At 39.0% G+C, this 72,089-nt stretch overlaps 4 protein-coding genes, 1 non-coding gene and 1 pseudogene across 5 annotated transcripts; 1 reads left to right on the top strand and 5 right to left on the bottom strand.

The window, feature by feature from the left end:
• Positions 1 to 4,497: 4,497 nt before the first annotated feature.
• LOC120238947 lies at positions 4,498 to 4,921 on the bottom strand (annotated as a pseudogene).
• Positions 4,922 to 6,928: 2,007 nt separating this feature from the next.
• Positions 6,929 to 7,861, bottom strand: LOC120238987 (olfactory receptor 2A1/2A42). Its single transcript, XM_039243059.1, has one exon. The coding sequence runs from the start codon at positions 7,859 to 7,861 to the stop codon at positions 6,929 to 6,931; it is 933 nt and encodes a 310-aa protein (XP_039098990.1).
• A 6,616-nt stretch (positions 7,862 to 14,477) lies between these two features.
• Positions 14,478 to 14,585, top strand: LOC120239004. Its single transcript, XR_005530336.1, has one exon. It is a non-coding gene; the product is annotated as a U6 spliceosomal RNA (small nuclear RNA).
• Positions 14,586 to 25,681: 11,096 nt separating this feature from the next.
• On the bottom strand, positions 25,682 to 26,623 carry LOC120238983 (olfactory receptor 2A1/2A42-like). Its single transcript, XM_039243056.1, is given in 1 exon segment — positions 25,682 to 26,623. A coding segment is annotated over 1 exon segment (942 nt).
• An 11,882-nt stretch (positions 26,624 to 38,505) lies between these two features.
• On the bottom strand, positions 38,506 to 39,447 carry LOC120238949 (olfactory receptor 13). The gene has a single exon (XM_039243026.1). It carries the CDS (start codon positions 39,445 to 39,447, stop codon positions 38,506 to 38,508), a length of 942 nt encoding a protein of 313 aa, XP_039098957.1.
• Positions 39,448 to 66,706: 27,259 nt separating this feature from the next.
• LOC120238950 (olfactory receptor 2A2-like) lies at positions 66,707 to 67,639 on the bottom strand. The gene is made up of 2 exons (XM_039243027.1): positions 67,388 to 67,639; positions 66,707 to 67,342 (listed from the first exon to the last, which is right to left on the bottom strand). Exons 1-2 carry the CDS (start codon positions 67,637 to 67,639, stop codon positions 66,707 to 66,709), a joined length of 888 nt encoding a protein of 295 aa, XP_039098958.1.
• Positions 67,640 to 72,089: the final 4,450 nt, after the last annotated feature.

Here is a 72,089-nt window from a genome sequence, read left to right on the forward strand (position 1 = left end):
TTTGCAAAGGAGTAAAAATTAAGTTCCACGTGGAGAAAATGAAACAGACTCAGAGATCATCAAATATCCTGGGCCTTAAACATACTAGGAACTCAAGAGTAACTGCCGAGTGAGTAAGTGAGTTGAATACTTTAGTCCTCTATTGAAATTGCATAATAGGAAGTGAAATGCCTACTCTTTAGAAAAGGAAGTTTTATTAGCCTCCTTGGATCTTATTAAATAAAACTTTCATTGGGACAGGTTCTAGAGCCAGAAATCAAACTTTATATCTAATTTGGTATCTCTGTTCCCCACATTGTAAATAATAATTGTTGTATCTTGTGCTTATCGAGCACTTAAGTGTCAGGTATTGTGCAGAGATATATGAGTTATTAATCTTGTCTAAGTTTCATGACAATTCTGAATTTAATGAGCTGAATGCTTTTATTGCACTCATAAAAGAAAGAAAGAAAGAAAGAAAGACAGACAGACAGACACAGACAGTAAGAGCTTTACTGGGATTCCAAGTACATAACAGCCAGCGCTCTAATCCAGGTCAGCCTGACTCGGAGACCACACCCACCACCACTAAGCTCCCAGCCTCTCTCCAGCCTAGCCTAGACCCGTGGACTCTTTTTCTGTCTATTGTTAAGTAACATTCAAGAAAGTCAGCCTGAATGTTCTGAAAACCCATTTAAAAAAAAAAAGATAAAAATAGAGCTAGCAGAGTTTTCAGTACCTATATAATGAACAAAATAGTAAGATACCTATCAGTTTTTTAACTGGGCAAAAATTACGTAGATAGAAGTAGAGACAAAGGAGACATACACAGTAGAACAAGTAAAAACAACTCATGAATACGACGATGGATGTACAGGCTCTCTAGTAATTAAAGAAACAAATCTTAAAGCATGAGAGACCATTTTTTGCCCATCAAATGGTACTAAAATAAAAAGCTTAATATTTTCCAATGATGCTGAGCACGTGGGCTGTAGTCAGGATGGCAATATAAATTGGTTTGGTGATAATTTGGGAAATTATCTTTAAAAATTAAAGTTTGCACTCCTCTGAATGCAGCAACTCCAATTCTAGAAACATATCCTACAGAAACATTCATATATTTGTGCCAAATATATACATGTACATTTATTTCAAATTAAAGCATCACTTACAATAGTAAATGTCATAAATAAACTAATACCCTTCAGTGGTGGGTTTGTTACATAAAACTATAAATCTACACCTTTTTTGTGTTCAAATCCAGTTTTATTAAAATTATTTGGCAGTTTTAGTAGCAGCACAAAGTCTTTGACTATGACCACTGGACACATTAGACCTGAGGTTATATTTTTGGGTGTCCCATATGTTTGAAGGAGAAAAGGCATGGAGGCTTTAGTGAGCATGACCTACAAGTGGACTGGGTATTTTTGCTCAGATCCCATTGGATAACACTTGGTCATATGGTCATACAAAAATGCAAGGCAGCCTGGGAGATATGGTCTCCATATGTACCCGGGAATAAGAGGAAACTACTTTGGGAAATATCGAGCAGTCTCTGCCACAAGTACTCAGAGGGTCTGAGTTTCTAACTCTGGGGCTAGCGATTGTCTAGCTCAACATTTCATTTTATAGATGAGGTCACTAAAGGCCAGAGGAGTTAAGCAACTCTTCTAAGGTCGCACAGTGAGTTAGTGCCAGCAGCCGAGCTGAGAACCCAGACACCCCAACTCTGAGCCAGCGCTCTGTGGGCTAAATCCAAATGTGTTCAGGCATCTGCCTCTTTCTGACCAAACATGATTTCAAAGATTTAAATCAAAAAACAAGGCAGAAACACAGATTAAAAAAAGACAAATCAAAATGAGCCAATAAAGTTTGTCAAGAAAGCAAGGAGAGTAAGACACTGCCCTGCTAGCTGGGGAAAGAGTCATGTTTTCATCCAGTGCGCTTACATTCTGACCCTCCTTTCAGACAAAAGTCTGCCCTCAACAATCCATATTTAACACGGATCCTTTATACTCACGGCAAATAGTAAACAACAATCCCACGGGTTGGAGGTTGGCAATCCCTGGCCCACATGCCAAAGATGCAGGAGGTGCTAATTCCAGGCAGTAAGTGAACCAGCTCCCACACACAGATCCCCACCCTTATCCTTTCCAGTGGTTACGGCCCGCAATCACCTCCACCCTCTTGCCAGTGTTCAAGGACAACACCCTGACATGGCTCCCCATCTGGCACCAGCATCACCCTGACCTTCCAGAATCACAGGTGTAGCAATTCGGCACACTCCTTTGAGAAGCCAGTGACCACTGCTTCCTGTAATAGAAGTATGTAAACATCCCCAGGACTTCTATATTTAGTGCTACGTTTCTATCCTAATTTTCCCCTTTCTTTGTAATCTTAGAGCAATAACATAGTCCTAATTATTAACATCCATCATGTAAAAATATACTAAAAGCAAGGATTGGATAGATCTAATGGACAAGAAGATATCCCAACTTAGGGGCACCTGGGCGGCTCAGTCACTTAAGCGTCTGCCTCTTGAGTTTGGCTCCGGTCATGATCTCATGGTTTGTGGGATCAAGGTCTGTGCTGACCACGTGGAGCCTGCTTGGGATTCTCTCTCTCCCACTCTCTCTGCTACTCTCTTGCTTGCTCTCTCCCCACCCCCAAACTCTCTCTCAAAATGAATGAATACAAGATACCTTAACTTAGAGGAATGAAGGGTAACACATCCCCAGGCCCATATATTATGGGTGGAAATTTAAACACAATGAACATTTGTTTGGTCATTGAGTTGAAGTTTACTAAGTACATTCATGAACAGTTCTGATCCCAGCCACTTCAGGTCGTGGATATTAGTAGATCCACGAGTTCATTCAAAGCCGGACTGCCTAGTCTTGAATTCTACTTCCACCAGTGAATAATTTTGTGATCTTGGGTATATTAATTAATTTCTCTATTTCCTCATTATTATATAATGAGAGTAGTAGTGCTCACTCCACAGATTTGATGTGAAGATTATATTAAAGCATTTTATGTTGTGTCTACCTATAGTAAGGGCTTAATAATTATCAGCTACAATTAAATTTCCACTGTAGTATAATCTGCCATTTGCAGGATGTAAAGTAGGTTAGAAATCAGAAGATAGTTCAACACTGAAAATTTGGAAGTGAGACAAATGGATAAAGTGTCCTTTATTTGCTTACGAAGTGAGTATGTTAAGTATGCCTGGGAAATGGGGATGAAGAGATGAACAGATTCTTGAACTTCTCTTGAGGGACAGAGGATACATAATTGAGAAAGGCACTCTAAATCCCAGATTAAAGATGGTACATGTTGGAAATCAGAAACAAAATCTGAAAAAAACACCCTAAAATCTGAACTCCTTTGCTTTAGGAAAGGTCCCCCATGTTTTCTTAGTGGATGGACTAGGAACAGGTTCAAAGGGAGAGAGGTTCCCCCTGGGCCCTTTGCCAACTGACTCACGGAGAGGTCGCTGGATCTGGGCTGCAGGTTGGCCTCGGGGAAAGACTATTCCCTCCAAGGCTAGAGGGAGATGCGGAAACCACAGGGACAAAGGTTTGGGTGACTTCTCTATCCTAATGCTCCTCCTGACTAGGGGATAGCTTTCATATCAAACTCAAAAGTTTACCAAGCCTGACAGGTAAACAGAATAATTTCTGACCTAATGTTAATCATAATAGCAATAGCAATACCTTGTGTTTGCATTGCATTGTAAGTCTTTAAAATGCGTCCATTTGCACCACTCTTGTTTGAGGTCTTCTTCAGCAGTCCTATGGGGCAGCCTCGGACTCATTAGGCACAATTGATGAATGAGAGACAGAGATTCAGGGAGTCTTAAAAGATTTCCCTGGAAAGAGCACAGCTAGCAACCAGCAGACCTGGGACTAGATCCTGGGTCTCTCGCCACACATTGCGGGTGTTTAAGTGTCCGGACTGGATCTTGGGCTTCCTGGATGCCTGGGCCAAGCTTAGGAGGACATTGCACAGAGTGAGGCATCCACGCCGGTGGCTCCCAGGGCATGCTTTGTGTCCCACACTTTTCTGCTGCCCCACCTTGTCTCAGGAGAGCTATTTTCCCTTGAGACACATCCCTGGAATTACAGCTTTTCACCATTTGTCCTGCCCACGGCACTGCATCCCACCAAATGTCACAATTCAGCACAGCAGGGGACAACGGATTAAAGACTGGCTTAGGAAATACCGGAATTACAAAGTATATCCAGTTTAGGTAAATTACAAGAACACTGTCTAAGGCTCTTCAGATTTTGGCGCGCCATCAGCTTAAACCGCACTGTTAACCTTTCTCTTCCATTGTTTTCTGTTTTACTGTCCAGCCTGTCAAAAGGCCCCTTCTCCATCCCTGTGACCCCTGGAGTCACAGCTCATCATTATTTTTTTACTTCCTCACTTTTATTTTTAGTCCAGCATAAAGTCAAGCTGCATTTCTTTTAACCCATGTTTGTTATACAGGTGAACGCTGATCCTCATGACGGTTCATTGGTAGGATGTCTGGTAGCAAGCACAGGCACCAGGAATGCCCAACATTCTGGATTCGCAGAGCTGGGGCTTAGCTCCCAGCAGGGTCTGGTCATCCTGGATGAGGAGGTCTTCGATCTCCTCCTTGGAAGCCTCATCCGCGTATTTCTGATAATAAGCCCCCAGGGCATTGGAGATGGACCTGCAGATTGCGGAAATCTGAGCCACGTGACCACCACCACGCGGACTTGGAGGTCTCCATGCTGGCAGGTCACTCCTTGCCCAGAAGCAGAACAGGTTCCAATGGCTTGTCCTGCGACAAATGTGGCTCCATTATCTGCAGGGGTCGCCCGCTCACCTGGATGAGCCCACTGCCTGGTTCGCAGGGCGCCACCGCTGTGGCCATCTTCTTGCATCTGCTGCAGGGACACTTGTACTGCATGGCTGGGAACACAGACCACAGTGGCTCACCACCCAGCACCACACCCAGACACGGGTTCAAGCTGCATTCTTTAGCAAACATAAGTCCCCTCTTTACCTGGAACCCTTTGTCTATCTCTGGCTAGAAGTTGAGTTTCTTCCTCTCTTTCTCCATTTCAATTTCCTTCTTCTGGAACTTCACAATCTCTTTGACTTTTACTTGGTGGTTAGGACTATGGGTTTGGCAATCAGATCACTTAAGTTGGATCTTGGACTAGGCACTTATCAGCTGCAAGGCTTTGGTTAAGTTACTTAATCTCTTTGTGTTTTCTCACCCAGAGTTGTTGATAATAATCCCTATCTCATAGAGTTGTTATGAAGATTAAAAAAGATAATACTTGTGAGGTGCCTGGCTGGCTCAGTCAGTTAAGTGTTGGACTCTTGTCATTGATTCAGCATGACCTCAAGGTCGTGAGATCAAGCCCTGCATCAGGCTTTGTGCTGAGAGTGTGGAGCCTGCTTGGGATTCTCTTCCCCCACCACTTTCTCTGCCCCTCTTCTGCTTGCATGTGCTCTCTCTCAAACCAAATAAATAAACATTTCTTAAAATGCTATAAAAAGATAATACTTGCAAAGTGCTTAGAACAGGCGTCACCTTAGTAAGCACTTCGTAAGCGTGTGTGCATGCACGTACATACATGTGCATGATCGTGTGAGAGGTGTGAAACTAGGGATGCCTTTGCTCCGGGTCTTGCCACCATGCTGAGTTCTAAACAGAGCCTCAGTGAGAACGGACTCCATTCCTACCCTCTCTGTGCTTCTCTGAAACTCTTAAGGTTCTTTGTGGCCATGACCACAGGGCTCACTAACCCAGTCAAGAAGCCTTTCCTATGGTCTCTTTCTCCCCCCACCTCCTTGTGGCACATAATAGACTGAGAAGAAAGCCACATTTGCTTAACATATCCTAGGTTGGAGGAGGTTAGCATTATTCAGAATTTGATAATATTGATAATGACATACTACATCGTGGTGTTAAGTAGAGAAGGCTCAGGGGTCAGATCGTTGGCACCCAGGTGTAGCATTCGCTTCGCATTTGCATCTGTAAAATGGGATGCTAATGAGAAATAGGTTTTTATGATAAAATGAGGTGATCTCTGCAATTAGCCATGTATGTGCAGTGGATGATGTAAGTATGTGATAATAATGTTAACTACCACTATTATTATTAAAACTCTTTTTCCTCCAGTCAGTTGCCTCTGCCTGGGGTTTTCCATCCCCACCTGATAGTTGAGAGTTGGGTTGTAGTACTTGCTAACATCTCCTAAGTGAAGAGTGTGTGTCTATTCAGAGAGAATCACAGATACTCTTCCTGAGCAGATGAGAAGACTTTAGAAGCAAGTAGCCATCAAAAGCTCAGCATAGACTGGAAAGTGGGTTTCATTGGGTAATTCCTTGGGAAGCCAGCTGAACATGTGTGGACTTATTTTTCTGACCACAGAAATTACAAGACAGATTCCAGGGTTTAATCCACAAAATCAGTTTTCCCCTTAACTAAGTAGGCATTTTGGTACATTAAGGAAGCACGACAGATGGGAAACATCCTAACTGGGGTAAAAATGAAAAACGGTATCAGCGGGACCTAAGTCTCTGTGACTACAATACTTTTAAAAATTGTCACTGATGTGGCTACATCTGCCAAAGCCCATGTCCTGCTGTTATTGAACACACCTGATGAAGTCAGGGATAGAGTGTCTCTTTGAACTCTAGAGGACCCATAGCAGTGGATGAGATTAATTTATTCCGCTAGATATTCTCAACAGACTATGCAGTTAGATGAAAGAATATGTTTGATAGAATCAAATATAATGATGCAATAAAACCTAAACATCTTTCAGACAGAAAAAGGGAGTGCTTTATAGTTTCTTGCATTACCCAGTCTCAGATATAAAAAGAGTGGTGAGCTTAGGTGGTACTCAGTACCCAAAGCTCTAGGGGACTACTGAGCTAAGGGATTCCAATGTCACTCCAATTAGGAATAATTTTCCTTGTACAACACTCTCCTCAGGGCACCCTTCACCTCTGCATTCCTCAGGCTGTAGATCATTGGGTTCAGCATAGGATTGAAAAAACTGTAAAACAAGAAAAGGATCTTCTGCTGCTCCTCAGGGTGGCGGGACTTGGGGGCCATGTACGTGACAATGGCACTGCCAAAGTAGAGCCCCACTACGCAGAGGTGGGAGGAGCAGGTAGAGAAGGCCTTCCTGCGGCCCTCCCCGGACTCGATCCTCAGGATGGCAAACAGAATGCGTGAGTAGGACACCAGCACTAAGCAGAGGGGCCCGACTAAGATAAATATACAGGCAACAAAGATGACAACTTGGTTGAGCCAGGTGTCAGCGCAGGCCAGCTTGAGGACAGACAGCATTTCACAGAAGAAGTGGTTGATTTCATGAGGCCCACAGAAGGGCAGCCTCAGGATGAGGCTCACGTGGATCAGAGCCAGGAGGAAGCCACATGCCCAGGAAGTCACCACCAGGCTGATGCAGACTCTCCAGCTCATGATGACAGAATATCGGAGCGGGTGGCAGATGGCCACATAACGATCATAGGACATCATCACCAGGAGAAGACATTCTGTCAGACCAAAAGTCAAGAAGAGAAAGGTCTGTGTCAGGCAGCCCACAAAGGAGATGGGCTGGTCTGGCTTCAGGAGGTTTACCAGCATCTGGGGCACCGTGTTGCAGGCATAGGCTATGTCGACGACGGCCAGGTGGGAGAGGAAGAAGTACATGGGGGTGTGCAGTCTGGAGTCCAGCAAGATGACCCCCAGGATGAGCCCGTTCCCCAGCAGGGTGAAGGCATAGAACAGGGAGAAGAGCCCAAAGAGAAGCATCTGAATCCTTGGACTGAGACAAAATCCTAGCAGAAGGAACTCTGTGACTGCTGTCTGATTTTCCCCCATTTCACTATGAAAAAGATAAAATGGATAGCTTGGGACAGAAAGTGTTGAAAAACATATACAGTTTGTTATTTTTAAAAGATGAACTTTTAAAATTAACAATCTAGTTACACATGAAGTTAATCACTTAATCTGACAACCAGTTTTACACCAGCGGGTTATGTCACTGAGGACAGATTGCCCAGAGCCAATGACCGTGTAATGGGGAGGAAGAGTGTCAAGCCAAAAAAGAAAATAAAATAACCATGAAATATGGATTATCTTGGAGCTGCACATGCCAGGATTATTCAGAGAATTTGCTGGAGTGGAGAGGTAATCAGTGCTGGAAGAGCTCCAGACACGAAGATTAGAGGAGCCTTGAAAAGAGATGTGAAAATTCAGTGTCAACAGAAATATTGACCCACCTGCTGATTTCAGCAATGGGGATCTATCTTTGTGCTCTACAACAGCTAATATCACAAAAGAAGGAGCATTTTTGGTGATTGTTTAAGTCGCTAGAAGAAATTGGTGGATTTGTTATGTATGGGCTCTATTGACTCTATTTTTCAATGGGTGATAGATACAAGCCAACAATTGGCCAGTTAACAATCTACTGATTGGTTCCCAGTTACTGATTTACAGAAAAGTTGTTTCGAATAACAACCCATCTGCTTTGTAGGAATTGGTATTTCAGTGGGCTGCCCAGTGTTCATGTACCAGGAGACAAGACTTTGGGTGCGGGGTGTGTAAACGTGCGTGAGATTAGGTGTTCACGCTTGATTTGAAGACTGTGGTGTGTACGGATCTGTGTGAAGACATTTCAAGATGCAGTTCCCAATGCACGATTTGTAATTCACTTCATCCCTACTCTCATTCAAAGAGCAAATCCAGGGGCACCAGGGTGGCTCAGTTGGTTAAGAAACTGACTCTGGATTTTGGCTCAGGTCATGGTCTCAGTTCATGAGTTCGAGCCCCCGCATTCGGCTCTGTGCTGACAGCACGGAGCCTGCTTAGGATTTCTCTCTCCCTCTCTCTCTCTCTGCCTCTCTCTGGCTTGCTCTTTTTCTTTCTCAAAAACTAAATAAACATTATGTGTACATATATACATATATATATAAACGTGTGTGTGTATATATATATTTATATATATATATATTTATATATACACACACACAGACACATACAAATTCAGGTACTAATATAACTAATATAACTAGGAAAGGCCATACCTGGAATAACACCGTATTGGAGGACTCACTCTTTGTATGATGGCTTAGCATTTGTATCACATACCCTGTGTGAAATTCAAAACCACAATAAACAATCATTTGCTAAGAAATGAACTCAGCCTTACTTCAGCAATAGGAAAATTACCAAATGCTTTATAGATAGCTAATTTAGTTTTCTTTGGGCAAAGAGATAATTTAGTAAATTTGCCATTTACAGATTGCTGTAGCAATCCTCTGGCAGTCGGGTATTTGAGACTTCTAGGAATTGGTCATGTACCAAATAATAGTTGGCTTGTCCTTACATCCTTAGTAACAGTTTCCTCAATATACCATGTAGAAATCAGCATCTTTCTAGTGCGCACATTTTGTTAAAATAACCTGAGGCTGAACTATTGAACTTGTACCTGCTTGCCTCTTGAAGAAAAGTCTCTCCAGGATTAACATAAGGAAAAGATGCTGCTGTTTTAAGACCCTGGACCAGGGGCGCCTGGGTGGCTCAGTCGGTTAAGCATTGGACGTTGGCTCAGGTCACAGTCTCGCGGTTCTGTGTGCTGACAGCTCAGAGCCTGGAGCCTGCTTTGGATTCTGTGTGTGTCTCTCTCTGCCCCCCCTTGTGCTCGCTCGCTCTCTCAAAAATAAATAAACATTAAGAAAAAACCCACCCTGGTCCAGCTGTCATTAATTCCAGTGGAGAATGAGAAGCTCCCCGAGGAATCCAAAAGTAAGAGCAATAACACTGCTTCTTAGAAAATAAAACTTGTGAAATCCACTCATAATGGATGGGAAGAATTGGAGGAGGAAACAGAACATTCTGAGTGAATGTGTTGGTGGCGCTTGGGAGTACCTTCTGAATTCCACTCGAGATGCTTTGATGCAACCTTACGGGACTCAGGAAGGAGGATCCGACTGTAGTTAGGGGATCCACATACAATAGGCGTGTAGGACACATGTCTACAGAAAGACTGAGGGGTAGAAAAGGGGGTGATCCCTGAGGGCCATGTTTGCCAGTACATTTGCAGCACTGTCCAGGGAATTCTGGCCTGCTGATGTGACAGAGCTGTCCTTCTGGCCCGTATGTGCCCACCGTCCAGACGGCTTGAGTGAGCAGTGATCAGCAACCCTAGCTGGGGGGTCTTCAGGGAACCCCCAGCCTCTGCTCTCAGCCCGTGCTCACCAATTAACCCGGAGGCACTAGTCTGCCCTCTTGGGCAGATATTTTGACAAAGAGGAAATATGCTACTAAGCAAAGCTCTTGCCAATTTCTTGTATAATAAATAATTCCATTCAGATTCGTTCATGGTTCTTCTCTTCCTTTTTTGTTTGGATAGTGTGAGACAGATAGAAATGTATATACTAAACAAAATTTCCAAAGCTGGATCTACAAAGAGGACCACGCGGTGGGCAGAAATCACCTCATCAAAATACAAGCCAAGGAAAGTATCTCTGAGCAGCTAATTAGGACCTGAGGGCACCCTCCCCTAGATCCCTCTCAAACAGCATTAAATGCCTTTCTTAGAAAAACCATTATCAATACATTCTATCATCAAGTCACAAATGAATCTAATGACTATAGTATTAACTTCTAACATATTATCAGGACTTTTTTTTTTTCTGGAATTATATAAAAAAATTACTGTGTGAGGACCGCCTTTAAATTTATTTGGAGGTACCCGGATGGCTCAGTGGGTTGAGAATCTGACATGTGAGTTCAAGCCCTGCATCAGGCTCTCTGCCATCAGCACGGAGTTCACATCAGATCCTCTGTCTCCCCCTCTCTCTGCCCCTCCCCTGCTCATTCTCTCTCTCTCTCTCTCTCTGTCTCTCAAAAATAAATCAGAACATTTAAAAAATAAAAATAATTTTATATGGAAAATATACAAAGTATATGAAAATATTTAGTTGAAAAAATGCATTTGAACCCACATCTTGTAGAAAATGTCATCTCTTTATTCAGTCTTCCCTTAATTCCTTTCTTAGCTTCCAAGTGGTTACATAAAAGGAAAAAAATTACTTGCAAAGTATGAATCTCCTTGAGACTTAAAGGTGCAGACAAGAGAAAGGAGAGGGCCTAATGAATACATTAAGGTTAGGAACAGTTGCCCAGGGGGCTGAAAGTCTGCTTTCTATTACAGGAGTGGGTGACAGTACCCTCTCTGTGGACAAGTAACAAGTGTACTCATGTTTGTAATTCTGGCACTTAGCGAATATCTACTGAGTGAACAAATGAATGAATGAATATACAAGAATAGTGAACGGCTAAATACTGAATTTTTGAACCACCTTGTACTGGGTCTGGAATTTCTGGCTTGCTTAAAGCTTGCTTGCCCAATTAAGGACATTCTTCCTAAGGCAAAAAAAGAAGAAAAAAACACAACTCTATAACTAGAATCTCCAAAATGTTGAAGCACTGGACACTTGAAAGATACTTCTATTTTCTTTTCTCCCCATATTTTATTTCATTCTATGTGATACTTAAAGTATGTTAAGCATCTTACCTGTGGCACCTGGGTTTCAGCTCGGGTCATGATCTCTCGGCTTGTGGGTTTGAGCCCCACATCGTGCTCTGCATGGACAGTGCTGAGCCTGCTTGGGATTCTCTCTCTCCCTCTCTCTCTGCCCCTCCCCTGTTCACACTCTCTGTCTCTTTCAAAATAAATAAATAAACTTTAAAAAATTAAAAAACAAAAAGAGAAATTAAATGCATCTCAGTTCCAAATGTAACATTCAGGCATTGTTTAATGCTACAAATGATATATCCTATATGTATGTACAAGTTAGCAATTTAAAAATTGGCCAACTGTTTGATGACTAATAAATTATCCACTGTCTTCGTGGCTTCAAAGTAAATATCTAAGATTGAAATCATTTCTTTACACAGGAACAAACCTGTTGGTACGAGATGGGGCCTAGGTTTCAGAAGCAAAATTTAAGATCTGATGAGCTGACAAACTTTTCTAATGCTGTCGGCATAAGTCACACAGCATTCCTAAAATGAAAACTATTCTTAAATCCTCGGTTCAACTGAAGTACTCTAGATGGTTTACTTTCAAGAAATAAAAAAAAAAAATTGTTACAACTAATTTACTCAATAGAACCCTTTTCTGTTTCTCTTTTAGTTCAAAATATTTTAAAGTTTCTGAGATTTTCCTCCCTGGCCCATGTGTTAGAAGAACGTTCTTTAATCTCTGAGCATTTTGGGATTTTTCTGGCTCTCTGTCTGCTACTGATTTCTACTTTAATTCCATTGTGGTCTGACAGCATGCATTGTGTGACTTCTATTCTTTTGAATTTGTTCAAGCATATTTTATGTCCCAGAATATGATCTATCATAGTGAATGTTCCATGTGAGCTTGAGGATAATGTGTATTTTGCTGTTGTTAGATGGAGTAGTCTATAGATATTCACTATATCCAACTGATTGATGGTGTTGTTGAATTCAGCTATTTCCTTACTGATTTCCTGTCTGCTGGGTCTACTTCTGATAAAGGGATGTTGAAGTCTCCAATTCTAATAGTAGGCTCATCTATTTCTCCTTTTCAGTTCTATTGGTTTTGCCACATGTATTTTGATGCTTTGTTGTTAGGTGCATACACGTTAAGGATTATGTCTTCTTGAAGAACTGATGCTTGTCATGCACGTTCCTTTTTATTCCTGGTAACTTTCCTTGCTCTGAATCTCCTCTCTTGATGATTATGTCTCCTCGTCCCTGTTCCTCTACCTCATTCTATTATTGTCTCTATCCTGATCTCTTTTCTCTCCTGGTCCCCATTATGACAGTCTCTTTCTGGTCCCAATTTTCCTTATCTCTATTCTACAATCCCCCATTCTCAAAATCTCTCTTATTTCCTCCTCCACAGTATTTCTAGAGACTTCTCAATAGTTCCAGTATTTGAGTGGTCTCTTAGAAGATTTTGATTACATAGAAAATCTTCTAAGAGACCACTCAAATACTGTTCAAGTTTATTGTCTACATTTAGGTTGTCTTATAAGAAACCTTGGGAAATATTATCTTATAATTCACAATAGCATTAATACCTGTCAAGATATTTATCTGGGATATTGAAATATTACCTCTTTATACCATGATGACTAATAAGGGCTATCTACTTGTACTTCAGAATTCATTTAACAAGGACCTACATTTAAAATATACTCTCAGATTGAAGGAATCTTTCTGATTTAGTGAGTGATAAAAAGATCATATATTGGACCATGCATTGTGCCTGGATCTTTGCAGGTGCTCAATACTTTTTGACTAACTGGATATCAATGAGCTCGCCACATTTGTCTTGAGACAGATTCTCAAACAAACAAACAAACAAAAACTCCAACCCGCCCCCCCCACCACACACACAAAATCCCCAAATATTGAAAGGCACCACAGAATACCAACCAAAGACATGGGCTCAGTAGGTCAGACACACATTTACTACTTTGTATGGCTCTAAATATATTTCTTAACTTCTCAAGCCCTACTTTACCACTTTTTTGAAAGGAGTGATTGTATTTATTTCATAAGATCGTTGGGAAGATTGAGATAAGACATTCTAATCAAGATAACATGTGTTAATTAAGTTCATTAATTAACTGAGATAATACATTGAGCATATTCATGCTGCACAGTGACCATTCAATAACTTAAATCAATTATCATTGATCTTTAACAGTTTCTTGAATAGCCTATGACTGTATGGATCTGATAAGCATACCTTTCTTGTGGCTCCAGGAGGTCCCTAGAAATCACTCCCCTTATTGGCCATTATCCTAAGTCTGTTTTTGCAACGTCTTCATAACAATGTAAGTCTACAATGTGATTTTGTGGACCATATGTTGTTGAAGGACTACTGAGGCAGATTTTGCCTCCTGAAACTTTTGATGTCTTCCCTGGGAAAGAGCACAATCTATTGAAGAGATTGTAGGGATTAAAAACAGCACAAAACTATGACAAACTATTAAAAATGAAAAAACTTATACCCTACAAAACAACTCCTCTTTTCTGTATTTCCTCCAACTGCCTCACCACACACAGACACACACACATGTACATGCACATTCACTCACATATATTCCAGGTTTGGGGATGTCTCACATTTAAAAGTTGAGTACTTTCTGTGTGTCTGACACTGTTCTCCAAGTTATACGTAACGGAAGAGCTGTGTATGGGCAGCATCGACTACGTGCTGTGGTCCTACTGACATAAACACATGAGCTACACTAATATCAGTTTTCCTGAAAATGTAAAGCTGCTCCATACTACATCCCAGGGTAAAGTTCTTTGGCTTAAGAAAGTTAGTTTACCTATTTAACCTAACTCCATCACCCAGAAATTTCTTATTCTCTATCTAGCATCACCATCTACAAGGTTATTGCTTTCATGCAGCTACTTTCCACTGTATAAAACAAAATTAACTGTGCTCGCTTCGGCAGCACATATACTAAAAATTGGAACGATACAGAGAAGATTAGCATGGCCCCTGCGTAAGGATGACACGCAAATTCGTGAAGCGTTCCATATTTTTTTTCAAAACATTACTGTACACTCTCAAAATTTCTTTATAATTATGTTCTTACCAATGGTATTATGTATCTAATGTTCTTTGACAAGTTGGCCCAAAACTGAGAGGCTTAAAATAATAAATACCTATTATCTCAAAAAAAACAAAAAAAAAAACAAAATTAACTGAATTCTACACACACTTATGTTATCTGTGAGCAATATGTTCAACCAACTTAGCTTTGATTTTTCCTCAAAGTATCTCCACAGGAGAGTAACAATCAGCTCATATTTAGACAAGACTGAATTCACTTACCTGAGCTTAAGAATAGTAGTTTCTGGGGCGCCTGGGTGGCTTAGTCGGTTAAGCGTCCGACTTTCGCTTAGGTCATGATCTCGCGCTTCGTGGGTTCGAGCCCCGCGTCGGGCTCTGTGCTGACTGCCAGCTCAGAGCCTGGAGCCTGTTTCAGAGTCTGTGTCTCCCTCTCTCTCTCTGACCCTCCCCTGCTCACACTCTCTCTCTCTCCTAGAAATAAATAAAAATATTTAAAAAATAAATAAGAATAGTAGTTTCCGTAGTGATAGCCCACAGAAGGGTAGACCTTACTCCATGTCTAAGAGGAATTAATGATAAAGTAAAATAAAGAGACCTGGTTAGCTCCCACATTTGGGCTCAGGGACCTCAGAAGGGAAAAGGACCTCAAGGGTGGGCAGGATTGTGCTTTCTGGGAGCTTCTGTGGGAGCTACAGAGCCCTCACTCCTGTTCCCGACCCAAAAGGTGGCAGAATCCTCAGAAAAGGCACTTTTATTCCTCTGTGGCCTCAACCTAGTTGGTAGTGCCTGAGGGCTCCCTGGAGGGGTGGGCTGTGAGCTGCACTGCACGCCCACCCCCACTGGGAAGGGGACAAAGCAGTTCCCTATTTCTGCTCTCCTCCCCCGCAGGACACACGGTCAGGAACCAGAGCCGGCCACAGGGCGCACCTCAGAGACCGCACCCGTCACCGCAGCCCTGCAAAGCTTGGCATTACGTGGATTTCATGAATCCCAGCACCGCCCTGACCCCCACACCTGCAGGGGGTGCAGGGGAACCGGGAAGGAAGCAGAAGCGGCGTGGCAACGAAGAAGCTGCCCGCATTCACCTCTGTGTTTCAGCTCCTCCCCGCCGCACTCCGGGCAACCTTGTGTAGCAGCAGAGGGGGCAAGGAAGGACCCGGAAAAATCGGCTGGTTCCAGCCAACGACTCAAGAGGTGGAGATGCCATAGAGAGCAGGTTATGGCGGCAGGGAGCAGACCGCGGAGTCTAAGGAGACACATGGTGTCCCAGTGGGGCTTATTAGAACCTGCCTGAGGGGGGCCTTTCTAGGGCACTCACCACCCAAGTAGGTCAACCTTGGCAATATTCCCTAATCTCTATTAGGAGGAGCTGAAGGAATCCATTCCCTCAGACCAGGGGAGGAGAGAACTCTCTCGAAGGCAGCTTCCTCTCCAAGACACTACTTCTCCCAGGAGGGTAGAGATACTTGCTGCCTGAGGTGTTCTCATACTTATTTCTCTCTTAAACTAGACAGAGGGAGGCTAGGAATTTCATATAAAGCAATTGTGCAACTCACAAATTAAGGGGTTTGTTATAGTGGGACCCTGCTGGGGTTATGGGAGAGACATGAGGAAAATCTCGCACAAATGATCACACGTGTCTTGCGAACATATGACATCCAATGGTAGATGTCATAGAGAAGATCCACGTATTCATCCAGGGACACAAAAATTGCTCCTGATTATATAAAAAGCCTGGTGTGTAGAAGGCATCCCATAAACACTAGAATCTTTTCTTCTTTCTCTTTTCACACTCAGGTGAACCACAGAAAATGTGGAACGTAGGAAACACAGGTAAACAACAAGACTCCCATGAAAACAGCAGTTACGACGTGTTTTTCTATATTCAACGTCATGAAAACATCAGTTATAAAAGTCATTGTAGGGTATAAAAACAGAAAATTTTAACTAAGATGATCAGAAAAATAAAATTTTATGATACCAAACAACGTAAAATGTAGGAAATATATCAAAATAGTCTTTTTTTTATTAGCATCAAATTGATGCAATTTTAACCTGTGCACAGCTTCTAAAATGTGATCAGAGTGAAAGAGGAACATATTCAAAATATACAAATATACAAAGGAAAGTAACACACAGAAAACAGACAGATCCTATTTGATATGAATATTCTCTCAAATGTTTACCTTTTATGCCAGGCTGTGGAACAGGAAACCACATTTCATGAGCAAGTACTAAAGTGAAAACCTGGGTAAAGAACGGTTTTAGAGAACACATTTCTATTACCCATATGTTAGGAATATTGGTTATAAATAGACATTTTGATAAAAATTAAAAGTTAATCAGTAATTCAGTATAATATTTGGGATTATCACACAAACTAACAGGAAAATCCTTCAAAAAGATAAACGTCAACGTCTATGAACTCAAAATTGACAATACTCTGTGGAAATCAAACTGCGATAACTTTTATTATCTTGATCATGTTTACTATTCTTTTTTTTTATTTTTAAAGAGAGAGTGGGGAAGAGGGGCCAATGGAGAGAGAGGGAAAATGTCAAGCAGGCTCCATGCTCAGTGCAGAGTTTATTTATTTATTTATTTATTTATTTATTTATTTATTTATTTATTATTTATTTATTTGAGAGAGAGAGAGAGGGAGAATATAGCATTTACTATTTAAAGAGAGTAACAATAACATAAATACAGAAAGAACTAGCATACAGAAAAACATAGTCAGGATTAATTAAAATGAAAACATTACCTACTAGCATTGGGCATTTGATTTCACTGGACCTTTTCACTTAGACCTTTTATGCATAAGGTCAAATCCTGCTAAAATTTAACTGTGGGGTTCATTTGATTGGCATATAGATAAAAATCAGGGTGGAATGGGTGGATTTAATCATCTCTTCAAGTAAATTACTGTAATGGATGTTTTTGCACAAAAAGCAGAAAGTAAGGCTGTGAGAAATGACCAAGACATGATTTTCAAGATCTCATTTTCAGGATGGCACGATCACAATGTATTGGTACAGAATGAAAAAGGTGATGTTCTCAGCTCTATTTCTTAAGTAATTATCAGCTAAACGGACAGACATTTGTTTGGTATCCTTAACAAAAGGGAAGAAGGAGAGAGAACTTCCAAGGGCTCTTTTCAGAAGTTATTTATGTCAGTTGCTAGTGTTATGTTAAGGAAGACAGAGCTCCTTAAGAGACTGTACTTCTCTTCTGTACACCATTGTCTCTGGGCTGCAGGGGCCAGCACGTGGCTGCACTTCCTAGCTCTCTGACACCGGTTGTGGGCGGGGGTCATATTCTTACACAAGGAGCACAAGCAGAAAAGATTTGTGCCACTTCTAGGGCCGCAGTGAGTATACCTCCCACACAATTGCTCTTCCCATCACTGGCTGGAAGCGAAGATCTCCAAGGCCAGGAGAATGGTGGGACCATGGGATGGAAGGTCCCTGCATCGCTGCCTGACTCACTTGCCTGCACAGGACTTAACAGGACCAAGAAGTAAACATCTGTTTTGTAAAAATCATTTTGATATTTTAATGTTTTGTTTGTTTTTTTTTTTTTTTATTTCTAGGAGAGAGAGAGAGAGACAGCGTGAGCAGGGGAGGTTCAGAGAGAGAGGGAGTCACAGACTGAAACAGGCTCCAGGCTCTGAGCTGGCAGTCAGCACAGAGCCTGACGCGGGGCTCGAACCCACGAACCGTGAGATCATGACCTAAGCGAAAGTCGGACGCTTAACCGACTAAGCCACCCAGGCGCCCCTGTAAAAATCACTTTGATTTGAGGCTTCGTCTGTTACACCTTTACCCCAAATACATTACTCAGCATTTTCTTTGGAGAAAAAAGGAATGAGAGAGGGCTGGTAATTCTCAAGTATCAGTGGCTTCCAAGACCAATTCACATTGTTAAGAGCATCTCCTTATGGCACATGTTAGGTTTTTATTTCTGTCACGTAGCTGCCTTAGAGTCTGGGAAAGCATAGTTTACTTTCATGTTATTTGGTTTCCCACTCAAATTATTTCAATTAGTAACACAAGGTCGTCTTACCCCTAAACATGACAGCAGAGGATTGAATAATGAAGTAAACAGATCCAAAAAGGATATTTTCAGAGACACCTTGATACAATTCAGCAGTCCCACAAGATTCTGAACTGCTTTTAATTGCTTAATTTTGGCTTTCCCTAAGATATGTAAAATATGTGTACTGATAAATATTTGAGAACTTAAGGATCCAGAGGTGCCCTGAGAGAAGGTTTTATAAAAAAAAAAAAAAGTTATAACACGAATATGTGTTCATTGTAAGATTATAAAAAAAAAACATAGAGGTACGTATTTCTCAAGATTACTAATATTTAAAAGCAACTTCAATGTACCCCATCCTTATACTCAGACCTGTATAAATACACACACACATATGTGCACCCATGTGTATGGATACGTCTGTATGAATTCATGAAGAGCTAGAAGTTTCTCCTATAAAATGAAAAAGAATTTTTAAAATATGACTTATTTTCTTCATTTAATTACATTTGATGAGTAATATTTATTGTAGCCCATTATAGATAATACTTACTCCTTTTCATCTACTTCATATATACTTATCATAATTTACTAAGTCCAAAATTAATACATTTTAGATTATTTGGTATATTTATAATAAATTTCAATTCAGAATCCTTGTACACATTTCTTCATGCAATTATATATGTTAAGTATTTCTCTAGACTAGGTTCTTAAGATTGCTATTTCCACTTTTAAGTGTTGAATAGATATTTCCAAATTTTTCAGCATCTAAAATCTGTGCCTATTTATACTGGTCTCAGCAGCTTGTGAATGTTGGCTCTGACCCCCATACTCACCAGCAGTAAAAGTATCAGCTTTGACCCACAATTCGTTGGCCAAAACATGGGTTCTCATTTTATTTTATTTTTTTAATATTTGTATTTATTTCTAGGAGAGAGAGAGAGCGAGCGAGCGAGCGAGCGCGTGAGCAGGGGAGGGTCAGAGAGAGAGGGAGACACAGACTCCGAAATAGGCTCCAGGCTCTGAGCCAGCAGTCAGCACAGAGCCCGACGAGGGGCTCGAATCCACGAACCACGAGATCATGACCTAAGCGAGAGTCGGACGCTTAACCGACTAAGCCACCCAGGCGCCCCCATGGGTTCTCATTTTAAAGTAGATTTTCTTGAATGAGGATGAAGACATCGTGATATTTATTATTGGGTTGTATTTATTCTGTGAATAGTATCTACATATTTTCATTTTTTTCATGGATTTATATATTATTCTTCTGTTTTATATATGTCAAAATATTGTAGGTTTATTATTATCCCCTTTCCTGGGGTGAATTTTCAGGCCAGTTCAAAATTCAGCCTTCCTCTTCCTGTGTTTTATTTTATGGTAGATAACATGGGGCTCCATAGGTCAGGCTGTGTGGGGAACAGCCTAACTTAGTAGTTATAGACATGGTCTTTGGAAGACTGAGATGACGGTTCTGATGTGCTGATTATGTTCATGTATAAATGAAACCTAATGGTAAAACATACCTCTGGGAATTCCTGTGAAGATTAGGTTGATATTAATGGATAGGTCCTCACAGAATAGTACTTGATATGACATAAGCAGTCAATAAAAGCAAGCTATTATTATGCCAGTTACATACCAGAAAGAGATCTGGGACCCTTTGCAAATGAATGGTATTATTAATTCTTCTCCAACAGAATAACAAAACTCATTTTTTTTTTTTTTTTTGGTGAGAGAGGACAATTCATGTGGAATATTTCTTATGCCATCCGTAGTTCCAAGATCATTATTATATGCAAACCATTCATTTGGTGTTTACTTCTGAATTCCTACTATGTGCAAGGCTCAGGAATTAATCGTATATATGACTTTCAAAATAATCCATTTCATTTTGTCAATGCAAGAGGGAAAAAGGTGAAATATTAGAAAGTTAGTTGAGAGGCATTGAATTAGAGGTACTTACAGATCATCTATTCCAACATTTCATTTTGCAGGTAGGGACACCAATGGCCAGAGGAATTACGTGATTTTTCTAAGGTCTCACAGTGACCTGCTAGAACTGAGATAGGAGCCCAGATGCCCTCTGAGCCAGCATCTAAGGGCGAAATCAGACTGTGATCACAAACACATCTCTTGTCTCAGCTCAACAGTGTTACACAAATTAAAAGCAAACAACTAGCAGAGAACAGCAAAACAAAACGAACCAAAACACCAGATGAAACTACATCAGTGTTCTAGTCAAAGTTCATCAGGAAGGAAGGAAAGCAGACCCTTCCCTGTGGTCTGGGAAAAGGCATCACAACTGCGATGTCCAGTGAGACCACATTCTAACTCTCCTTCCATTTTCCTCCCCAAGAACCATAGATTTAACAGTTTTCTCTATCACATCAACATTCCTAGTGCGGTCTGTGACTCACCATCCACGGTGAGATAGGAGAGATTGTTAGAATTGCAAATCTCTGCCCCTCCTATTCAGGCCTGCTGAATTGTAACCTGCATTTTTGCAAGATCTTCAATGATGTATATGCACACTGAGGCCAGAGGAGCACTGGTCTAAACCATCTAACAGAGAATAAACAATCATCCTATAGGTCGGTGGCGGTCCGTGCCCACTCCGCATGCCAAAGCCACTGGGGAATTCGATTCCAAATGGTTGGTGAACTCACTCCCACCCACGGCATCCCACCCTATTATTTTCACTAGTTACAACTCCTAATTCTCCACCATCTTGCAAGACGTAGGAGGATTAACACCCTCTGCTTGGCCGCTCTGCTCACACAAGCACCTCCCAGCATACCATAATCACAGGCTTTCGCAATGTGGCATGCTCTTTCTGAAAGGCTCATATCCTCTGTTCCACGTGATAGAAATCAAGATATGTAACTCTTTATACTAAGGAGTAAATACCTTCTCCTGATATGTTTACAATTCCCTTGTAATCACTGGCAAGTGAAATATAATTCATCACCAATAGTCACTCTGTAAGAAACTTTTGTAAGAACTGAGTGCATTTGAAACTAAAAGTGACTAATGGACAATAAAATGTCTAACTTTGAAAGAGTAATGGCTGCTGTATTTAGGTTACATATTTTATGAGCTGTACTCTTTTTTTTCCCTGGTTTTGAGAGGAGTTGAGGCTAAATGATCGTTTTTAGCCAGCATTCACTGAAGTACTGCTCTGAGCCTGGTCTAGCCATTGAAGATGTAAGTATCAGAAGGTCCTTTTCAAAAGAATCATACACTTAATCTAGATTGGATTTGAAGTGACTTGAAGTGTTGGGGTTTGGAGCCAACAGTCAAGAAAGAATTCTTGAGATGTCTTTGGTACAAAAAGGCGGTTTGGTTTTTTAAGGTGGTTTTATTAAAGCAAAGGGACAGAACCCGTGGGCAGAGCTTCTTGGGATTGTGAGGAGTCACGGATTATATACTAGGGAGTTGGAGGAGCTAAAGAGAAAGGAAAGTTTAGAAAAGGGTTTTCATATGCTAAAGAAGACTCCCAGGATCCCAGAAGACTAGCTATTGTCAAGCTAGGATTGTTTTCCCCTCCAGAAATGTATTAACAGTAAAACAGTAGAGAGTTCCTGGAAGAATGTTTTACTCTGCCTGCCTCAAGGCTTTGTTTCCCACATCAGACTGACTGGATTTGAATTCTGATTCCACTACTCGATATTTTTGTGGCATAGAGTACGTTCATTAATTCTCTTAACCTCCATTTCCCTTCTATAAATGAAAATACCATTAATACGTCACAGCTTTGAAGTGAGGATTCCATCTAAACAATTTAATATAGTGTCTGGTACACAGCCATTGCCAAATAAATTTTAGCTTCAATTATTTTCTACCATACTAAAGGATTTGGAAAAATGTGGAAGTTATAAGACAGTTTAATGTTGAAGATTGCATGTAGTTAAGTGAGAAAGGCTCATGTGTACACCTGACCAGTGCGTGCTGAATGCCTCCTATGTTCGAGGCAGGGTGCTAGTGTGGATGAAAAAGAGGTGAAGAGATTCCAGTTCTTGTCTTTGGAGAGCTCCCATCTTACCTGTGAAACTCGGTACCTACCGGAGCAATGTTCTATAAAAGCCACCTGAAAGATTATTATAGCAATTTTCAACACCGAAAAGGGAATCTAAATTCCTTTGTCTTGAGAAAGGGCTCCTTTAGGTCAGTCACTATCAACCATCCACTCTAATTCTACTCCATCAAGGTGAAACTGAAACATCTGTCTTCTCTTCCACTGTTTCCTGCTTCCCTGTGCAGCTCATGGCCAGGGCCCTCCTCTGGTCTCTGACCCTTGGAGTCCAGGTCCATTCTTGTTACCACACCTACTGCTTACGAATTTAGAGTCGAGGTGCTTCCTCTGGCAAACAAAGCTTCTGTCTGAAGCCTCATGCCCATCACTGGGTCTTAGTCACCGATTTTGTTTTACTATGTTGATCTCTCTGGTCATTATCCACAGATAGCCCCAAAGAGGTCATGTTACCCAGTGGTTATGGCTATGAGGTCAAGAATCAGATTGCCTTAGTTCAATCCCAACCTGGACAGTTAGTGTCTGTGATACTGGGCAAGTTACTCCATCTCTTTGTGCCTGAGTTTCCCTATTTGTAAAGTGGGGATGCCATCTTTTGCCTCAAAGGACTGTTTTGAGGATTAAATAAGATATATACGTAAAGTCCACTGACTGGCCTATAGTGAGAGAGACAGAGAGAGGGAGAGAAAGAGGGAGAGACAGACAGACTATGGTGTTGTTATCTTGGTGTACTGGTTCTGGGTCTTAGCTCAGCTGAATCACCAAGCTCAATAAGAATGGCCTTTATGTCCATCTGCTTTATGTTCTGTGTTCCTCTAAAAGTCCAATGAGTTTTGTGACTCTGCCCATAGGACACACTGTGCATAACAACCAGCTTCCCATAAATGATCTCCTCTTCCAGGCCTTACAGAGCACAGATCAGCTCACTGTGGCGCATGAGGCCGGAAGCATGCCCTCCTATGTAACACATTCACCACTAGAGTAACTTAGCTTTGTTCTTTATTGGTAACACTGACATTGATGCACACAATGCACACTGTTGTGTTAAGTACTGAGGGCTTGGGAGCCAGATTGTCAAGATACAGGCCAGACACTTGCTACTTTCTGGTATGTGTATATCTGGTATGTGTATATCAACATTTGCTACTTTTGACATGTGTTTATCAAACTGACAATAGGACCTTCTTCATGGCTTTGTTGTAATGCCTGAATGAGATGGTCCATGTCAAGTGCTATCATCACATAGGGTACGGCACTGAGAAAGCCACGGACCAAAATATTAGTATTATGAAAACCCATTTTGTTTTCATGTTCAGTGAGCTCTGCTGTCCAGTAATTAGGAACTGGGTTGAGTAATTATTATTTTTTTAAGTTTACTTTTTTATTTTGAAGGGAGAGAACAGTGAGAAAGGGAGAGAGAAAGAATCCCAGACAGGTTCTGCACTGTCAGCATAGAGGCTGATGTGGGACTCGAACTCATGAACCGTGAGGTTATATTATGACCTGAGCCGAAGTCAAGAATTGAAGCTTACCTGACTGAGCCACCAAGATGCCCCTGGGTTGAGTAATTACTGATCCCCAAGTGAAGGGCAACATATTTATTCTTCTGAACGAGTGTTCCACTCACTCTTAATATGAAATTGTGAAAGACCGGACACAAGTGGCCATCTTTGTCTCCAGGCAGGTTAGAAAATGGACTGCATAGGTGACAGCCTACAGGCCACCTGAAATGTATGGGATTCATCCCTGATCATTGGATCTGTAAAGTAGAATGAATCAGTAAAAATTAATCCACTACCAAACCAAAATAGCCAGCTATCCTATACAAGCCACTTACATTCTCTGGTCAAAGTTCCTATTTCAAGGATAAAACATCTAATGAAGGAAATTATGCACATGTGGAGTAATCAAGGTGGAAGTGCTAATAAAAAGACACTAATAAAAAGAAAACCACATAATTGAGATACTCTGTACATCTACATAACGTACAGCTTAACACTCAAAATTTTCTGGAGAATCCATAAACAAATCTAAATGTATGTTTTCTTTGATACCCCATATCAGCCCATTCAAGGAGAGAATGCTCAGTTTTGCTCTTTTGCTAGCTACTAGTAACCAGTTTATCTCCAAAGCTATGAACAATATGTACTATTCCCAACCTGTCTACAGATTTTTCCTTCTCTTCTCTTTTTTCCTATATTCTTTGCATTAGTTTTGTTCTTTCACTCAGCCTGCTTGTTTATTAACTAGTATGAGTTAATAATCTTCATACAAAATTTCTCACCATCATACAACACGTTAAGTAAATATCTCTGAGTTTCTTTCATAGTTCTTCTTTTTTTTTTAATTTTTTTTTTAATGTTTTATTTATTTCTAGGAGAGAGAGAGAGAGAGAGAGACAGCGTGAGCAGGGGAGGGTCAGAGAGAGAGGGAGTCACAGACTGAAACAGGCTCCAGGCTCTGAGCTGGCAGTCAGCACAGATCCTGACGCGGGGCTCAAACCCACGAAGCGCGAGATCATGACCCAAGCGAAAGTCGGACGATTAACCGACTAAGCCACCCAGGCGCCCCTCATAGTTATTCTTTAACAGGGCAAATACAATTTTGGGAGAATGGATGTGTGCCTCTGGGTGTGGAGGGTCATTATCTTTCACTACAGTTTTTTTTTTTCCTTCTAAGTCTTATGATATATACAGTTTATGAGTTTAAATACTTAGGTTAGAGAGATAGACTGTGTTCAACCTTTGGGACCCAGAACATGAATTTAAACAATTTTTAATGTCACAGATATTAAATTCAATGAGCAATAAAAGAAAAAGATCGTATCTGATAAAATCACACCTGTAGATAATCAATGAATACAACATATCGAAAACTTTTCATTCAAAGGAAGAGGAAGGCTTGCTCTTGTGTTCTTTAGGCATACCTAAGATGAGAATTGTGAAATTTTCTGGATGTAGGCAGTAAACAAGCACATAGGCTGGTGAGTCCAATGTCACTCCAATTGGGGATGACTTTCCTTGGACATTGCCCTTCTCAGAGCACTCTTGACTTCTGCATTCCTCAGGCTGTAGATCATTGGGTTCAACATAGGGTTGAAAAGACTATAAAACAAAAAAAGGATCTTCTGCTGCTCCTCAGGGTGGCGGGACTTGGGGGCCATGTACATGACAATGGCACTGCCAAAGTAGAGCCCCACTACGCAGAGGTGGGAGGAGCAGGTGGAGAAGGCCTTCCTGCGGCCCTCCCCAGACTCGATCCTCAGGATGGCAAACAGAATGCGTGAGTAGGACACCAGCAGCAAGCAGAGGGGCCCCAGTAAGATAAATACACAGGCCACAAAGATGACAACTTGGTTGAGCCAGGTGTCAGCGCAGGCCAGCTTGAGGACAGACAGGATCTCGCAGAAGAAGTGGTTGATTTCATGAGGCCCACAGAAGGGCAGCCTCAGGATGAGGCTCACATGGACCAGAGCCAGGAGGAAGCCACATGCCCAGGAAGTTACCACCAGGCTGATGCAGACTCTCCAGCTCATGATGACAGAATATCAGAGCGGGTGGCAGATGGCCACATAACGATCATAGGACATCACCACCAGGAGAAGACATTCAATGTGAGCAAAGCTCAAGAAGAGAAAGGTCTGTGTCAGGCAGCCCGCAAAGGAAATGGGCTGGTCTGGCTTCAGGAGGTTTACCAGCATCTGGGGCACCGTGTTGCAGGCATAGGCTATGTCGACGACAGCCAGGTGGGAGAGGAAGAAGTACATGGGGGTGTGCAGTCTGGAGTCCAGCAAGATGACCCCCAGGATGAGCCCATTCCCCAGCAGGGTGAAGGCATAGAACAGGGAGAAGAGCCCAAAGAGAAGCATCTGAATCCTTGGACCGAGACAAAATCCGAGTAGGATGAATTCTGTAACCATTGTTCGATTTTTCTCCATTTTGCTAATAAAGAGAGAACCAGATAGCTGTATGACACAATTATTTCAAAACAACCCTTGTATTTATTATTCATAAATTTTTGGTGTGTACAAAATTATTAGGAAACAACTTCAAGACGTCACTGAATCAAAAGTAAGGAAAGAGAGAAGGAAGACTTAGATATTTAAATAAATATAAGTGTCTGTCTTTAAGCTAAGTTCTTAAACTGACATCTAATTTTACAGAAGGGGAATATGTCATCTGTGATGACATGGAGACTTTGACACTGAGATGGAGTTAAGAAATATCAAGCTAAATTACAAAGAAAATAATCATGAAATCTGGATTGTTTCAGAGCTACATATGTACAAATACATAAGAGAATTACTACATAGTAGAAATAAGAGGAGTTTTAAGTGAGCATGGTTTCTGGAAAAGAAAATAATTTTACTTATCTCAGCTGAAATCATGATTGAGTTAACATCAGTATCTAAATCTCATGTTCATGGATTAGAAGAGTTAATATTGCTAAAATGTCCATAGTTCTCAAAGTCATCTATTCAATGCAATCCCTGTCAAGATTCCAACGACATTTTTATAGAAGTAGAAAAAATTCTAAAACTGTAAGAAACCATAAAAGGCCTCGAATAGTCAAAGCAATCCTTAGAAAGAAGAAGGCAGGAGTCATTACCCTTCTTGATTACAACCTATATATGAAAGCTATAATAATCAAAACAGTGTAATACTGGCATAAACACAGACACACAGACCAATGAAAAAGAATCAAGAGCCCCAAAATAAACTCATAAAGATTATATTTGACATGGGAGCCAATAGAGAAAAGGCACTCTCTTCAAAAAATGATCCTGGAATAATTGGATAATCACATATAAAAGAATAAAACTAGACTCCTATGTACACTGCTCACAAAAATTAACTCAAAATGGATGAAAGACCTAAATATAAGATGAAAAACCATAAGACTCCTAGAAGAAAACAGGTTAAAAAAAAACTTCCTGACATGGGTTTTGGCAATAATTTTTAAAATGTAACACCTAGGGAGGCCTGGGTGGCTCAGCTGGTTAAGTATCTGACTTTGGCTTGGGTCATGATCTCATGGATTGTGGGTTTGAGCCCTACATTGAATTCCATGCTGCCAGCTCAGAGCCTGGAGCCTGCTTAAGATTCTGGGTCTACTCCTTTCTCTGCCCCTCCCCTGCTCATACTCTGGTTTGCGCTGTCAAAATAAACACACACACACACACACACACACACACACACACACAAAACACCTAAAGCACAAGCAACAAAATAAAAAAATATAAAAGTGGAATTATATCAAACTAAAAAGCTTCTGCATAGCAAAAGAAATGATCAAAAAAATGAAAAAAATGAAAAGACAATCTATGAAAAGGGAAAAATATTTGCAAACAATATATTTGATAAGGGGTTAATATCCAAAATAAATGAAGGACTGATGCAAATCAATAGCAAAAACAACAACAAAACCCAAAAACTCTCCCAAATAACCAAATCCAAATGGACAAAAAACCCAAATAGATATTTTTTTTCAAAGACAACATACAGATAGCCAACAAGGGCATGACAAGATGTTCAATATCACTAATCATAAAGGAAATGTGAATCAAACCCATAAGATAGCTCTTCACTCCTGTCAGAATGGCTATCATCCAACAGACAAACGTTAACAAATGCTAGAAGAAAGGGAGCCCTTGTGCACTATTGGTAGGAATGTAAATTGGTACATCCACTAAAGAAAATAATATGGAAGTTCCTTAAAAACTTAAAAATTGTATTACCATATTAGCCAGCAACTCCACTTCTGGGAGCATATCCAAAAGAGCACACCATGTGGAAAATGTATTTCTACCCCCATATTCATTGCAGCATTGCTTATAATAGCCAAGGCACAGAAACAACCTAAGTACCCACTGATAGATAAAAGGATAAAGAAGTTTTGGTATACATCTATGTTGGAATATTATTTGGCCATAAAAAAGGAAGAAATCCTGCCATCTGTGACCACATGAGATCATTGTGCTAAGTGAAATCAATCAGACAGAGAAAGCAAATATGGCATGATCTTGCCTATATGTGGGATCTAAAATGAATAAACAAGTGAAACCAAACCTATACAGGGAATAGAACCTGATCTGTGATTACCAGGAAGGGGGTGGGTGGAGAGGGAATTGGAGGAAGGTGGTCAAAAGGTCTAATTTCTGGTTATAAGATAAATAAGCACTGGGAATGTTAGGTATAACATCATGACTCTAGTTAATAATGATGTATGATATATTTGAACTTTTAAAAAAATTTTTAATGTTTATTTTTGAGAGGGAGAGTGCGGGAGGGGCAGAGAGGGAGATACAGAATCCGAAGCATTGCCCAGTGTGGAGTTTGAACACACAAGCCATGAGATCGTGATCTGAGCCCAAGTCAGATGCCCAACTGACCGTGCCACCCAGGCGCCCCTATATTTGAACACTGCTAAGAGGACGAACTCTAAGGATCCCCATAACAAAATAGAAAACCTCTTTTCTTTTTCTTTTTCATATCTATCCGAGATGATAAATGTTAACTAGACTTACTGTGGTAACAATTTCACAATATTTTTAAGTCAAATCCTTATGCTTATATGCTTTACACTTCTATAGTGTTGTATGCCAAATTTTTTAATATTTATTTTTGATAGAAGAGGGGATAGGCAGAGAAATAGAAAGGGAGACAGGGTGGGGGGCCAGGGTGGCTTAGTCGGTTAAGCGTCCGACTTTCGCTTAGGTCATGATCTCGCAGTTCGTGGGCTCGAGCCCCGCGTCGGGCTCTGTGCTGACTGCCAGCTCAGAGCCTGGAGCCTGTTTCAGTCTGTGACTCCCTCTCTCTCTGGCCCTCCCCTGCTCACGCTGTCTCTCTCTCTCTCTCCTAGAAATAAATAAAAATTAAAAAAAAAAAAAAGAAAGAAAGAAAGGGAGACAGGGTATCCAAAGCAGGCTCTAGGCTGACAGCAGAAAGCCTGATGAGGGGCTCAAATTCATAAACCGGGAGATCACGATCTGAGCTGAAGTTGGATGTTCAACAGACTGAGCCACCCAGGTGACTCTGTCAATTTCATCCCAATAAAATTGGGGGGAAAAAATTTAAGGTCATACCTTAGAATGAAGAGAAAGAGGAAATATACTCATCTTGCTGTTAATTCAATCCTTCATATTTATAACATGCATTATAACTGAAATCCAAAACATAAGAAATTGCTAGTTACACCAACAAACAGTGGCTGACCACAGCACCATGAATTAAAATATACTTTATAAGAAGCTAATAGAAACAAATTATTGACACTGTATTGGTAATACAGTTTGTCTATTGAGAAATGGGCACATCAAGTTAGTGATAAAATACTTAGTCTATGAATTTTATCGTAGACTTGATAAACAAGAGAATATCGGGAAATAGATGACTGGAGACTTTGGGAACCTCCGAAAAGTCTAGTCAAGGTGCTTTGATACAACCTCAGGGAGGCAGGGGAGGAGGATGTGACAGTGAACCCACGGGGAGTCACTTGTGTGGGCCACCTGTCCGGAGACAGACTATGGGAAAAAGAGAGGAGATGATCAATATGGAGCATAGACACAAAGTCAGAGAGGCAGAATTTGAGCATCTGTAATGACCTTCGGAAACAGGAAGCCTGACCACTTGTTACAATCCTAGTCACCCAGTGATTCTATGTCTACAGCCTAGATGGATGGCTTGGGTGACCAGCACCCCTAGTCAAAAAGATCTCTGATTAGCCTCTCTTGCTTTGATTTCATGTCCACCAAATTATCAGGCAACAAGTTACCTTTTTGAATAGATATGTCCACAAAGAAGGAATGTGTTGATCAGCAAAATTCTTTGCTTATTTTGTAGTTGCATTTTGAATTTTAAATAAATGAACTTTAGAAACTCTGGCTTATGCTCCATCCTATTGTGCTTTGGATAGCATGATGTAGGCCCTGAGCAAAATTTCCAAAGCTGGATCTAAAAGTAAGGACCAGACCCTGAACTAAGGCAACTCCATTGAAGAAAGACCCAGAAAAAGAAACAGAAGCATTCCTAACAGCAACAGATGAGATGGTTGTTTTCTTGAAATCATTATTTTTTACAGTTTCCTTTAAAAATTTATTTATCTATTAATTTTGAGAGAGAGAGAGTGAGAGAGAGAGAATCCCAAGCAGGCTCTGCACCATAATTGCAGACCCCAATTCGGGGCTTGAACCCATGAACCTTGAGATTATGACCTGAACTGAAATCAAGAGTTAGAGGCTTAACCAACTGAGTCACCCAGGCTCTCTTTTTTCTTATAAGCATTATTGATAACATGTATAATCATCTGGACATAGAATTTAAATAATATATTAAATATTCTTCATATATGACCAGGGTTTATTTGATTTTAGATTAATATTATCATTTTCTGTGCTTAACAAACTTTCTAAATTTATTATTTTAATGTTTATTTATTTTTGAGAGAGAGAGTGCACACAAATGGGGGAGGGTCAGAGCAGAAGGGGACAGAGGATCTGAAGCGGGCTCCATGCTGACAGCAGAGAGCCCCTATATGGAGCTTGAACTCACAAGCCGCAAAATCATGACCTGAGCTGAAGTCTGATGCTTAGCCAACTGAGCCATCCAGGCTCCTCTCTCAATTTATTTTTTAAACGCATAAGGCATAGGAAGATATTTGGCTGTGAGATACACTCAAATCTACCCTTTTATAAAATAGTAATTTTCTTTCCTCATTTTTCTTTATTCCTTCAACATGAGGACATAAATGAAAAAAGAAATAGAATACAAACCATGATTTTCCGACAGCCAATTTTAAAGACACTGAAAAGGAGGCCAGGGTACATTAATATTCTTTCAATACAGTAGCTCTGTTTGCTTCAAATTTGACTTCTTCTAAAGCAGTGAAATAGTTTGTTAATCTTTATATCCCTGGAGTTACTAAACATTTGTTGAAGGGACAAATAAATGAATATAAAGAAATGAACAAATATCTAAATATTTGTTTTTTTATATTATATTTGATTTCTTTTAAAATATATTCTACTATAATCATGCCATGTTCAGCCCATTCTTCCTAAAGGAAGTAAAGTATAGCAATTGAAAGGAATTTCATCCCTGGAGGTATGTATTAAAATAGATTTTTAAAAATTTTTTAAGACTAACTGAAGGCTTTGTGAAGTGCTTTAAACAATTAAATTTTGAGGGTGTCTCGGTGGCTCAGTCAGTTAAACATCCTACTCTTGATTTTGACTCAGGTCATGATCTCGGAGTTCATGGATTGGAGCCTCATGTCAGGTTCTGCGCTGAGCATGGAGCCTGCTTGGGATTCTCTCTCTCTCTCTTTCTCTCTCTCTCTCTCTGCCCTCTCCCTGCTCACATGCCCTCTCTCTCTCTCAAAATAAAGTTTTAAAAAACAAAAAAAAACAATTACATTTTGGATATACTTATCTTTTATCTATTTTTTATTCTATTTGATGTCTATATGACAGGTATTAGTTTAAAAAATCAAATAAAATGCAAGTAGATTAAATTTCATATGGGCTGATAGGGGTTACGGGGGGGGCTTAACACTGTAATGTGTTCCAGGTTCAAATGTAACCCTTCAGGCATAGTGAGGTACATTAATTTACATAGGAACAATTTCAGAATTTCAAAAACGGTAAATTGTTGTCTGGTTAATGAATAATCAGATAAATCTAAAGTTCTAAAGTAAATATCTAAGAAGGAAATCATTTCATATATAAATGTCAGAACTTGCTGTAACCTGTGTTTTATTATTTTATATATACATATATAAATTATTATATATATATAATTTATTGTCAAGTTAGCTAACATACAGTATATACAGTGTGCTCTTGGTTTTGGGGGTAGACTCCTGTGGTTCATCACTTACATACAACACCCAGTGCTCATCCCAACAAGTGCCCTTCTCAACGTCCGTCACCCATTTCCCCTGTCCCCTGCCCCCTGCTCAACCCTCAGTTTGTTCTCTGTCTATAAGAGTCTCTTATGGTTTGCCTCCCTCTCTATTTAAAATATTTTTCCCCTTCCCTTCCCCCATGGTCTTCTGTTAAGTTTCTCAAGTTCCACATATGGAATGAAAACATATGATATCTGCCTTTCTCTGCCTGATTTATGTCACTTAGCATGATACCTTCCAGTTCCATCCACGTTGTTGCAAATAGCAGGATTTCATTCTTTCTCATTGCCAAGTAGTATTTCATTGTATATATAAACCACATCTTTATCCATCCATTAGTTGATGGACCTTTTAAGCTCTTTCATTAATTAGGCTATTACTGCACTGCTGTAAACATTGGGATACATCTACCCCTATGAATCAGCACTCCTGTATCCTTTGGATAAATTCCTAGTAGGGCTATTGCTGGGTCATAGGGTAGCTGTGTTTTAAATAGTAAATATTGAAGAGTGACGAGTCGGCAAGTAAGCCTCTAAAGTAGTGGGCATGGGTAAAGCAGAAATCCTAAGAACATCACCTATTGTTAACTCTTGGTTCAGAGGAAGCATAGGACTGCTCACCTGCACGTAGCAAGGAAAAACTAAAAACTAATTCATCTTATTTGCTTACATAGTTACAAGCCAAGTCTTTGAAGAGTTGTCTTCTGGGGTAAGGGCTGATAGGATAAGTGAGTTTTCTGGATATAAGAACTATTGTGGACCATAAGGAAGAACTGAGAGTCAGTTCCGTGTAATCATATAGCCTATTTAAGAGTCTGTTTAAAGTTAATAGTTAATCACACTATTGAGTGCCTCCTCTGTGCTGGGCGCTGTAGAAGGACATAGTAAAAGCAGGTGGACTGTGCCGAGCTTTATGAAGATTTTCTGGTCAAAAGGTGCTTTAGAAGAAAGAGCAGTGATAAATAAAAAGATACACATTAACACAAAAATCCTATAAAAAGAAATGATTATCTCATTCTCCCACATCACACACCACTTTCTATACTTTTCCCATCCCCACTACACAAATGTATCTTCCAGGCTATGAAAAATCTAACTCTTACACATACTTATGGAATATATTCTAGCTGTCCTTAGTGTTAAGCTTGAGGAAAGTTAAGCAAATGACATAGGTTTAGTATCCACTATATTGCTGGCCTATGTACCTATGTTGACAAGTAAATGCACAGTTTATACAATAACCAACACGCTAATTTTCCTGACATAACATCATTCTGTAATATACCCTCCTATAATTCTCTTTGGCTAAGAAGATTATTCCATATGTTCAGTTTTAAACCCATGACACAGGAATTTCTTATTCCTTATGTTAGTGCTATCTTTTCCAAGTAAATGTCCATCACATGGACATTTCTCCACCAATGAAGCAAATTAACCAAACCTCAAACCCAAAACATCTTTATACAATTTGTCTATAAAATGTGCATCTAATACTCCCGTGAAATTATTCATATAGAATGTGAATGATGAGCATATATGTTTAACACTAACAAAGAGTATTTACATTTCTAACACTTAAAATAAAGCTTGGCAGAAACACTTAAAATAAAGCTTGATAGCCCACAGAAGGGTAGACGCTACCCTCTGTCTAAGAGGAATTAATGATAAAGTAAAATAAGGTGACCTTATTTGGACTCAGGGACCTCAGAAGGGAAAAGGACCTCAAGGGTGGGCAGGATCGTGCTTTCTGGGAGCTTCTGTGGGAGCTACAGAGCCCTCACTCCTGTTCCCGACCCAAAAGGTGGCAGAATCCTCAGAAAAGGCACTTTTATTCCTCTGTGGCCTCAACCTAGTTGGTAGTGCCTGAGGGCTCCCTGGAGGGGTGGGCTGTGAGCTGCACTGCACGCCCACCCCCACTGGGAAGGGGACAAAGCAGTTCCCTATTTCTGCTCTCCTCCCCCGCAGGACACAAGGTCAGGAACCAGAGCCGGCCACAGGGCGCACCTCAGAGACCGCACCCGTCACCGCAGCCCTGCAAAGCTTGGCATTACGTGGATTTCATGAATCCCAGCACCGCCCTGACCCCCACACCTGCAGGGGGTGCAGGGGAACCGGGAAGGAAGCAGAAGCGGCGTGGCAACGAAGAAGCTGCCCGCATTCACCTCTGTGTTTCAGCTCCTCCCCGCCGCACTCCGGGCAACCTTGTGTAGCAGCAGAGGGGGCAAGGAAGGACCCGGAAAAATCGGCTGGTTCCAGCCAACGACTCAAGAGGTGGAGATGCCATAGAGAGCAGGTAATGGCGGCAGGGAGCAGACCGCGGAGTCTAAGGAGACACATGGTGTCCCAGTGGGGCTTATTAGAACCTGCCTGAGGGGGGCCTTTCTAGGGCACTCACCACCCAAGTAGGTCAACCTTGGCAATATTCCCTAATCTCTATTCTGAGGTGAGGAGTTTCTATGTCTAGTCCCTCAGGCCAGGGGAAGGCAGCATCCCCTTGAAGCTTCCTGCCTCTTCTGGGATTGGGAGAGATTTCCTACCTCTGATGATTTCGTATTTATTTGCATCCTGTTTTCTATACTGGATGTAAGGGACTCAAAGTGTTACCTGAGAAATCTCTTATCAGTCAAGCATGCAATTTACAAACTAGTGAGTTCATTACAGGGTGATTCCTGGCTTGCTGGGGTTATCCCATAAACTTGGGGAAAACTGATTGCAATGATCAAGTTTCTTTTTATGTTTCAGGTGACTTGTAGAAAAACGGGAATATCTGGAAACTGAGATATAAAAGAAAAAAATAATAGCAAACTAAAATCCTGAAAACAATAGGATTTTTCTCATTCATCACTGTATGACCATCATTTATAAAAAGTAAAAACTTTGAGCTAAGACAATAAGAAAATTAAATATAAATGTTTATGATACCAAACAAACTTTAACTTTGGGAAATGCATCATTTCAAAATTACATGTTTTCTAGTACATATCAAGGTAACATTATTTTAACTTATGAACAACTTCTAAAAGTGGTCAGAGTAGGGGCATCTGCCTGGCTCAGTCCAGAAAACATGCACCTCTTGATTTTGGGATCATGAGTTCAAGCCCAGGTTGGGTGTAGAGCTTACTTCAAACAAAAGTGGTCAGGGGCACCTGGGTGGCTCAGTTGTTTAAGCATCCAACTCTATTTCAGCTCAGGTCAAAATCTCACCATTCATAACTTTAAGCCCCATGTATGGCTCTGTGTTGACAGCACAGGGTCTGTTTGGGATTGGGATTCTCTGTCTTCCTTGATCTCTGTCCCTCCCCTGCTCACATTGGCGAGCTCACCCTCTCTCTCAAAATAAACAAACATTAAGAAATGAAAATAAAAACTTTCTAAAAAGTAGAGTAAAACATAAACATATATAAAACAAACATATACAAAGGAAAATAACACATAACATGATTAACTCTTAATTGCAATAAATATATTCTTAAATATTTACATTATCTGTTAGCATCAGACATTTTCTATAACTGCCAAGCATACGATTATCACAAGATCCACAAGAATTTGGACACCATTTCCATTTAGAAGTAGGATAAAAATTAATACATTGATAATGCAAACATTTCCCAAAGTAAATTACCTCAATAATTGGTTTGCAAAATGTTGGCTTTTTAATGTTTACTTGTTTCTTTTGAGAGAGAGAGAGAGAGAGAGAGTGTGTGTGTGTGTGTGTGTGTGTGTGCTTACAAGCAGGGAAGGGGCAGACAGAGATGGAGAGAGGGAGAATCCCAAGCAGCCTCTGTGCTGTTAGCACAAGGCTGGACACAGGGCTCAAATTTATGAACCACGAGATCAGGACCTGAGCCAAAACCAGGAGTGGGACACTTAATCGACTGAGCCACCCAGCTGCCCTAACAAAATGTTAGCTTTTAATTGATGAACTCAGTATCTGAGTCAAGGATGAACATATCTTCAGAAAGTCATAACATATCTAATTAATGGAAAATAGCAATTGTTACTATCGATGTTTCACTTGGAATCTTGAAAACTGGGAAAATAAAGAGGGAGAACTTGTTAATTTATTGAGCACAGCCCAAGGTATAGAAACTTCATATAGAAGTTCATATAGAAACCTTGTAGACATCAAGGTTCATGATAAGAATAAACTGTGATCTATTGGGGGGAGTTTTTCTACAATTTTGAAGTAATACATTTCAGTATTATTCAATTCCATTTGTTCTGATTCCAGGCTCTTTGAGCCATATATTAGTTCTGACAATTCTGATCAATTCCAGATTAACTGACAGAAAACTAGTTTCTAGATCTACCAAACTGATGACCAAGATTAAAGCCACCAACATTTTTTTCATAAGAAGTTGAATTGATTTTCCTTTTTTCCCTTTTCCTTGGATCTGTTGAGCCACTGAAGACTGTCATGTGGTCCTTAGTGCCCATAAACTCCCAATGAAGAAGTCCCACATGAGAAAAACAATGATGATAAAATTACGGTTCTATAGTCTGATCATCAGGATTTCCATAGAAAAAAGTTAACCAAGAAAGATTAGTATGCTTATTAAGGACTAAGCAGTAACCCCATAAGCACGAACACTTAAAATGATAGTTGTTCAATAATATAAAACACTTTGAAACAACTAAGCAGTTTCTTTTACCCCCTCCATTCGTAATTGTTCAGCAGAGTTTAATTCCACTAAAGCTTGATAGAATTTGTGTTTTAATTTACTTCAGGGTTTAATTTACAACTAAGATGTTCCTATTACTATGCTTAAAAGCTTTTACTTATCTTCAAATTTAATGGCTTCTCATCTACCTGAACCTTAACTATATACCAAAATACAATTTAAAAAATGCAATTTGTAAAAGGTATTAATTTACTGTGTATACCTTAAAAACCATGTTATTTTCTTCTAGCTGTAGAAAAAGAACAAATAAAATTGTAAATGTAAAAGTAATAAAATAAAAATTTTGCCTATTTAGCCACCATAGAATTTAGTGTTATTTATTTATTTATTTATTTATTATTTTTACTTTCATGAGGAGGAAATCTTTGCAACTGCATAAACTCACTTAACCCTTTTTCTTTTGAGATTACAGTAATGCACATGCCATTCCATATACAGTATGAGGAAATTCCTGTTTGTAAGGCTATCATTTGAGATTTGTTTATTTGAAGAGTAACCGGTAAATAATAGATCATGCACTTTCCCTATCTTGTTTCCTTTTTAATCTTCAAAGGATCAATTAGCCCTTTGGACACTCTATCTTTTATTAATTTCTCTTTTATCCATCATTCATTGTGTACCTTTCCTGTGAACGTTTATTTATTTTAAGGAGAGAGAGCGAGCGAGGAGGATGCAGGGGAGGGGCAGAAAGAGAAGGAGAGAGCAAATCCTAAGCAGGCTCCACATTGTCAGTGCAGAGCCTGACATAGGGCTCCATCTCAGGAACTGTGAAATCATGACCTAATCTGAAATCAAGAGTCAGATGCTTAACTAACTGAGCTAGCCAGGTGCCTGGACAATATATGAAGATATAGATCTCTAGGATATATCCCACATCTACTGAATCAGTTATCTAAGTGGTGGTTCAGAGGACTGGCTGTATTTTTAATAAGTATCTCAGATAATTCCCATGCTAATCTAGAGTTGGAACCTCTTGAGATAATATTTTCCCAGGTCACTATTAACCCCGATGCCATAATATTTTCATAAGGCTCTCTCCATTCCTGGGACTCTTTCTTTTTTAAAATATATATAATTTTTGAGAGATGGAGAGGGCAAGCCAGGAAGGGGGCAGAGAAATAGGGTGAGAGAAATCCCAAGCAGACTCCGTGCTATCAGCACAGAGCCCAGTGTGGAGATGGAACTCATGAACTATGAGTTCATGACCTGAGCTGAAACCAAGAGTCAGATGCTTAACTGACTGTGCCACCCAGGTACACCCCCAGCACTCTCTTTAAGGCATTCTTAATTTCTAAGTTCCTAAGACTATAGATTAAGGGGTTGAGCATGGGATTGAAAAGGCTGTGAAATAGGAGGAGGTATTTCTTCTGCTGCTTGGGGTTCCCATATCTGGGCCCAACATACATTATAATGGCTGTGCTGTAGAAGAGTCCAACCACACAGAGATGGGATGAGCAGGTGGAGAAGGCTTTTCTTTGACCTTCCCCAGACTGGATCCTAAGGATGGCACAGAGGATGCACATATATGAGATTACAATTGAGGAGAAAGGTCCCACTAGTACAGAAATTGCTCCAGCCAATACCATAATCTCATTGATGTGTGTATCCGCACAGGCAAGTTTGAGAACAGCCATGATTTCACAGAAAAAGTGATTGATTTTCTGGGATCTACAGAAGGGTAAGGGTAGAAGTAACATCAGATGAATCAAAGACAGAAGGATTCCAAAGGTCCAGGAAGTCACCACCAGGGTGATGCAGGCTCTCCAGCTCATGATGACAGAATATCGGAGCGGGTGGCAGATGGCCACATACCGATCATAGGACATCACCACCAGAAGAAGACATTCTGTGACAGCAAAAGTCAAGAAGAGAAAGGTCTGTGTCAGGCAGCCCGCAAAGGAGATGGGCTGGTCTGGCTTCAGGAGGTTTACCAGCATCTGGGGCACCGTGTTGCAGGCATAGGCTATGTCGACGACGGCCAGGTGGGAGAGGAAGAAGTACATGGGGGTGTGCAGTCTGAAGTCCAGCGAGATGACCCCCAGGATGAGCCCGTTCCCCAGCAGGGTGAAGGCGTAGAACAGGGAGAAGAGCCCAAAGAGAAGCATCTGAATCCTCATGTCAAGTGGAAATCCCAATAGGGTGAACTCCGTGATAGATGTCATATTGTCTCCCATATCCCTATGATAGAATACAGTTAATGTTTATGATTTAAGAGAAATCATTCAAAAAAGATTTACATTGTTTGAAATCATTTTGTAGGACAGAAAATTATTCAGAAACACTTTCAGTATATTTTTATGTATTTTAATGAATGTTTAAAGACTTCAGTAGCCCCAAAATAAGTTTAAAAATAGATGGCAAACACACACACACACACACACACACACACACACAATTTCCTTTGTCATTGTTAATGTTTTTGGCAGAGTCTAAGTTTTCAAAATAAATACATTGTCACATGTCAAATACACGGTTTTTGTTTCATGCAATGAGCTGCCCCATATTGTTCAAATAAATTCTGTTTTACTTGGCTTATGTGAGTCAGATTATTCTGTTATTGTTTTTTCAAAAATAATGACTCCTAACTGATACACATGCCAAAGTCCTTAAACAGCAGTTAAGTCTAATCCTGAGTTGGAAGGGCTCATTAAGGATAAGAATGTACTAGGGTTAGATATACCATTGGCCAAATTCAACAGTAGCCATTAGCCTCTCACCTGCCTGTCTAAAAATACTTTCTTTTTGAGAGAGGGCGCCTGCCAGGGAGGGGCAGAGGGAGAAAGAGAGAGAATCTTAAGCAAGCTCTACACCCAGAGCAGAGCCTGACTTGGTGCTTGATCTCACGGTCATGACATCATGACCTGAGTGGAAATCAAGAGTCAGATGCTTAACCCACTGAGCCATCCAGGTGGCCCTAAACACACTTTCCACGCCTACATCTACTGTCGCCTTCAAAGCTAGTATCTCACCAACTCTGTTCTTGATCAAGTGTAAAGACTGATTTTCAGCCTAAAAGACCACATTTCTTATTTAGTTTTCCATGATATTTCCACAATAGATGAACATGTATATGAAGGACTGAATACATTTATACTATTATTTATTTAAATATAAGGGCAGACTCAGTAACTTGGTTATATTTTGACTCACTATGGATAAACACTCCAATAATACCAAGTTTAGACACTGTGTCTGCAGGTGACTGACAATAGCTGCTTGACTTCTGTAAAGGACACGGCAGAAGGGGGTCTCTGTGGTCCTTGAGAGACTGAACTAAGCCATCATTCTTACTCTATCATTTCACAATTAAAATGTACGTACAAACATGATATTCCCCTTCTTGCTGAAACTTTATTCCCATCTTTTATGTAAGATCATCTTGTCATGGAGGCAATAAGGATGAGCAATAAATCCTCAATTTAAATGGCTATAAAACTATAATCCTACTTAAAAATGACACCATGTACACTGAAACTCTCTTATTATCACTCCAATAAGAAAGAAACGATTTCAAGTATTTACTGATTTCCTCTAACGTACCTGCCATTGTTCTGTGGGTAGAGCTATCATGATAGGAATTCTGGCTTCATACTATTGCACCTGATAAATAGCTAAGCATTTGTACATGTACTCAATAACCCTGGATAGTCTTCCTTATATATTTAGATATTTGACTTCCCTGTATGAGTGACACATTAAATATAGTTTTTTAATAGAGAAGTACTGAACTTCTAATATTAATTTACTATTACCAAAAATTAATTTTTAATAAAGAAGTGCTGGGTTTAATATTAAATCTTTACCAGAAAGTCACACGTACACACTTACCTCCTTATCTCAGAAAGAGCTACCAGTCAAAAATAGCCACTAATACATTGATTGTATTAACATACGGATATATTAAGAATATATTTTACTCAGCATATCCCATTATTTAAACTATCAATGAGCAAAATTTGAGCCTTAATAACAATGTACTTTTGCATATCAAATTGTGATACCAAAAGCTAACAGGCAATGTAAACGATGTTAAAATATAATTGACCAGAACTCACGAAGGCAATTAGAAAGCCTGCGTGTCTAAAGATGACTGCTGTATAAAGACCCCAATAAATCTTCATGCAGAAAAGGCAAACATATCTAGTGTGGCTGAATTTACTGATGGTTCTAGAAGCCTTGTTGCTCATCTGAGAACTGCCAAGGAAGGATTCTGGCTCCAAGTAACCTTTAAGAAAGGGCTTTATTAATTTATCATCTCCACAGGGCACCTTCCCAATTGCCATGAGACGGTGTAGGGTATGAGACGATAGGTCTCTCCTGTACCAGCATGCTCCCTAGAGACGCATGAAGAACCCAACCACTGTTACCCTCCTGAGAGGGGAGAGGACTGGCAGTCCCTGTCTATTTCCATCTTTTAAGAAGCCAAAGAGACAGTGAGATCTTTGGAAGTTAAGGTAAAAACAAGTAGTCCCTTTCTAGCTGAAAGAATACACACTAATATCAAGTCGTACTCTGGCACATGAGTATTACAGCTACCCAAATACATGAATTTGTTATAGTTTCATGAATTTTTTTGTTGTTCCAGGTCCTCAACATTCAGGAGGCACTTGGGAGATTCAAAGATCCATGCCTGGTTATTCTTTGATAGTGAAATAGAAGCTTGACATTCATTTCTACAGCCTTATTTCTTCAGTGTGGTCTAGTTCTCCAACCATCCTGAAGGTAGTAGGAAAACGAACTTGAGTTCAAATGTCTTAATCATTACATCATTTTAGATAGCAGCTGCACCCTTGAGCATAGATTTAGAGATGTGTGGGTCTCTATGCTGGGAATCCATGTTAGGCATGGCTTGGTATTTGTTGATCTGCCTGGAAGGGCTGAGCAAAGTTCACGTTAGAACACTTTCCCTTTCTGATAACTTCTGGTCCTACGTTCCTGGGAGAGAGTTCTGTAAAAGCAGGGGACCAATTTCTGTCCTCTCTACTCTTATGGATGCAGCTAAATATATGTAATCTACCTACCAGTGTAGGCATATACCTATCACAGTCCATTCTGCAAGATGTTATCAACAATCCAGTGCCCTAAATCTTTGTGTCAGGTCACAATTTCTATCAGGTCTACAATTTTTGAGAAACACAATATGAGCTGGGAGCAGTGAATCCCTTGGTCATCTGCCAATTGTTACTTCCTCATCTGTGAAGCAGGTCTAATGGACTAAGATGATGTCATGTTGGCAAGCATATAAAAAAGCACATTTTCTAATAGCCTTCCAATCAAGGTACTGATCAAGGGACTACAGACAAGAAAGGAACATTCATAGATGGATGTCATCTGCAATCATGATAAATCATTGGCTCCATATGGGATGGAAGGAATTAGCGTGCCCATAACTGACCTACTGGTCTTTTTAAGGGGAAGGTACCATACCGAGGGCACAGCGTTGGTCTCTGATGCTGACAAAACATGCATTCAGCTGAGGAGAGTAGCGGAGTAGAGCAGCCTTGATGAGGGGCAGCCTACGCTGTTGGATTCACGCAAAGCCTCCATCTCTGTTGCCACGGCTACTGCATTTGTGTACTCTGTGCAATCACTGGGGTGGCCAAGCACAAAGCTGGCACATTCTGATGGAATCATCTTGTACCTGGTTGTTGAATGTTGGGCTTTTAAAAAGTAACAAGTGCACTAAAAACTACTCAGAAGCTGTTTTCAAGCCATAATCTATTAGAATTGTATCCTGGACAGTCTTGAAGAATTGGGTTAACCAATTATTTTCATCATTTTGCTTCATCCACAGTATTAGAAAAACAAGGCATTATACAAGTTTAGAGGAAATGCATGGCTAGCAGCTAAATCCAGTCCCTTATATATTTTTTTCTTTAGATATTCTGCTTTGTAGATGCAATTTTTCATGATGTCTTCCTTTGACATCCCTTTCAGCTCATTCTGAGCATCCCACTTGGCCTTGCCTTTGAGGTCCAACATTGCAGACCATTCTGTATTTATGTCACAGACAGTCACTTGGTTGTTTGGCATTAGTGTGGGGTATACAGATTCTCGTACTTCGTGATCCATTCACCCAATATTCCAACTGTGCTCCTTCTGGGTCTGTGACCAACCAGTCAACCCATTTGCCAGTTTCCAGGAGTCTGTGCATACTCTCACTTAGGCAACTTCTATCCCCACGAGGTAGACTGGATTAGGTGAATTGCCAGCTATGGGCAATGATAGATTAAACCTTATCTTTAAGGCCCCACACCCACGGTAGAGGAAAGAACCATCAGGGATATACATGATACCAGTACATGAGGATCTGGGCCACTCAGCTTACTTTTGTCTCCTGCACTTGATCTTGTCCTGATCAAAGACACTCTTTGCATGAGGCATGGCTCATTTACCACACTCTGTATGAGGCATGGCTGCTGCGATCACTCAATTTTATGATTAGGTGGGTTGTGTAACATCTCAGTTCAAGCTAAGCAATCCTGAATTTATAGTTACTTGATGCCCTACGGATGGTCTGCTAAGGTTCAGTAGTACATCAGGAAGACATGTTTTGAAATGTGTTGTCTTCTGGTAAAGAAGGAAAGACCTTGATGCAGAGTTCCTGTTGTTTGACCAATGATTCACCTACTGGAGCTTGCCAGAGACTCCACGTGATATCTTTATCTATTAGAGATACCTTCAAATCCATGTGGTATGCTGATCAAACAGCCCAAGTGCCAAAGCTATAAAGTATATAAATGCAATAATCTGTATATATTAACACACCTGTGTAAGCCCCATCCAGATCAAGATATAGAACAACTTCATCACAACAGAAAATTCTTTTCTCTTTTCCCCTCATGATACCACCCCTGCCCCAAATCACTTCCTTACTCTGTGGAAGGAATTCTGACTTCTATCATAACAGATTAGCTTTGCCTGTTTTTGAACCTCATATAAATAATTATTCAGTATGTATGTATGTTTTTATGTCTGACTTCTTTGACCCAATACAAGGTCTTTGGGATTTATCCATACTTTTGTATCCATGCCGTATATGTCATTCTTTTTGATGCTGCATAATATTCACTATGAACATCTCAAAATTTATTTTACTTTGGTGGAAATTTGGGTTATTTCTAGTTTTTGGCTATTGTAAGTAAAATTTCTTTGAATATTCTTATACATGTGTTCAGTGTGTATATGTGAAGGATAGAATTGCCAAATCCTTGGACAGGCACATGCCGAATTTTAGTAGATATTGCCAGTTTTCCAATGTGGTTTTATAATTTAAGTTTCCTACCACCACTTGATATTAACTTTATAATGTTACCCATTGTGGTATTTGTAATTTTATTGACGATTAATTGTACTGAACACATTATCATATGCTAATTGATCTTTTGAATAATCTTTTGTATCAAGTACCTGTTCAAATCTTTTGCCCAGTTTTTAATTTTTTTTTTCCCTGTCATTGATTTGTAGACATTCTTTACAGTGTCTGGATCCAAGGGTTTTGGTGAACATGATTTGTTTTAACGGCATACAGCTGAATTTCTGATTAATTTATGCTTAATGCTTTTAGCTTCCTACTTAAGAAAACAACCCACCCAAAGCTAATACTCCAATTTTTCTCCTCAAAAAGTTATTACTTACTTTCATGTTTAGATGTAAGATGCATCTCAAATTATCTTCAAGTGTGGTACAAAATATGGGTTGAGGTTCTTTTATTATTTTTTTATAAAGATGTCAACTGCAAAGATGAATTATTTACCCATAAAATTACATTGGCAACGTTGTCACAAATACTGATGAAATATGTATGGATCTATTATTGTAGTCTCTATTCTCTTTTTTACTGATTTTTCCCTAAACTAATACTGTCAATACAACACTATATATTAAGCCTTGCAGTCAGAAATGTAAACCTTCCAATATTGTTCTTTCCAAAATTATTTTGATATCTAAGGGTCTTTAAATTTCCATGTAAATCCTTGTGTGAGAATTATGTTTTGATTTTTTTTATTTTATTTTTTTACAAATAGTTTATTGTCAAATTAGTTTCCACATAACACCCAGTGCTCATCCCCACAAGTGTCCTCCTCCATGCCCCTCCCCCCCTCCCCCCCACATCCATCAGTCCTCAGTTTTTGTCAGCATTCAAGAGTCTCTCATGGTTTGCCTCTCTCCCTTTCCCCCACCATTTCCGCCCTTCTTCTCCCCCTTGTTCCTCCGTCAAGTTCCTCCTAATCCTCCTATACGTGCAAACATATGATATTTGTCCTTCTCTGCCTGACTTATTTCGCTCAGCATAACACCCTCAAGGTCCATCCATGTTGCTACACATGGCCAGATTTCATTCTTTCTCATTGCCATGTAGTATTCCATGGTATAGATAAACCACATCTTCTTGATCCATTCATCTGTTGATGGACACTTAGGCTCTTTCCATGTTTTAGCTATTGTGGAGAGTGCTGCTATGAACATTGGGGTACATGTGCTCCTATGCCTCAGCATTTCTGTATCCCTTGGGTAAATTCCTAGCAGTGCTATTGCTGGGTCATAGGGGAGTTCTATTGTTAGTTTCCTGAGGAACCTCCACACTGTTTTCCAGAGGGGCTGCACCAGTTTACATTCCCACCAACAGTGCAGGAGGGTGCCCGTTTCTCCACATCCTCGCCACCATCTCGAGTTCTCTGATTTGCTCATTTTAGCCACTCTGACTGGCATGAGGTGGTATCTCAGTGTGGTTTTGATTTGTATTTCCCTGATTTGAGGATGCTGAGCATCGTTTCATGTGTCTGTTGGCCATGTGGATGTCCTCTTTGGAGAAGTGTCTGTTCATATCTTCTGCCCATTTCTTCACTGGGTTGTTTGTTTTTCGGGCGTGTAGTTTGGTGAGTTCCTTATAGATTCTGGATATTAACCCTTTACCTATGTCATTTGCAACGATCTTTTCCCATTCCGTTGGTTGCATATTAGTTTTGTGGGTTGTTTCCTTTGCAGTGCAGAAGCTTTTAATCTTGATGAGGTCCCAATCGTTTATTTTTGCTCTTGATTCCCTTGCTTTTGGGGATGTGTCAAGTAAGAAGTTGCTGCGGTGGAGGTCATGGAGGTCGTTTCCTGCTTTCTCCTCTAGGGTGTTGATAGTTTCCTGTCTCACATTCAGGTCCTTTATCCATTTTGAGTTTATTTTTGTGCATGGTGTGAGAAAATGATCTAGTTTCATTCTTCTGCATGTTGCTGTCCAGTTCTCCCAACACCATCTGTTAAAAAGGCTGTCTTTTGGGGGTGCCTGGGTGGCTTAGTCGGTTAAGCGTCTGACTTTCACTTAGGTCATGATCCCGCGGTTCATGGGTTCGAGCCCCATGTCGGGCTCTGTGCTGACTGCCAGCTCAGAGCCTGGAGCCTGTTTCAGTCTGTGACTCCCTCTCTCTCTGACCCTCCCCTGCTCACGCTGTCTCTCTCTCTCTCCTAGAAATAAATAAAACATTAAAAAAATTTTTTTAAAAAAAGCTGTCTTTTTTCCATTGGATATTCTTTCCTGCTTTGTCAAAGATTAGTTGGCTGTTATACTTTTGGGTCCACTTTTGAGTTCTCAATTCTGTTCCATTGGTCTATGTGTCTGTTTTTGTGCCAATACCATACTGTCTTGATGATGACAGCTTTGTAGTAGAGGCTAAAAGTCTGGGATGGTGATACCTCCCGTTTTGGTTTTATTTTTCATATTACTTTGGATATTCGGGGTCTTTTGTGGTTCCATACAAATTTTAGGATAGTTTGTTCTAGTTTTGAGAAGTATGCTGGTGCAATTTTGATTGGAATTGCATTGAATGTGTAGATTGCTTTGGGTAGTAATGACATCTTAACTATATTTATTCTGAGAATTATGTTTTTAATATTTGTTTTCAACTTAAAAATTTTTCATTTTTAGTTAAGCTTTTATTTTTATATAATTGTAGGTTCATATGCAGGTGTAAGAAATAATATAAGGGTTATTATAGTACCCTTATTAAAATACTATACAGTATTTCTGTTTTCTCCATTGGTAGCATCTTTCAAAACCATAATACAACATCACATCAGCATGTTGACATTGGTTCAATCAGAGTGCATAACATTTTCATCACCACAAGAATGTCTCCTGTTGCTTTTTTCTAACCATGTCCACTTCCCTCCCACCCTCACTGTCACTACAAAACTATTCTCCCTTTCTATAATTTTGAGATTTCAAAATTGTTACTTAAAAAAATGGATTCATATAGTGTACAATCTTATGTGATTTTTTTTTTTTTTTTACTCAGCATAATTCTAGGGAGGCTCACCCAGGCTGTTGCAGAAATCAGTAGTTGCTTTCTTTTTTTTATTGCTGAGCTTACTTTTTCTTAAAAGAAAGGCAGACTGTCACATGTGGCACCTCATTTGGATATGTCTGGAGTCTTGGAAGCTTGATTAGCCTATCTTCTCCTACAAATGGACCTCAAGAGCTTGCTGAGAGCAGAGCTCAGCTAGTTGTATATACCCTTAACCAAGGAAGAGTCCTCTGTCAAGGAAGGTCGTCTTCTTCGGAGGGACAGAAACGCACATGGAGCGGTGAGGGAGGAAAGGGTCACCTGCCTAGCCAGCCAAATCAGCCCAAATCAAGCCTGAGGATCAATGACTTCTCCCTCACATCCGAGCTGTACTCTATGGTGTGGGTGCGGCACAATTTAACCATTTACCTACTGATGAACATCTAGATTGTTTCAGTTTCGAGCTATTCCTTGCAAAAATCTGTAAACATTTGTGTACCCGTTTCGTTTTTGTTTTGGTGTGTGTGTAGAAATCCTTTTCCTGAGATTTACGCTTTGGCAGTTTAACAATTATGGATTAAATTCCCTTAGTTGTAGGATCATGCAATTATCTCTTTGTATTCGGCGAGCTGTAGTAGTTCTTGTTTTTCGGGGAAGTGTCTGGTATTTTTAAGTCATTCTTTACAAGTACTGTTGGAGGTTTCTAAGTTTTATTCATCTTGCAAGAGAGCCAACTCTTTGTTTTATTGATTTACCTATTTTTTTTTTAATTCAGTGTTTTCTGTTCTTATATTCATCCTCTGCTTGCTTTGAATTTATTTTGCTCTTTTTCTAGGCTCTTGAGGTAGGGACATATATTATTCATTTGAGACTTTCCTTATTTATGTATTTATTCATTTATTAATTTTAATTCCAATAGCTAACGGTGTTATATTACTTTCAGGTGTACAATATAGGGATTCAACAATTCTGTACACATCCAGTGCTCATCACAAGTGTGCTACTTAATCCCCAATCCCCTACTTCTCCTACCCTTTCACTCACCTCCCCTTTGGTAACCATCAGTTAGTTCTCTATAATTAAGAGAGAGAACGGTCTCTTTTTCTTTCCTTTGCTCGTTTGTTTTGTTTCTTAACTTCCACATATGACTGAAATCGTATATTTGTCTTTCTCTGACTTATTTTGCTTAGCCTTATACTCTGTAGCTCCAACCATGTTATTACAAATGGCAAGATATCATGATACCATTCTTTATGATTAATATCCCATTACACACACACACACACACACACCATCTTCTTTACACATTCATCAGTTCATGGACACTTGGGCTGCTTCCACAATTTGGCTATTATAAATAGCACTTCAGTGAGCCTAAGGGTGCATGTATCCCTTTGAATTAGTGTTTTTATGTTTTTTGCTATTGCTGGATTTTAGGGTAATTCTGTTTTTAACGTTTTGAGAGACCTCCATATTGTTTTCCACAGTGGCTGCACCAGCTTGCATTCCTACCAATGGTGTAAGAAGGCTACTTTCTTTTTCTTTATTTTAAACCTCACCAACACTTGTTTCTTGTGTTTCTGATTTTATCCATTCTGACAGATGTGAGGTAACGTCTCATTGTAGTTGTGAGATTCTTCCTCTCTTCTAAGTGTATTTATTGTTATATAAACATTGATTGAAACATTTCCCTCTCAGCGTCGATGGGTTGCATGTTCATTTTCATTCAGCTCAATGTATTTATTTCTCTTGAGATGACTTTGACTTATAGATTCAAAAGTAATTTTTAAATTTTTAAATGTTGGGAGAGTTTTCCATTTTTCTTATATTGATTTCTAGTTTGATTCCATTGTGGTCGGAGAACCCATTCTGTATGATTATTTCTTTTAAATTTGTGGAGGTATTTTTTTGTGGCCTAGACTAAGTCTATCTTGGTTTGTATTTTTCCAGTCTTTGAAAACAATGTGTATTCTGCTGTTGTTGGAAGGAAGGTTTTATAAATTCTGATTAGACTCTTAAGGTTGATGGCATTCTTGAGTTCTTCCATATTCTTGCTGATTTTCTAATTGTTCTATCAGTCTTTGAATCGGGGGCACTGAAGTCCCTAACCATTTGCAGACTGGTGTAAATCGTCTTTTCAGTTCTGCCAGTTTCGATATCACATATTTTGAAACTCTACTGTATGGTGAATACACATTTAGGATTCCTTTGTCTTCTTGGTGGAGTAAACCTTCTGTCGTAGCCTTTTCTAACACTTTGCTTTCTCTGCTTTAATATAACCATTCTTGCTTTCCATTCATTAATGCTTGCATAGGATATACCTTTTCCTGTCCTTGTAGGTCAATCTACCTATATGGTTTCTGGAGTTACTTGCAGATAGCAAGCAAGAAACAGAAGAGTCATGTTTTTTTAAATACACTTTGACATTCTCTGTCTTTATTATTTTAGACTTTATTTTGAGAGAGAGAGAGAGAGAGCAAGAAAGGGGCAGAGAGAAGGAAGGAGAGAATCCCAAGCAGGCTCTGCACTGTGACCATAGAGCCTGACACAGGGCTGTATCCCAAGAACTTCAAGATCATGACCTGAACCAAAATCAAGAGTCTGATGCTTAACCAACTGAGCCATTCAGGTGCACTTGACATTTTCTGTCCTTAAATTGTTGTATCTAGACATTTAAAGTTAATCTAATTATTGGTATGATGGTTATTTTCTATTTCAACTTTTTTTGCTTCTTTTCAAAGAATTTTTGACTTCCTATGTGTTACTTGACCATCTTTTTAGAAATCCATTTTATCAATAGTGTTTTTGGTGTATCTTTGTATAGTTTTTTGGTTGTTTTTCATAGCTTAGTAGTTGTTCTAAATATTATATATACATCATCATCACATTCAATTGATGTCATTTTTTTTTTTTTTACCAATTTGAGCGAAGTATAGAAACCTTATCTCCTTTCATGTCTTTACTCTCTCCAGTTTATAGTATGATGATCTTCAATATTTCTCCTACATAAATTTAGAACACACCAGACAATGCCATAATTTTTCTTGAACCATCAACCATAATTTAGAAAATTTAAGGGGATAAGAAAAGCCTATGGGTTTTCTCCTAATTTTTCTTATTAAGCTACTTCTTTCTTCCTAATATTCCTAGTTTCTTTCTTTTCTAATTTCTATTTAGAGTTATTTTACTACTTTAAGATGATATTCCATTGTACTTTGGCTTCCATGATGTTTGGTAAAGAAGTCAACTAAAATCTTAGTGTTCCTTTTAAAGTAATGCTTTTTTTCTTCCCTTGATAAATTTTAAAGTTTTTTATTTTTTCTCTTTCATTTTTCAGTAGTTTGACTAGTATATTTCTACTAAGGTTTTCACTTTTCTTTTTATATAGAATTTTTAACTTTGAGTGTAATTGACACACAGTGTTACAACAGTTTCAGGTGTATAACAGTGATCCAAGTACTCTATATATTATGCTATACTCACCACAAGTGTAGGAACTATCTGTCACCATACAATGTATTACAATATCATTGACATATTTCTAGTGAAGGTTTCTTTATATTTGTTCTGCTTGAGTACTTTTGAGCTTCTTGAATCTGTATGTTGATATTACTTATCAAACTTTGTAAATTATTGTCATTATATTTTCAAATAATTCATCTGCCCCATTTTTTCTTTTTCCTTTAGGAACTAGGACATTAAGGTTTGTTAGACCTTTGGATTATTACCTACAACTCTATTTTGCTATCTTGAGTTCTTGCCATTCTTTTTTCTTCCACTTCTTTAGTTTTGGTGATAGATATTGAACTGCATTTGATTTCACCCATTCTGGCTTCACTTGTATTCTTTCTTCCATAAAATATATCTAATGAGTTATTTAGGTCAGTTTTTAAGAGAAGATTTAGAATTCTCACTTGATTTGTTAATAGATTCTTATTTTCTGACATTTATTTAATAGTTGTGTGGGTTGTTTTTCATTCCATCCATATACAGTAACTTAGTGACTCTTTTTCTGACAATTAGATTATGGATTATGTCTGTTTCATTTGCTATGATGTGTTATGGGGCAATAAATATGTGTGGGATCTCTCTGTCACACACACACACACAGGTTTTTTTTTGTTTTTTTTTTTTTTTAATAAAAGCTTAGATATATTCCTAGGAGTGGAATGGATTAGTCAAAGAACATTTTCTTAATCAGAGACAAATAAAAGCAAGAAAAACATATTTCAAAGCCTAACTTGGCCACGAATTTCTCAACGGGAAAGGAGGCCGACTCTGCAGTTTAGACTTTGTGAAGCTGAGCTCATCCTCCCCTTTAGTTGTCCCACCTAATGGGCTCTTCTCCACGCTCACTTTTTAAGAAAATCTTTATGTTTTTTTATTTTATTTTTGAAAGACAGAGAGAAACAGCATGGGGGGGAGGGGCGGAGTGTCAGAGAGAGGGAGACAGAGAATCCAAAGACAGGTTAGTTCTAAGCTAGCTGTCAGCACAGAGCCAGACACAGGGCAGGAACCCACAAACTGTGAGATCATGACCTGAGCCAAAGCCGGACGCTCAGCGGACTGAGCCACCCAGGCGCCCTACCCACGCTCATTCTTGAGAAGCATCTTTCTCAAACCTCCGAACCACACTGGGAATAACATTCTCCCTATGGGTTTTTCCTCCCATTAATTGATAAGTGGAAAATGAGAAAAACAGCAGACAAAGAAAAATAGCGGCTCCTCAAACTTGAATTCAAGCACAGGATGGATGTGGAGAGCTATAAATTTAAGGGAAGACGGTTTCACTCTAGCTGCCAGCTGACAGCCTCCAGCTACTGGCCCCTTCCAGGTGACTCTGCTGCAGCTATGCCCCATGCTAGTGCATGTGCTTCTGGTGCTGCTTACAACCAACGACAAATGCGGTGGGGATACAAAGCCTCCCCACCATGGTGCAACTGGTAGCCCATATGTGTTTCAGAGCTGCCTGTGGGATTGAATGAGCCTATGTTGTATCAGCATGGTAAGTTTCTTGCCTCCATGTCTGTCTACAAGCGTTGATCCCAATTAAATATTCTGTTGCCAAACTCCATCTTAGAGTCCACTTCTGTAGATCCACTCTGAGATTAGTGACTAAACAACATGTAGACCCTTGATCCTTCCATATCTATCTATCTATCTATCTATCTATCTATCTATCTATCTATCATCTTTATTTTTTTTTCTGAGAGAGAGAGAGACAGCATGAGCAAGGGAGGGTCAGAGAGAGACGGAGACACAGAATCTGAAACAGCCTCCAGGCTCTGAGCTGGCTGTCAGCACAGATCCCTATGCGGGGCTTGAACCCACGAACTGCGAGATCATGACCTGAGCCAAAGTCGGACGCTCAACTGACTGAGCCACCCAGGTGCCCGTCTACCTATCATCTTTAAAAGTAATCTCTACACCCAACACAGGGCTTGAACTCACAACCCTGAGATCAAGAGTCTCATGCTTTACCTACTGAGCCAGCCAGGTGCTCCCATAATTACCAGCATTGAGACCTTGTCTCATCTTACCCTCTTCTTTGATCTAACTGCCCTTGAATCTCAAAGGATCTCAAAGGACTTCAGACACACCTTGTCTTAGTGTCTTACCTTCTAGGTTTTTGGAGTTTTCCAAATGGAACCTCCTTCATATACATTACCCTTAGTCTTCCTTCATGACACTCAGTTACCACAACACAACAGTTATACCCCAAGTCCTCAATGCCTTAGAATGACATATATATGTTACACTTACACAAAAGCAGATACAGGCAAGGCAACCCTTGCTCATTTTGTAGCTGTGCCTTAAAGAACACAAGGAAAATAGATGGATGGCACACACCTGCTTACAATGACTATAGCTTGGAAATGACACACATCACTGCTGCTCACTTTTTTAGGCCAGAAACAATCATATGTATTCATTCTAATTTCAAGGAAGACTAGTAAATATAGGGAATTACATGGATATTTTATAATGTCTAACTTCCAAACATTTGATGGAACTGGTTTTTACTGGCTTATTAGCACTGACACTTCTCATGCCTTTCCCACTTCATGCTCAGTGGTGACACAGTGGGATTGCTTGAAATTGGCCCTGGCAGGGTATTTTCACTACAAGATTGGCAAACACTATAAATAAGGCCTTCTCTCCCCCTAAGAAAGCTTGTTGATAAACATTTACCATTTTGTCATACATAGTAATTTTTCAAGTTTATTTATTTTGAGAGAGCATGTGAGCAGGATAGGGGCAGAGAGGAGGGGGGAGAGAGAATCCCAAGCAGGCTCCAAGCTGTCAGCACAGAGCCTAACATGGGGCTTGAACTCATTAACTATGAGATTATGACCTGAGCTGAAATCAAGAGTTAGACACTTAACCGGCAGAGCCACCAGAGCACCCCCACAATATTTTTAAAACTCTGTGCAATGTAGTGATTTTCTCTCAATTTTAGGGTTTACTCAAAGAATAATGCTTTTTCCTTATGTAACTGACATCAAAAGGAAGACTTCTCAACTAGACCTCATCTGCTACACAGAAGACAATCAATTTATCACATATTATGTAGCATAGCATCATAGCATTTAAATACACATGGTAGATGTTCTCTTATTTTGCACAATTGCAGCAAATCTTCTACACAAATAGTTCCCAGCACATTGTAAGCTAAATTCATTTGTACTAAAATTATTTTTGTTCATATACGTGATTGTGTTTTTTAAGACCCATGCAATAGCATGATCTCAGTAATGGAAACATATTGGCAATGATTGTATATTCTTCTGTAGATTTAAGATGGAAATATATTTTTTTAAATGGTTATTTATTTTTGGGAGAGAGAGAGAGACAGAGTATGAGTGGGGGCAGAGAGAGAGGGAGACACAAAATCCAAAGCAGGCTCCAAGCTGTCAGTGCAAAACCCAATGTGGAGCTCAAACTCTAGAACCATGAGATCATGCCCTGAGCTGAAGTTGGATGCTTAACCAACTGACCCACCCAGGCTCTCCAAGATGAAAATATATTTAATGGAGAATGCTGTGAGATCCATCTTGGACACATGCATAGATACTCACTGTTTATCCACTGAGTGGCTACTGATCTATTTGCAGTTCAAAGGGATGCCTTAAAATGGATGAAAGTCCTGGGATATTCTGAGCCTTGACTTCTTGTTTGATTAAAGAGCTTTCTTGGCTTCTGCACAAATAATTAGCATAAAGAATAAGACAGGCAGCCAGCTCATCCTTTCTAGGCCTAGTTCAACAGTCTGGGTAAAGATGGTCCTAACTGCTTTGGTGGATTCAGGCTGTTCTAGGTACCACCTTATGTGTGCAGAGTCTCTATGAGCTGATAGTAATGTGCAATCTTGGTCAAAAATTCCAGTAAAAATAATTTATACTGTCACTATAAATCTCTAATTTTTTAAGACCTAGTCAAAGATGAAACAGTGAGGACTGTAATACAGAAGCCAATTCACATGCTGTGTTTAACATATAAAATGTATCCTGGGAATATGTATTATCATATACATCATTTTGTCCTTCTGAACGATCACTCTGTTCATTATTATGTAGAAGACACTCAATGCTTTTGTTAAATGAATGTCAGAGTCAATGAAAAATATATACATCGAGGGCAAAATAGGAGTAGATCTTTTGTTTTTGCAAAGTTGTGACTTTTGCTTTAAAGAAAATGTTTACTGTTAGATGTTAATGGTTTGACAATAACTATTTGAAAAACTATAAAAATTCAACGAATTATTTATGAATATATTGTTTCCTAAGTGAAAGTTGGAATTGTTTTCTTAGACTATATCACAAACCTATGGAAAAATAACAAATGTATTTTGTAGTTTATATCTGTTCTGTGGTTATAGTTTGGAGAAATTTAAAGAAAAAGTTGTATTAATTTAAAGAAGAGCTGCTTAAAGTGACTTTGAAGTTACAGTTTCAATGTATGGCAGGCCTTTGAAGTTTTTAAACTACTAATCTGAGAGAAGCATCAGTTAAGATGGAGTAGGGTCTACTTATAGGCAACAGCTTACATGATCTCCTTACAGGATCAAGTGAAGGAAGATTCTACATAACAGTGTATTGAATATGTATATTAAATTTAGCTGCAAAAATGAGTGTCTAGAGTTCAGAATTGGTTAAGAAACGTTAGTAATATATCATTCATTTTAGACACTTAGAAACAATCAGCATTAAGATATGTCTACTCTCTAAATTAGAAAGTTAATAATTAAATTTAAAAAACTCATTTCTACTGATTACCAACACTTGCCTCTTATATATCACAATCTTACTTCCCAGATTATCTTTCTTTCAATTGTGGTTATTTTTCACTTCGAATTATTAAATCATTTATTTCACAGTTGGGTTATCATTATGTTGATATTATTTTTTAAAAATTGGCCAAAACTCAAAGTCAAGGTATCACAGAGGATGAAGTCATTACAGCAATGGAAGAGAGAAGAAAATATGAAAGCATTTGATGGCTAAACAACGGTTCAATTTGTTAATTGATTAAAGTACATCAGTTCATGAAAATAAAAAATAGTAAAAGCACTTGTCTCCTGTTGGGCATTACCATTGAACATACAATATAGGAACCTCTGAAAAATGTTTCTTGAGTTAAGGAGTTTTACTTTATATCTTCATCTCTACAGTAATTTGAGAAAATCCAGCAACATTAGTATTCATCTTATTCTACTCTGGGACCAGAAAAATATTTCCTAAAAGACAGATGCTATTATAGTAGGATATATATTAACACTCATGAATAAACTGGGAGAATATAACTTAGATAGAACTCTAAGTCATCCTTAACTATTTCACTGTTTCATTTTGGAAGGCAATGAAATTTTGCTTATAAACAGTATCACAAGGACTTTTGCTTTTAGGCTGATTGCCAGTCACTCAGTGATAACAGGATTAGTAGCAAATTTTATGTTGGAAATTCTACTGGTAGAAGTATCCATAGCTATAGTTTTCTTTTTTTTTTTTTAATATTTTTATTTATTTCTAGGAGAGAGAGAGAGACAGCGTGAGCAGGGGAGGGTCAGAGAGAGAGGGAGACACAGACTCTGAAACAGGCTCCAGGCTCTGAGCTGGCAGTCAGCACAGAGCCCGACGCGGGGCTCGAACCCATGAACGCGAGATCATAACCCTAAGCGAAAGTCGGACGCTTAACCGACTAAGCCACCCAGGCGCCCCATAGCTATAGTTTTCTATCCTTAGCCTTCCATCTTTGCACATCAATACTTTGATCTAGGTGTGTGAAGTTCTTTCATCTCCACGGCTGAGTTCAGAGAGCCACAGACTGGACAAGGAGTCTCATATTTTCTTTGCCTCTGATTCATTTTCATATAAGTACCTGTTCTGGCCTCCACGTCCAATCACACTGTATTGGAGGTAATGCGGTGAGTGATGTCAAATGGACTCAGGATGTCCATGCTCACCTGGGCTCTAGGAAGAGCTCCCCACAAGAATTTCTTTGCCCGTACAGCTGCCTTGAACACAAACTCTGACTCAGGAAGACAGACATTCAGGATATGATTTTTCTTTCACCATCGCCCAGGTGATTTCTGCTGTTTCCTCATCCTACTGCAATAATCCATATCCTAAACCACCTACCAATGCAAATAATGTGGCAGTGTTAGCTCTGGCTATTACCTTAGGATTTTACTTTAACCTAGAAGCATCCCAGAGGGGACACCTATTCTCCCTACTGGCAGTCTCCAAAGTGAGAAATCCCAGGGTTGAAAATATTTACTCCACTTTCTGATGATGTTGGAGAATAATGTAGCTGTTCTCTGCACTTCTAGGAGCAAAGTTTGTATTTTATGATCATCAGCTCAAATCAATTTTCATGACTATCTTGGGAACTTAGATTTCCCTGGGGGGGGGGTGTGCCTGTACTCATTATACATACATGCATATTTCCTAAGGGAAAAAAGTTTTGCTAAACATTGGCTAAAGATCTTTTTTTTTTTACATTTTATTTTGGTGAGAGAGAGTGCGCGTGCGCGCATGGGAGCAGGGAAGAAGGGCAGGGAAGGGGGAGGGAAGGAAATAGAAAGAGAGGGGGAGAGAGAGGGAGGGATGGAGGGAGAGGGAGGGAGAGAGAGAGAGAGAATGTATCTTAAGCAGGCTCCATGCTCAGTGCAGAGACTGATACAGGGCTCCATCCATGACTCTGGGATCAAGACCTGAGCTGAAATCAAGTCAGTTGCTCAACTGACTGAGTCACCCAGGCATCCATGCTAAAGATCATTTGTGTTTGATTGTCTTTGGAGGAAATATATATGGGAATGGAAAGAGCAGATAGATTCTCATAGAATGCAAATAGATTTCTGAACATCTCAAAAGCTATAACCTGAGGGCAACACCACAATTTATGGAACATAACACTTGGATGTATAATAGTTCTGCTAATTCAAAATTCTTATCCTCAAGGTGGTTTATAAGATCTGTGTCTCTCTGATATCTAATAAATGGGGGCCCATGGAGCCTGTGCTATCATCTCTAAGGGGAGTAAATCCTTTCAAGGAGATGACTATTTTCATCCACTGAAGAAGATTGGGATGTAAAGCAGTGAGTTTATCATAAACACACTGGTATTGATTTAACATTTATTGTGTTTCAGGACCTCAGATATACACATCACACATACCATTTTAATATGTTATCTCCACATTATAAATGTGGATTACGAAGTCAGAGAACTAATTGTCCATTCTGTCAACCACCAGCACTAAGAATAGTACAGAAACTAAATCCTTTGCTCTAACTACTGAAGATCTACTCATTTTCAAAAGTTCATAGGAAATTTTTGAATTGAGTAATCTCAGAAAGGCTTCACCTGCTTTCTTCAATCCTTACCAACTCTTACTGCTTTTGTAACCCTTCCAGAATTCCCATTCATGTTTCCCTGGTATGACTCATAAGCTCAGAAGAGAGTAACTTCTCTTTCTGTCTCTTACTGTACAATTCTTCAGATTCTAGTCTATATGAATCTAATCTCAAAAATACCTTCAGAATGTTATTATTTTATTATTCTAGGATTGTTGCTCCAGTTCTTTTCCATTGGGCAAATCCTATCAGAAGGTGTCAACATTCTTTTTCATTTATCCTGCACATTTACATCCACATAAGACATAAACATGATTATGCAATAAATGCAAATTACTTCTTTCAAATAGGCTTTACAGGCAGTAAGCAAAACAGGAAAGTTAGGTGACCTGTTGGTTGAGATGGATGAATCAGAGACAGAGAATTACTGTGATATGCTAGCACATTATCTTCTTGAAATTATTGGGTAACAATAATCAAAGGAGATAATATATATTTTACAATTCATTGTTAAAATTTTGAGAGTTAATATCTTTATTAATAGTAGGTGCATCTTTGAGGCATCTGGTAGAAAGAATAATGCCTGCCCCACCAAGATGTCGACATCCTAAATCCAGGAATTCACTTGAAGATCTTGAAATGCAGAGATTATCATGGATCATTCAGAGAGGCCACTGTAATCACAAAAGTCCTTGTAAGAGGAAGGCAGGAGGTCAGAGTGGAAAGTACATGCTATTCTAAAAATGAAACCAAAGAATGTGGGCAGACTGGAAAATTTAACGAATGAGGAAATAAATTGTCCCCTGGAGCCTCCAAAAAGAAAACATCACTGCAGACCCATTTTAGAGTTAGGACTCTAGAATTACAGGTTGATAAATTTGTGTTTTAAGCCACTATGTTGGCGGTAATAGGTTTCAGCAAGAATAATAAGGTAATGTAGGAATGGTCATGCTTTATTTTTGGTGTGTTATAAAAATAAATCAATTTCTAACTTCTGTTAGAATGGTCTAAATTCTGTTAGGAATGGTCATGCTTTATTTTCAGTGTGTTATAAAAATAAATCAATTTCTAACTTCTGTAGGCACCTAAAACAAATTCAAAGAGAAATTGGTGATTTTTGGTTTTTATTTAATCATATAAATAGCTTGGAAGTCAACAGTCTTGTATTTACACAAGAAAAAATCTCAACACACTGAGAATAAAAAAATCTTCATTCTTAAAAGAGAAAGGAGTAGGTTGCATTTCATTAAAATTTAAAAGTTGTGCCCTGTGAAAGACACTGTTAAAAATATGAAAAGCCAAGCCAAAGACTGGAAAAGACCTTCGCACATATAGGAAAAATGACTTGATTCCAAAATATACAAAGAACTCAAAACTCAACAATAAACAACTCAATTTTAAAATGGACCAAAACCCTAATGGATATCTCTTCAAAGAAGAAATGCAGATAACAAATAATCACATGAAAAGATGCTCTATATAATGTCCTCAGGGAAATGCAAATTAAAACAACACAGTATTACCATATACCTACTAGAGTGGCTAAAATCCAAAACATTGAGAATATCAAACACTGATCAGAATGTAAAGAAATAGGAACTTTCATTTATTGCTGGACATGGCCACTTTGGAAAGCAGTTTGATAATTTATTACAAAACTAGACATTCTTTCACCGTGCGGTCTACCAAACTGCACTATTTGGTATTTACCCAAAGGATGTGAAAACTTATGTCTACACAAATGCCTGCACACAGATGTTTAAAGCAGCTTTATAACTGCCTAAACTAGAAAGCAACTAAGATGTCCCACAGTAGGCAAATGGATAAATAAGCTGTGATATATCCAGACATTGGAATAATATTCTGCACTGAAAAGAAATGAATTATCAAGCAACGACAAGACATAAAGGAAACTTAAGTGCATAGGACTAGTGAAAGAAGTCAATATGAAAAAAAATCTACATACTGAATGTTTTTATCTGTAGGACACCCTGAAAAGTCAAAACTCTGGAAGCAGTTATAAGATCAGTGGTTGCAAAGGATTAGCAGAGAGAGGGATGAAGGGGTGGAGCACATATTTTAGGGCAGTGAAATGTCTCTGTATGACATTATACTGAGGGAGATACATAATTATACGCTTGTCCAAACCCACAGACTGTGTGTTCACTATGAGTGTACCTTAATGTAATTGGTGCACTTTGTGGGATAATGATGTGCCAATGTAGGTTTACCAATGATAACAAATGTACCACGGAAGTGGAGGGTGTTATGCATGTGTGGAGGCAGAAGTATAGAGGGTATCTCTATACCTTCTACTAAATGTTGCTGTGAATATAAAATTGCTCTAAAAATAAAGTTCATTAAATAAAAATGGGCAAAAGATATGAAGAGACATGGCAAGGAAGGACCTGCAAAGATACTCAGTGGCATATATCATTGGAAAATTTCATATTAAAACATAAAGGAGATACCACTCACTGCATACCTATAGAATGACAATCGTCCAAAATTCTGACAATATCAAATGCTAGCAAGGATGTGGAGCAACAGGAACTTTCATTCTTTGCTGGTAGGATTACAAAATGGGACAGCCACTTCAAAGATAGTAGGGTGGCTAAATACAAAACTAAGCATACTCTTACCATATGATCTAGCAAACCACACTCCTTAATATTAATGTCAAGGAGCTAAAAAACTTATGTCCACAAAAACCTTGAACATACACGTTTATACCAACTTTATTCATAATTATCAAAAGTTAGAAGTTCCAAAGATGTCCTTCAATAAGTGGATAAACAAGCTGTGGTACATCCATAGAATAAAATATTCTTCAGCAATGAAAAGAAATTACCTATGAGGCCATGAAACAACATGGAGAAATCTCAAATGTGTATTGCTAGGTGAAAGAAGCCAATCTGAAAATGTTGCATACTGTATGATTTCAACTATATCACATTCTGGAAAAGGCAAAATTATAGAGATATTAAAAATATCAGTGGTTGCAGAAAAAGAAATTAGAGCATCAATCTCATTTACAATAACACCAAAAATAGTAAGATGCCTATTAAAAAACCTAACCAAAGTAGTGAAATACCGATACTCTGAAAACTATAAAACACTGATGAAAGAAATGGGAAATGACACAAGGAAATCAAAAGACATTCCATGCTCATGGATTGGAAGAACAAATATTGTTAAGATGTCTATAGTACCCAAAGGGATATACACATTTAATGCAATCCCTATCAAAACACCATCAGCATTTTTTCACAGAACTAGAATAAACAATCCTAAAATTTTTATGGAACCACAAAAGACCACAAATAGCCAACGTAACCTTGAAAAAGAAAAGCAAAACTGGAGGCATCACAATTCCAGACTTCAAGTTATATTACAAAGCTATAGTAATTAGAAGAGGATGATCTTGGCACAATGAGAGACACATAGATCAATGGAACTGAATAGAAAACCCAGAAAGGAACCCACACTCTATGGTCAATTAATCTTCAACAAAGCAGAAAAGGATACCCAGTGGGAAAAAGTCTCTTCCACAAATGGCGTCAGGCACACTAGACAGCAACTTGCAAAAGAATGAAACGGGACCACTTTCTTATACCAAACACAACAGTAAAGGAAAAAAATGGATGAAAGACCTAAAGGTGAGACCTGGAACCATAGAAGTCCTAGAGAAGAATATTGACAGTCACCTCTTTGACATTGGCCATAGTGACTTCCTTATAGATGTTTCTTGAGGCAAGGGAAACAAAAGAAAAAATAAACTATTGAGACTTCATCAAAATAAGCTTCTGCACAGTGAAGAAAATAATCAACAAGACTAGAAAGCAACAAACTGAATGGAAGATATTTGCAAATGACATCTCTGATAAAGGGTTAGTACCCAAAATATATAAAGAACTTCTAAAACTCAACACCCCAAAAATAAAGAATCCAATTAACAAATAGCCAGGATACATGCATAGACATTTTTCCAAAAATGACACACAGATGGTCAACAGGCATGTGAAAAGATGCTCAACATCACTGATCATCATGAAAATACAGATCAAAATTACAATGACCTATTACCTCACATCTGTCAGAATGGCTAAAATCAACACAAGGAACAACAGGAGTTGGTGAAGATGTGGAGAAAGGGGAACCCTCTTACACTGTTGGTGGGAATGCAAGCTGGAGCAGCCACTCTGGAAAACACTATGGAGGTTCCTCAAAAAGTTAAAAATAGAACTACTCTATGATCCAACAATAGCACTACTAGGTATTTACCGAAAGAATACAAAGATACTAACTCAAAGGAATGTAAGCCCTGGTATTTGTAGCAGCAGCATCCACAATAGGCAAATTATGGAAACAACCCAAGTGTCCATCGACTGATGAATGGATAAAGAAGATGTGGTATATTTACACAATGGAATATTACTCAGCCATAAAAAAAGAATGAAATCTTGCCATTTGTGACAACATGGATGCAGCTAGAGAGTATTATGCTAAGCGAGAGAAGTCTGTCAGAAAAAGACAAATACCATATGATTTCAACCATATGTGGAATTTAAGCAGCAAAACAAATGAGCAAAGAAAAAAGAGAAAGAGAGGCAAACCAAGAAACAGACTCTTAACTAGGGACCATAGAGAAAGTGAGTAGGGGGGTGGGTTAAATAGATAATGGGGACTGAGGAGGGCACTTCTGAGGAGCACCAGGCGCATGGAAGTGTTGAATCACTCTATTGTATGCCTGAAACTAGTATTAAGCTGTGTTAACTGGAATTCAAATAAAAACCTAAAAATATAAAAAATGACAATATCAGTGGTTGCCAGGGGCTTGAGGGGAGAGAAGGCAAGATGAACTGGTAGAACATAGCAGATCTGTAGAGCAGTTAAACTAATCTGTGTGATGGGGTGCCTGGCTGGCTCAGTCAGAGCGTGCAACTCTTGCTCTTGGGATTGGGAGTTCGAGCCACATGTTGAGTGTAGAAATGACTTAAAAATCTTTAAGAATATTAAATTAAAAAAACTGTTCTGTATGATTCTGTAATAGTGGATACATGTCATTATACATTTGTCGAAACTCATGGAATGTACAATACAAAGAGTGGACACTAATGTAAACTATGGGTTTTATTAATAATATCGATATTGGCCTATTGATCGTAACAAATGTACCACATGTAATGCAAGACATTGAAAATAGGAGAAACGGTGTAAAAAGAGATGAGGGAGTATATGGAACTCTTTCAACTTAGCACTCAAACTTTGTGTAACTTGAAAATACACTAAAAATAAAGTCCATTAATTTTTTTATAAAAGAACATTAATGACTTATCTAAAAACAAATGAACATAGAATTAAATCCATTATTCAGTTGACAGTCCTTAATAAAGAGAACACTTTCAAATTTTTTTTTTAATGTTTTATTTATTTCTAGGAGAGAGAGAGACAGCGTGAGCAGGGGAGGGTCAGAGAGAGAGGGAGTCACAGACTGAAACAGGCTCCAGGCTCTGAGCTGGCAGTCAGCACAGAGCCCGACGCGGGGCTCGAACCCACGAACCGCGAGATCATGACCCAAGCGAAAGTCGGACGCTTAACCGACTAAGCCACCCAGGCGCCCCAAAGAGAACACTTTCAATAAAGAACTGAGGGTTGATGGAAGGAGGTGGGTGGTTGATGGGCATTAAGGAGGGCACTTGTCATGGCACTATGTGATGAATCACTAAATTCTACTCCTGAAACCAATATTACCCTATATATCAACTAGAATTTAAATAAAAATTTGAGAAAAAAAATCTCTTACATATTGCTGGTGAGGATCTTCTATCACTGTAGAAAACAGTTTGATAATTTTTTTATAAAGTTAAACATATACCTGACATATAGTCCAGAAATCTAATCCCAAATGAATAAAAACATACAGATATAATTTTTTTTAAAAAAGAGAACATTTTCCAAACTAAAGGAAATGCTTTCACTGACGACTACAGAAAAACATACTTTGTGTAAAAGTGATCTTACAAATATTAACATAATAAGTATAGCTCCCTCTTGTTTCACAAATCCAGAGGGCTTTTTACCACCATGAAAGGTAAGCAATGTTGATCATTTCAAACCTAATCTCCCATGTCTTGGTGACACCCCAAACTATTTTAAGATGAATTGATTCAAACACTAAAAATACTGTGATGAAAATTTATCCAAGAGTCTCTATAGGTGAGCCAATCTCAAAATACTGGTAATTATCATAAGCCAGAAGTACATGTAACATTAAATCAGTGCTCAAAACCTTAGCTTCCAGGATCATTGAAGCATTTTCGAATGGACTTTATTGACTTTATCCTATCGTAACCTGAAATGTGCCTTAAATTGCTTATTTAATTCTAGTTTAATTAAAGATTTCCTCAACTTTTCATTATTTACTTGGATATGATTTCGAACAGAATTTAGAGTTTCTTCATCATTTATTTCACTATCCTCACAATTGGTGAGATAGAAGCATATTACTCTTCAGTATTATCTTTATTCAAATTATGTTCTTATGAAGCCAGAGTGATCAAATCTCATTATGGTGGTACAATCAATCAAGAATGCTTTTTGTATAGTTATCAGAGAACACATTTATTATTTTATTATGGAAAAATATACATGAAATTTTAATGATTTTTAAATGTACAGCTCAGTGGCCTTAAGTTATTCACATTGTGTATCATCACCATCACCACCAACCATCTCCAGAACCCTCTCATCCCGAAGGGAAACTCTGCTCCCATTAAATAACCCCCCATTCCTCCCTCCCCTAATCCCTTCAGCCACTTTTCTGTTTCTGCTTCCATCACTTCGACTATTCTATGTATCTTATTGCTATCAGCTTGCCAAGTGCTTGCCAATATTGTTGATTTTTCCAGAAAGCCAATTCTTGTTTCCATTGGTATTTTTCCCCTTTTATTGAGGATTTTTCTGTTCTCTACTTCCTTTGCCTGTACCCTAATCGTCATTAGTTCCTCTTCCTTCTGCTAATTTGGGATTTGGTTTTTCTTCTCTTTTTAGTCATTGGAGGCATAAAGTGGGATTACTGATTTGCGACCTTTATTCTATTTTAATGTAGGAGTTTATGCTGTGAAACACCTTCTTAGTACTGCTTTGCAACATCCCATTTGGGGTGTGTGTGTGTGTTTCATCTCTCTCCATGTAGCTTCTAACTTCTGCCCCTGAGCCCCTTGGTGAATTTTTCACTTCAATTCTCATATTCTTCAGCTCAGAGTTTCTGTTTGGTTCTTTTCCACAGTTTTTACCTCTTGGTGATATTTTCATTTTGTTCACGCATCATTTTCCTTGGTTTGCTGTGTATTTGTGTTCTCTTTGAGAGTATTGAGCATCTATCTTTAAAATGCTTATACTGAATTCTTTGGTAGCTTGTAAATCTGCATTTCTTCCATGGGAGATGAATTTTGTTCCTCTGATTGGCCCATGTTTTCCCAGTTTCTTAGCATATCTTGGGAATTTGAGTTGAAATGTGGGGTTTTGGAAAAAGAGTTACTTCTCTCAGTCTTTACTGGCTTCATGGGGGGGAAAATCTTCAGCAACCTGACCTGTTTGAGATTCTGGGGGACATTTCCAAACTTTATTGAGACGTAGTTTCTTTAAACTGGTACGTGGATTTTCTCAGTTAAGAGGTTTTCCTGCTTCTTCTCTGGAGCCTGTAAACACTTGCTTCCCCTGGTGTTTGTCTGAGATGCTGCCATCAATCCCATACAGCCCTAAAAATTTGAGTGTTTGCCTTTTTTCTCAGTGGCCCCAACATGACCCCCAGACTGCCATTCCTACCAGGTCTCTAAATCACACCAGATGGAAAAGAATCCTTCAGGCCATCCCCTGAAAGCCAGAATGTAATCCCCATGGTCCACTCCTCTCCTTCTGTCCAGAGGGAAAGCAGAGTTAGGAAAGAATCTTCAATCATGCCACACTGGGCCAGTGACGGGGAATGACTAGGACAAGAAAAATATCATAAACTTGCCTGATCACTTTACTGTATCTTATCTTGGCTTTGTGCTTCTCCGAGTGCTGCAGCCTCTGTACTGGTTTGACCCTTGTAGGAGGCTGTTTGATCTTTAGTGGCTATTTGATCCTTGGAGGAATGGAGGAGACCCAGGGATTTCTATGCTGTTACCTGGCTAAATTAACTCTGATAATTTTCGCCATCAAATCATGCCTCTTCTTGGGGAAATTTCTTGTTTTAATACACTGGCAATCATATCTCTTGAGAAGACAAATTCCCTGGTGAAATATTCTTCCATTCTTTATCTTCCCCTCTTTTTCTGCAATGCTCTGTCAAAGGCAGCCTTCATCTGAGCATTCCTTATACTGTAGATGAGGGGGTTCAGCAATGGATTGAAGAGAGTGTAGAATAGGGTAAGGATTTTCTGCTGATCCTCACGCTGACTACTGTCTGGAACCAAATAAACCATCATGGCTATGCCAAAGTAGAATCCAACCACACAGAAGTGGGAGGAGCAGGTGGAAAAGGCTTTTCTGCGCCCCTCCTTTGTCTGGATCTTCAGGATGGCCCAGAGGATGCGCATGTAGGAGATCAACATCAGGGAAAGGGGCCCAACTAAGATAAACACCCCACCAGCAAAAACAAAAACTTCATTGATCCAAGTATCACCACAGGCCACTTTGAGGACAGATAGGATTTCACAGAAGAAGTGGTTCACCTCCTGGGGCCCACAGAACGTCAACCTTAGAAAGAGAATTAGATGTACTAGGGCCAGGGAAAACCCACAGGCCCAGGTAGCGATGACCAGGACCGTGCACACTCTCCAGTTCATGATGACAGTATACTGGAGTGGATGGCAGATTGCCACAAACCGGTCATAGGCCATCACTACCAAAATCAGGCACTCTGCAGCAGCAAAAGTCACAAACAAAACTATCTGCATAGTGCATGAGACAAAGGAGATCGTTTTCTTGTGTTTCACAAGATTTTCCAGCATATTGGGCAAATTGCTGGAAGCATAGCATATGTCAATAATAGCCAGATGAGAAAGGAAGAAATACATGGGGGTGTGCAGTCTGAGGTCTAGCCAACTGAGTCCCAAGATCATGCCATTTGCCAGCAGGTTGAAGATATATAACAGGGAGAAGACACAAAAGAGGAGCACTTCAAGGTCTTCACTGAGCTGGAACCCCACCAGGATGAATTCTGTGACCCATGACTGGTTGCCCCCCATTCCTTGATGATACCTTATCAAAGACTGAAGTGTGGTAGAAAGGTCAGAGCTGGATATGAATGAAAATTGAAGTTTTTTACCTCAAAATGAACTCGGAGGAAATTTTGATGCCTGTCCCTACTTGACTTTTTCTTCTCCAATTTTTTTAGTTTAAAATTTTATTCTGAAGTAATCAAACATTCAGATAAGTATCCAAAAATGAAAACAACACTATTATATATAGGTTACCAAATTGTTTTAAAGTTTATCTCATCAATTCTTTTTTTTTCCATGTACACATTATTTTTTTTTCCAGACCACATAAGAGTAAACTGCAGGTATAATGCTAACTTGTCCCTTCATTTTTTTCTAAGACAAGGGTATTCACTAACCTATCCTCAGGATAAATAACCAAAATCAGGAGATGTAACATTAACATAATTCTCTATTTTAGATATAGCATTTTCTGCCCCTCTGATCCAAGATGCAATCTAATATCATCTATTTGATCTCCTCTATTATTTTGAAATAATCACTCAGACTTTCCCTTGAAATTGATATTTTTGAAGAGTATGGATCAGTTGTTTTATGTGTCTCTCAACTTGGGCTTTCCATTAATTGCTCATTTTCAGTTCAAAATAGAAATTTCTGATAGGATATTAAAAGTGTCCTTCTTAGAGCTTCCATTAATATACACATAATGTTAATTTGTCCCAATATTGGTGACACAAGGTGGATCTCTTGGTTAAGGTGGTGCCTTCAAGTTATCTTAATTATAAAATTATTACTCCACAATTTAAAGCACTTATTCTGGTTTCCTAAATTGTTCTAGCCTCAAGTTGTTTATTTCCCACTTCCGCTTGAAATAAGTTATTTGACCAAAAAGGTCTCATTCCTTTTAGTGAAGAATCATATTTTCAAAAAACATCTGATTTTATTGGATCTCTAACAACATTTTTATGATTATTGGCAAATTTCTAATATCCTCATTTAATTGGTAGAATATATAATTTGACACACCAACTGTGAAGGGGATAATGAATTCTTAAACTTACTTCTTTAGTACTAATACATTTTACAGATTTCCTTCAGAGCCAAATCTATTTTACTAAATTAACATGAAGATTAAAGAAAATGATCTTGATATTATACAGTGGTTTATTTTAGGCAAAGGGATACTTCTAATCTTGTTTAAAATTTTTTGGTTTTCTTTATACTTAGACAATCATAGATTCTTGGGAATTTCAGTTTCACAGATTAGTTTCAATAGCCTGGCATATTGTGTGAATGAAGACACATTTACCTCTGATGAGATTTGACATCAAGTTTTTGAAAGTTTCTTAGAAAAACATGAACTTTAGTAAAAGACTAAAGAGATAATCCTGTGAAACACGGCCCAAAGTGATCATTGCTAATAATTTGCATACAGTGTTTTCTTCCTCACTGTACATATAATTTCACATATAAATTAAACATTAAATGAACAGTTTGTGTACATTTTAAAATGTATCAGTTTTACATTTTAAAACCAGTTCACGTACATTCTTCATGACAAAATACTTTTCTGCAGCATATACTGACAGCTGCATACTATGTTATCTTTTAAATCAAATATATTACCTTCTAACTATATTGTATGCAATAGAAATTATGGCCGATGCTGACTCCGTTTTATACATGAACTTTGTGTATCTTTTATTATTTTCCCATAATAAATTCATAGACATGAAAGTTCTCAGTCAAATCTATCTCTGCCATCATCTTTCTGTCTAAAAAGCAAATAAGCAGGGGAAAAAAAAAAAAAGAAATCCAGACATATCATCACCAGAAGAAATCACTCAGGGGGAAAGAATCTCTAACTGAATAATCATGACTAATCTCAAACTCACCTTTCCTATGAAGGGGTCCCCACTTTAGCATTTCAGCTTCTATTATGCTGACTCTCAAGTTTTTATATTTTTCAACCTGGTGTAAAATGTACTTCCTCTGGTTCATTCTTATGTCACCTTCATAAATACCAAGACAGAATAAGACTAGTTACCGGAAAGTAAGACTTTATGAAGCTTAAGAATAATCTGATGACAATGTAGATAACTTCTGGTGTTCTGTGTTAAATCTGTCTTTCCTAGTCAATTACAGCTGAGAGTTGTCTACCTCCAATTTCATGGAGCTGTTTACAGTGGAGACCTGTGCCTAGGTCTCTAGGTCTCTTACTGCCCAAACGACTCCATGTTATCCCAAAACCAACTATTCAGGATTTCCTTCCTAGACATCCTTTTACATTTTAAGACCAAAAGCTACACATTTCTTTGTTTCCATCTATTGTTTATTCTTAATTCCAGTTTATGGCCCAAAAGGCACACCTGTTTCCTGAAGGACAACATGGAAGGAGTTATGATTCAGGGCCTATATCATCCATAACATAGACATGTCTTTATGTTTATAGTCATTCACATTAAAAAATATTTAATGTAATCAACACCACAGCTCTTTGATGATGCATAGCTGTGATAAGACTTTTACCATACATGACCAAAGCAGGTTTTCTACAAAATTTATTTCCAGATAATGGGAGATAAATCTCTTGAGAGATGATGGGTATAGTTTTAATTCCTATTTCTTGACTTTCTTTTATCTTATAGAATTAGTAACAAAAATATTCTGGAAATTATTCTACATATAATTTCTATTATATTTATCTGGAGAATGTCTTTTATAAAAAACTAGTATAATTCTTGATGAAACAGACATTCAAATTTTTGTTAAATTGAAGAAAAAATTCAAATACATGCACACACATCAGGTCACATACCGACATTACAGTGTTCCACATAGATTTTTAAATATCTTGAAGATCAGAAACCTCAAAGAGATACCAAAAATTACAGTATCCAAACTCTCAAAATATTCTAGTTTTACGAATTCATGTTCTACTAGGCTATGTCTTTATAAGCATGTTTTATCTATTGAACAAGGCATGAATTCTGCTTTACCAGAAAGAAGTTCAAAATTAGAATTTAATCATTTGAAAACTGATCTTACAAAAAATACTATGAACGATCCATGTAATTTTAATACATTGTTTCTACAGGGTACATTTGAATAGGCTTTGAAGGTATAGACAATAGTGTATCTGCAGATAATATGGCAATGCCTAAATGAATTAATATCTTGCATCTGCTTTGAAGTGATGCCTGGAAGAAAGTCTCAAGCAAATTGCTTTATGAAAAGACTTACAGAAAATAAAATAACCTAAGAAAAAAACATAAAGACATATGTGGCAGTATTTTGAGCCTTTGAAAAAACATCAGCCTAAAGGAGGCATCAAGTATGAAAGTAGTGGCCCTTTAGAAATGAGTCTGACAAAATTGAGATAATGTCCTAGATTCCTGTGTTTCCGTACCTTTGATTGTGTTGGCAAGGGTGTCTATAAAAGTGCATCAAGATCGTAACCTTACCAAGTTTTTCTAAAACTATAGAATATATATTATGGTGTGCAAATATGGAAAATAACATCTCAACTTTTTAGGTTAGGTATTTTTGCATCTGAATAAACTTTTATCTTCATTTCCACTACGGCATTTTTATTTCACTTAAAAAATACTTTTGAAAAGAGTGAAGGTACATTAAATCTTTAAGTAATGCAGCAGTGAAATAGAGAAGATTTCAAGATAGCCTGAATACAATCTCCCCTTCCCAATAGAGAATAAGTTAACAGCAGCTCAGAAAAGGAAGGACTGTGTGGTCAGTCTGAGGAATTCTCCCCCTGCCTGGGAAATCCTGTAACTGAGTCAGGGAATGCTCTTTCTCCAACTTTAGCTGGAGGTATTGACACTTATTCTATCCTGTTTTGTGGGCGGATAAATATTTGTATCAAGCACAGTAATTTCTGAGCCTAATAACAGTAAAAAATGATTGATAGCTTGAGAATATTTCAATGAGAAATACCTATGGGGCAAACTTACCTCTTACACGGTTTTGGCGAGAGGACTTTGCTGCAACTATTACTAGAATTTTGCTTTCCAGCAACAAAGCTACTCTGTCAATACCTTTTATATCAGTTAATAGAAAGTTCTCTTATTCTTTTGGCTCCATCAAAGCCTTATCAGGGGGAGATACTTGCATGTGAAGTCTCTCCTACTTCCAGATCTCTTCTTAAACAATAGAGTTGCCCTAATGTGGAGCCCACCATTCAACCACACTGGGAAGTGAAGAGAAAGCTACCAAGGGACTACATGGGTCCTGTCACAGCTCAGCGGACAGAAGCTTCTGGAGCTTGGTGGGGGTGGAAACTGGTCATCTATTGCACCTGTCTGCCACATAAACTTTGAATCAGGAGGGACTCAGGATATTTCATTCAGGAATATCATACCTCTCCACATAGCCAGGCTTCAACCCTGTTCTACTTCAACTACCATCCTAAAAACCATCACACAGTGGAAATAAATCTCTCCATGTAAGCAGATGTAAG

The sequence above is a fragment of the Hyaena hyaena genome, unplaced genomic scaffold (genome assembly GCF_003009895.1).
Source record: "Hyaena hyaena isolate Hyena2069 unplaced genomic scaffold, ASM300989v1 scaffold_220, whole genome shotgun sequence".
In the NCBI taxonomy this organism is placed as follows: Eukaryota; Metazoa; Chordata; class Mammalia; order Carnivora; family Hyaenidae; genus Hyaena; species Hyaena hyaena.

Excerpts from the sequence above, each read along its gene's own strand:
- LOC120238949 (XM_039243026.1), bottom strand. The coding sequence starts at position 39,447 with ATGGGAGACAATATGACATCTATCACGGAGTTCACCCTATTGGGATTT.
- LOC120238987 (XM_039243059.1), bottom strand. The coding sequence starts at position 7,861 with ATGGGGGAAAATCAGACAGCAGTCACAGAGTTCCTTCTGCTAGGATTT.
- LOC120238950 (XM_039243027.1), bottom strand. The coding sequence starts at position 67,639 with ATGGGGGGCAACCAGTCATGGGTCACAGAATTCATCCTGGTGGGGTTC. Across the intron at positions 67,343-67,387 it reads CCAATATGCTGGAAAATCTT|ATAGTTTTGTTTGTGACTTT; the intron begins GTGAAACACAAG and ends TGCACTATGCAG.